Here is a 72,089-nt window from a genome sequence, read left to right on the forward strand (position 1 = left end):
GCATCCCAAATTTTAACTTGGGGTCTTGCATAGGATTTTTACTGAGAAAATACCCTGATAGAAATAAGTAGCTCAAAGACAACTCTTCACCTTCTGCTTCTCTATGAATACTGGAAGATCTCAATGCTGTTAAATTATTGTTTGCGCTAATTACAGCATCTTGTACAGAACATAAATGGACACGGCACCAGTGAAACATCATTTTTCCAAAGAATATCTGTCAAATATTTTTGTTGGACCTCTCTTGTCTGATGAAGTTGAAATGGTCTTGCATCTGTTAAGTGAGTCTGGTTTTTCCATCAGCTATGGACTAAAAATCAAATTATATATGTAAACCCTTCTCCATTTGCCAACTTAGTCTGGCAAAAAACATGTTGTCTTTCCTGTGCTGAAGTTTGCAGGCTGCGTGTAGCAGCTCCTCCTATTCTCTGCCTACTGTCTTTTCCAAGATTGTTGAATATTTAACATCACTCCCTGCTGAGTAGCTCCAGTGGCCACCTCTGTTATCCCAAACTGTGACCAAAAAACTTACCCCTTCTCCTTCTCAGTCTTATAAGGAACTAAAATGAGCAATTTGACCCTTTTATGACTCCAGGTGACAAAGTAGTTGCCTGCTGGAGTAGTCCTACAGTGACTTCTACAGGCTATTTGAGTTAGTGTTCAATAGGAGAGGAAGAAAAAAAAATAGATGGAAATTGCCATTTTTCTTTCCTCAAGCTTTTTTTTTCTGAATACTTTCATGTTTTATCTTTTCTACTGCTTTATCTTGATTAGTTTTTCTTTTCAATTATATTGGTATTTTAAAATTATACTGCAAGAAGTTTTTCATCCATCACTGTTCTTTCTCTGTTGCTTTTAGGTTTTTATCCTATTTGTGATAACTGGCTACTAGGGTGATTTTTTTTCTCTCCACTAAAAATCCAAAGCATGCTCCTTGAAACATTTTGATTTTCACTATGGATCTGAGACAATATACTAGAACTAAGATCAGTGAAGGAGGCAACAGAAGGTAGTTTGGAGACATAGACTATTGAAGTAGTAAGATTGTAATTAATATTGAAGAGGAAGGATTTTACTAATATTATAATCAATAAAAAGACAATTAAGAAAAGGCATATTAGTTGCCTGTTTTCCTGTTACAAAACAAGAAAGCAAAATATAATATACAAGATACATTTTAGCAGGATACCAAGAAAAAGCGTAACAAGTAACTAGAACTGGAATTTGAACACTTTACCTGTTCCATATAATAGTTGAGCATATTTTAAGGTCCCAAATTTCAGTAGGTCAGCAGGTATGTTTTGTTGACTTTATATTTTATTTTCTTTCTTAAAACTAATACACCACAGAAAAACTTGAATTTTATTTGCCAAGTGTATATGGATTTGGGGCTGCTTAATTTCTCCAGATTTTCAATGTGTTTTCATTCTGTGAAAATGTGAGTGTCAATGTACTTGTTTGCTTGCCAGCATCCTAGGATACAGTCTTGAGTGATAGCGAGCTACGTGTCTCCGTGCATATGTTTTCATTTCTTTCCCTTGTCTTGGCTAGGGGTGTGTCTTAATAGGACTTTACTACTGTCAATAATATTGCCAACAAGAACTGCTACGTTGAGTTTTTATTTCTATAATTCAGAAAGTAAGATTTCTTCTGTTCAGCCTTAGTCCACAGCTGCTTTTTTCACTGAGCTAGAGCTGCTGTGTCTCCTCGATTTAAATGCTCAGCATGACATGATATGAATTCCTACACAAAGCAACGCTGCTTTTCCCTGGAAAGATTCCTAAAGATGCAGTTCCCTGTGTCTTCCTCCGGAGGTCAAACAACATGAAAACATTAACATCTCAATGCTTTAAAAATGTATAAGCAGTGATACAGAATAATAGTGCTCTAGTAATTCCTGAGGTATCTGGTGCGATGTGTGGATGTTAAGTGATTAGGCTATTAGTACGTAGCAGCTAGGTCTGCACGTTCCCCTGAGACTTCCATGTCACTGCTGTCAGGCAACAATAAGACGATTATTTAGTTTTGATCACAGCAGGGCACTAAACAGGTGCCCTCTGCATTTTCATCGCTACTCGTTCTTTTGTCCTTTTCTCCTGGGAGTTTGGAGATGATGTCACTTTGCTGTCCACCGTGTCTGCCTGCCTGGGAGATGGTTTTGTGGAGCTGTGACTGTCATAGTGACAACCTTCACAAACCTTCTGGGTGTCCCAAGATCATCTCTGCACAATGTTGGATTTTATTTTTCTTTATGAAGTAACAGCAGCTCCCTGCATTTCGTGCCATTTCTTGTTTTACTGGGCGTGTTCTCTTTTCACCTGTGAGCCTTTGCTTGTTTCTCCAGTAGGTAGGACCTAGGTCTGGTTTACACAGATCGTGTGCTGTTTCTTGTGCTGACTTGGCTGAACTCAGGTCTTACCTTCCCTTGCTGTGTGTCTCTCTCATACTGTATGTAATTCTCAGTCATGTTTGAGTCTTAAAGTTTTTTTTCACCAACTTCATTTAGCATAGAGTTGCTTATGCTTCATGTCAAATTCTGGTGGGGTCTTTTAGTGGCTGGTCAAGGTATTCAAGTGCAAATTCTGTTCCAAAAAAAGTCATCTAGTGTTCTAAACTGTAACATTCATATGGTCACAAACTGTAGTTTCTTTATCTTCTTGTCTTTACCTTGTTTTTACAATGGAACCTGCACTTGAGATTATTCTTTTTAGATGGCTAAGTCTTCACCTTGCCTACTGTAGTTATTTTGTAACTGAAGTAATCAAAAATTAGTGAATATCTCATAAACACAAAAATCTATTTTCAAGGCAAAATCTGTACCTTTCTTATTAGCATCTGGTGTTCTATGGTGATTAAAAATTGCTTCTACACTGAAGGTGCTACAGAGTATAAATGAAATGGGGCAATGAGGCACAAGGAATAAAGTACTGTTGATTAGCAGAATGGGAAACCAGATGTGTATTCCACCTATCTTTTTGGGGGATTTGGTGGGCAGCATCACAACAAAAAAAAATTTGAGGAGTTGTTAAGAATTGATGTAGTCCTGGAGAAATTTAGCATAAGGTTTGATATTACAGTGCTTGCAATGCAGGGAATGGCACGAGCACAACAATGCCTATTTGGGAACCAGGACAGCTATTCCTGGGAGCTGTTGTTACTGTCGGTCTCCAAGGTGTGTCTTCTCCAGCTGCTGAAGTTCCTGAGCATAGAAAAGGGAGGATTTGATGGGTAGAAGATGCTGCAGCTGGAATTGCAGGTTTGAGATCCAGACATAACACCAAACATGTAGAGAAAAGATGGAGGTGCAGTATAAATCTGTTGTAAACTCCAACTAAGGCTTTCTAGTGTACTTCAGTAGGAGACCAGAGCTACTCTCTAAGGTTGGATTTGTGAATGGGAAGGCACAACCTAGACAGACTTATCCCATGCATTATCATGAGACCTAATGTTGTATATTATATGAATATATATATATAGACTATATCTCCCATGGATAAGGAACTACTACTACAATTCAGCTGTAGTGAGTGTTGTTTACAGAGCAAATACTTGAAAGGTTAGTTCAAGATATCTTACTGCCTTATGGTTCCTCTTTCTGATCTTTGATATCCCTTTCATTAAGAGCTTGTTAGCATTGATTCTTCATAGCTTTCTCTATTAGCTGATTCCTTTAGCTACTACTCCTTTTTTTTCTCTCTTTGTCTGAAATAGTTGTGGATGTGCCTCCAGCTTTCAGAGCACATACTTGAGGGCTTTAATTTCTGAGAGCTTTCAGAGAAGTATAGGTTACTTGAGCTGCAGGTTATACTCATAAAACTCTAGTATTTTCTGTAATATAAAAGCAAAATAACGTGTGCAAGTACACTACAGTGGAGGAGCAGTCTTTTCTTATTTTGACCCCACTTGAAGATTAAGGAAGTAATCACTAGTTCTGTGGAAACTATTACTTGGAGAAGTCTGTCAGAGAGGAGGACGATGGTCCTCTGAACAGAATCTTTAAATAAGACAAAATATGGGTTTCGTGTTTCAAAACAATATGTCATTAATGAAAACAGACAGAAAGAATAAAGATTACAGTTTAACAAGTGGGAAAATAATCCCCCATCTTTCACAACAGAAGGGTGAAAACAGTAGTAGAAAGTTGACGTAGAACATATCTGTATAATTTTGACCTTGGGAGTTTATACCCGAGGAAGAACTGTGTGTAACTGTATTACTCAATTCCCCTCTGGGATTGAAGCCAAAAGGACGTACAAATGACTTGCAGAAATTATCAGAAAATTGAAACTTCAGGAAATGGACACAATTATACGAAAGTCTTTTCAGAGTTTTACACTGAAAGAAATTAAAAAGAAGTAATATTGTTGAAAAACTTCATATTTATGTAGGGAGTGCTGGGCTACCACACCACAGCAGTGTGGAAGAACAGCATTTACATATGAAGTCATATTAAAGGGCATTAAAAAGTCTTACCAACCTTTCAGTCCACTGTATTGAACCAGTAGGAAAAAAGTTGCAAAAAACCTGAAATACAGGTTCTTCAAAGCAACTATGCACTACAGAGCTGGGAAACACTTTGTACATTCTGCTAAACTTCAAGTTTTCAACGTTACCCTATTCTACTTCAGATAGGAAACCAAAACCAAACCATATTAATCAAATAATCTTAAAAGTACTACAAACCTCAAAATCCAAAGGAGTAAATACAGTACAACTTTTATGATTTACAGTTGGAGTTGATGATATTAAAGGTTGTTTCCAACCTAAATTAATTTTGACTGCTGTTCAGGAAGGTCTCTTCTCCCTTCAACATTAGTGTTACTTTTAAATCGACAGTTGGATTTTATACTTAGAATCAATAATACAGCTCAAGGAAGTGAGTGACATAAGTGCTCATTGTATCAACAGATAAACTTCCTGCACAAAGAGGAATGTTATTAGAAATTAAAGCTTTGTGAAACAATGGTTTGAGGCTCTAAGAACTCATGATCTGGGACTGCTTTTCAGAGGCCACTGGAAAAGAAACTCAGTTGGGCATTGGGCATTGATGTCTTAGATATTCATGACCTTCATTCATATCTTCAGAACTTATAATTTTTTTATATTAAATTTGTAACATGCTTTGACAGTTTTAATTCCTAGCTTTGGGAGATAAAGATTGTAGCTTCCAGTAGAAAACCCCATTTCTGTTCTTATGGATATGTGTGAGAAGTTTCCCAATGTGTGCACCTCTTCCATTCAACAGATTTAAAACCAATCAAAACCCAGCCTCACAATAAAGATGGGAAGTGAATAAATGAATATTGTTATTTTAGAACTTTGTGATTTTTAAGGTTTTTGCAGTGGTTTTAAGTCCTTTTCTGTGTTATACCTGTGTTCAACTACTGTTGAATTAAGTTCCTCCTTCCTATTTACATGTTTATACAGTCAGAAAAGAGAGATCAGTGTCCCCAGAGCAACTGTTGATCCCATAAACCTCTATTCAGAAAAGCTGACCTGGATGTTAAGACTCCTCCAGTGGTAGCAATACATATGACTTCTGAGAAATGGTTTTAACTTTGACAGTGTACTTCAGATTTTATTTTGTCTTTCAGGCAAAATGTAAAGCATCCTTTTAAATATGGTAATTTACATAAGATGCTACCTTTCACTTTATCATTTGTATTCAGTATCTTTGAAGGGGGTAAGTGAGCCATTTAATTCCTGTTGTTGCTTTTTTAATGCTCCCAAACTTTGTTGAACTTAAATTTCGAAACACATGAGCTATTTCATATCAGTATAAGAACTTTGTCTTGTGTTTTCAGTGGCAATTGACTTCATTTTAAATGTGTGTATCTATTTCAGCATTTAGCTAGAGAAGGGCTGAAGGAGAGAATTGTCCCAGCCCATAGCTGTCCTGGAGTTTCTTGGGGAGACGCTTCACTCCAGCACACCAGGAACTCACTTCTACCTAACCTCTTCCCACTGAGCATTTTACCTTCTCATTTTGACAGACCTGAAGGCCTTACTTCTTTATCACAGTCAATATCAAATTGCTTCTGGTTCAATAGGGGTAGCATGAATGGAAAAGCAAACCGAAGCTCCCTTTCATACCGTGTCTGCAGGGAGCGAAGGGCGAACTGGAACTTCTCACAGAGGAGAAATACAAATGTATGTTTTCGTATTACAGATGGATGGTTTTGCCTGAGCACTGTTGTACTGGATGCAGAGAAGAACGGGGGCTGTAGGCAGAGAAAAAAAAAATTGCTTCAGCTTTGATTTAGAAAGATTTTACAGGAGATGTGTCTGGAGGCCATGGATAGGCAGAGGGGGACTAAAAAAGGAGGATAATCCTAGGTTTAGAGCGTGACTGCAGAAATTAAAGTAGGGCTTGGTAAGCCTTGGGAACTTACAGAAAAACATCTTATGCGCTCAAAAATTTCACAAAGTAGCTGGGGAGAGACTGGCTTTGAAGGTCTAATTTCTTAAAATGGTCACCTATTCTAAGTGAGAAGTGGCAGTATAATCGTTCTGCTTATACCTCTTTTCTCTCATTGTAATTCTGGAGAGTTCACTCTACTGACACAAAAGCATTAATGTTCTTTAAAACTGAATGTAGTGTTGCCAGTATCCATTCTCAGAACGTGCGAACCAGAAATGTAATAATTGAGCTCAGAAGGCCAAGCTTTTTCATCTGCTGCCTTTGTCTTCCTGTGTGAATATCTGCACTTCCCTTCCAATAACAGGCAACTTGTTTTCCAGTGTAAGAGAAGCACTTTTAAATGAGTTCTCGGATCATCCGTAAGTGATGTGTCTGCCTAAAGATTGGTAGGGAGTCCTAACAGAGCTTAGGGAGTCCAAATCTCGTAGAAGGAGTTGTAAATCTGGGCAAATATTTGTTTGTGAAAGAACTGTTAAAGGTTTACTTTGATTAATTTGGAATAAAGAAAGGGTAAGTGGAGAGAGAGATAAACAAATGCAGCAGCTGATAAAAATAAATGCAGCAACTAATCACAAGATTTTTTGAATTAAAGTTGCAATTTGTACCCTTTTTCTAGCTCGAGAGACTAGCACTATATTTTGGCACAAGTCACACTTATAATAAATAAGAAATATGTATTTGTACATTTATGTATACCAGAAAAGCAACAGTACCAGCCATTTGCATTTTCCTGGGTTCAATGCATGCTTGTATTAGAAATGTATAGAAGTATACATTTCTACTTGAAAGAGTGTTGCCAGCTTGCTCTGTTTTGACACTTTTTGTTAACTATTCTTGGTCTGAGAAACGGAATCTTTAGGTTATGAAATAAAAGCATAATTTTTATGTTCTTCACAGTTGTGTTTCTGGATCTATTTACTCCTTACTGTGCTAAAAGTTATTTATTTGCACTGCCTATAATTGAACTAGTTAGCTAAATCTCTTGGTTTAATATAACAAATGAGCTTGAGCCTTTTAGAGTGGTGAAACGGGAATGCTCTGCAGACAGGAATTCCTTGAGAGCTGTGGATAACAGAAATACAGATTCCTCAACTCAGAGTAGGAAAGGGAGTAATCTGAAGGAGCTCCTTTAATAATGTATACCTCAAGTACGCATTGCATTATATATCTGGAAAAAGTTTATGGTTGAAGAGTCTTTAGGAATCGCTCTGGGACCAGGTATTGAGAGATCTGCTTCATTCAATGTTTGTTCTAGCTGTCTCTGAATTGTGTGATGGTAGTCTCAAATGTACTGTTTTCCAGTCAAATTTTGCCATAATAACAGTGAATAAATGACACTTTATAATGCAGTTTATGAAATTTATAACCAGTACCTGAGCTTGCTGACAGCGCTCAATCCCTGAAACACCTCGGACTCCCTCATGCTATCAGTAGTTGCTTGGAGGTATTCCATCTCTCTCTGTTGTGAAAGACATATGCTCTGGGACTCATCTGTTTTATTCAGCTGTGACTGTACAGCACTTGACTGCAGGCCCTCCTTAGCAAGCCTTTGAGCCTCCCACCTGGAAACAGGAGGAGTTGTTTTCTGCTTCTCCATATGCTTATACCTCACTCAAGCGTGAACGGTCCCGTCTGGGTACCGCAGATATTTGAAATAAGTAACTCGCATTAGATATCCACAACACCATCACTCTGAGGAATGGACAATATCTTAAAACACATGGTATTTGCCTTCACTGTTTTTTGTCTTTAACAAATTTCATGCCCTCACTGCAATTTTAAACTATTGTGGGTGCGTTTGCTCCAATTTTACTGTTAAATGCTGGATCAGCAGTTTCAGAAAGCTGTCCTTCACTTGTACTACTCATTGATTTCAATGCTAAACACAACTAATATTTTTTCCATTGTTTGTTCAGTATTTAGAGGGCTCACCACCAACCATTTAGACTGTTAAATGTAGCTAAGGCCATCGTATCTTGATTCATTAAAAAAAAAAAACAATCCAACTCCTAGCCCTACCATACTCTGTGAGGTTTTTTTTGTTACTCGTGGATCTTTTCTTGACAACCTTTTTTCCAGCAATCAGTAGAAAATATCTATTATCCTTCTTGATGATGTAGCCCTAAATCATATTTAGTTATGTTTCTGTGATGCATCTAGTATCCTGATGCAGTCTGTGTCTGAGATCCATCCTTCTACATTTTTCTAACAGACAAGCGTAGTTCAGAGTCTTTTTGTCTCTGGCTGTATTACACGTTACTTTGATCATGACTCAGTTTGAGCTGAAGTACTTTTTATTTCTGTCCACAAATGTACATTGTGATGCCTGAAAACTGGCAAAACTGTGTAACCAATGGTGCTTTTCCCCTCTTTGTCCTTCTGCCACCCTTGCCTTGGCTTCTGCCAATTGTAAGGCTTCATCTAAAGATGAATTCTGTTCTTTAACGCATTGTTGGCTTTTTTAAAACCTCTGCTTTTTTTCAAGTCAGTGCCCGTCTGTTGTGAGTTCCCATCTGTGCCTGTTAAGTTTTGCCCTGGATTGAATGCATCCTGCTGCCTTCTTAGCAGCAACTTCAGATCTCCCTGTAATCATCATCTGTACCTTGTTCAAATTCAAATCCCAGATCTGATAGGGTTTCCATTCAAAGACTATACTACCCTCTTCTCATACTGTGTTCAGTGTATTTTGAAATATTAAGAAACAAATGGCTGCAACAAAGTGGTTTATAGCGACAAATAAAGGGTCCCATGGTTCAAGAAGAGAAGAACTCTGATGACTGGCAGCGTTGTAGTAGAGATGTCTTTCATGACAGTGAAGATTTAGTTGTGTAACATGCATTCTCATGATTTGATCTTGATGCTTCAGACTTGCTGGACAGACATCGAAAGCATTGCATGTGCACTTAGAAACTCAGCTGTGTGTCTTGTATTGCTGTTAGTTGCCGAGAAGTCAACTGGTGATGTGAAAAATGCCAGAAACTACTTGTGATCTGCTCTTTGAATTATATATCTTGAGCAGTAACGTGCATGTCTGTCAGCTTTTGGTTATGACACACGAGACCAAGCAGAGTCAGAACTCAGCAAGAGTCTTGTGTAATCCTGTTTTCAGTGAGCTGTTTTGGATGTCAGATGGCTTCTGGAGAATCGAAGGAATTTTAGATTTAATTATATCCTGTTGATCTCTTGTTATTAAGGACAAACTCTTACTGAGGCTAGCAGGACATTGGCTTAGATAAAAGCCCAACTTAATGGGCCAGATAAAAAAAAAGAACAGAAGAAATAAAAATATAATATAGCTGTCTCTTATGCCTCCGTAACCTTCTTTGACCAGCACTTAACTACATAAATTATACTGCCTGGGTGTATTGGGTAATGAACAGAAATATACAGAAGTAATATTGCTGTAACTTGAAAATTTGGATTTATCTCATTGCCCCAAAAAAGGTTCATTGAGTAGTCTTAATGCATTTCTGATGTCTTAGTCCTGTTTTGATTGCACAGCGGGGAGGTTTGTTTATTGTTGCTGGGTTTTTGGGTTTTTTTTTTCTTAGAACCACAAATATTACCAACAATACAATTTCTGACACTTGAATATAAGGTATATTTTTAAAAGGACAGTTTAGTGCCCTAGTATAAGTATGTAGTGTTGTTTCAGATCTGAAAGGGAAAAGTTAGAGACAATAAAAGTGCTTGTACTGCCACAAAATTTGTTCACCTCAATCTTCCTGAAAAACAAAAAATCTTTCATGAAATACCGAGAACGTCTCTGTGGATATGCTTCCCTTCTTGTTCTAAGAAGTTACTCCTTCCAGGTTTAGGGGAAGAGCTGAGAATTGTTTGGTGCTGCAAAATGATGTTATCTTCAATATGCACTACCATCCTAGTTTACAAAATGAAAATTATTTTTTCCATCACTGTGAGCTTGACTTGAATAAGAAAAACAATTACATGATCCAAATGAATATTTCTTTTTTTCCCCCTCACGGTTTGTTTGATTTTAGGTATGCAAACTCTGTTAGTGTGGTGTCTTCCGTGGTCTCTAAAGAGCCTCCCTGAGAACACAAGGCTCCAAATAGACATGTTTCTGCTGCTGAACTGATCATGGGATTCTCCTTCATGTAATGAGAATTGGAATATGTCCTAAGATAAATGGACCTTTTGCTTCCATGGAATTAAATCTGAGGAAGTTACTTAAAACTTTTTAAAAATGCAATAATGGGGAAATTATGCCTCAAAAAAAGCATTTTTTTTTCCTCGTTTATTATTTCTTGATTAAGAGAAGAAAGGCTGACCAATGAGTCTTTAATTAGACATTTATTATGCTCCAGGCAAGGAGGGATTCTAAGCAGAAGAAACTATTGATCCCATGCCTGGCTTTATAGCATATAAATACAGAGTGCAATCTGTTATAAAGTGAAAGGAAACCATTAGCCTCTTCAAGCATTCAATTAGACTATTACTTTATCTACCTTAATTGATGCTGCTAATACTATCATATTTAATTGTTTCATACAGGTGGAAAACATGCTTGTTAGTGAGTCCCAGCTAATTCACAGAAGGACATTTAAGCAATAGCAGAAGAGCTGTAGGCATGTTCCTGATCGATGTGTGTGACATCGCCTTAGTCCTTCACTGTGATGGTCTAAAATGATTTGTGTGTGTTTCAAATGAATTCAGTATATGGCAGCCTGCAGAGCAACAAAAGTTTACTTTCAAAGGGACAGTGCTTTATCAAGTGGTATCACTTCGATTTTAGTAATTGTTCATTAACTGGTTTCTAATGCTGTTTCTTAATGTCCCACAATCTTCTCAAACATTTTGGTGAATTATTTTAGCCATGGAACAAATGAGATCATCTTCTCAGAAGATATGTGTGTCTGTATGTATAATATATTAAAAATATATTTTGATGTGAATTTACAAATGCATGCTTTTAATGCATGTATACTTGTTTCTATACATTTTATCATGGAAAGGAGGTCTGTGACTCAGATCCAGAAATACTGAATTTGCAATAAACTATCTTTTTCACAACTCCAACTTGCCATATATATCTGCAAGGATGTATCTAAGAGAATTGAGTCAAAGCAGGGTAATAAAAGCTTCCTGAAATTTGATTGCTCTAAAAAAAAGTCAGTGAAGACACAAGACAAAAAAATCACGAGGCATGATAGTGATTGCACGTAAGAGACATGTGACAGTAATGGCAAACTTTTCTATGCATTCTGCATAAGCCTTTGATTTGTTTCTACTAGGAGCCTGTTCTTCATCTCCATAAATATTTGTAGATATTTTTTTTTTCCTGAATCCACATGTTCTGTGATTGTACTTAGGACCTTGCATTCTCCTTCCACCTGGTTGTTTCTGATCTCCCCTGGAGAAATGAAGTTGTACTATGACTTCAAGGTCGCTTAGAATGTGGTACAACAAGCATCATCTTTTAGTATTTAAAACCTGTACTTTCCTTTACCCGAATGCTCCTTTAAAAATTGGTAAAGACTTTCTCAACTTAAAAGATAAATACAGGTTCCAGTTCACCTTTCTTGAGTAACTATTTTGTGTAAGCCTCAAATCCCACCTCAGGTCTCGATTACTTAATATGCACTTACTGTTTCAGAAACTTCTAACTGATACTGGAAATAGGACTTTATTTTACTGACATGAAAGACTGACTGACTCTCTGGGCTTGCTTATCACCGTGCACTGGTGGTCATCACAGTCAGACCTGTCCTGCACTTTGATGGCAATTGTTTCATTGCAATAGTGAAAATCCCATCTGCAAGCTTCTTTCTGGAAGTTTTTCTTTCTGTGATCATTTCTGGATCACAGGTTTGTAAATAGGCAAAAAGGATGACATAAAAGCATATTGCCGATCAACTTAATATGCAAGGGTAAGTTTGAAATGGCTGATGAATTGATTAGGCAGGTAGTGAAAGGCCCAGAAGAGTCTAAACAGTATTTTTCTTGTGCCAGGGTGCTGTGCATCTTGTCAATTTGCATGTTCTAGCAACCTTTACTTTATTCTCTAGAAAGCTGATGTGGTTAGATTATGTTTTAAATAAGAATGGTTTGATCCTTGTATGAGAACAATGGCTGATTTTTTATTTTACTTACCTCTTTACGACTTCTTAATGAATTATCTGGATAGTTGATGAGAGATGATATTTCTTCTAGTTATATGACTGCCTCTACAATTTTTTATGACAGTCATTATTTAAAATGAAAATATAATCATATAAGATACCTTTACAGATTTTTAATTAAAAAGAAGTCAAAACGCAAACAACAACTAATGCCATCAAGTGTTCGATAGCTGTTTAGAAAGTTAAAAGCAAAGAATATGAAAAGGTCTTTGTTAAAATGATTCACTGCTGATGTTTAGAGAACACAAGCCATCTTTCATGTGCATTTTATGTCAGAATGAAATAAAAACATTTCTATATTTTTCTGAAATAGAATTGTTGAAATATCTTTTACTAGCCTGAAAGGTCGGGTTTTCAATTTAAGTCTCCCTAGTCAGGAGTAACCAAGAATGTTCACCTTAGACCTTAAACATCTTCACATTTGAAGTTTTGTCAAAACAGATGTATCTACAAAATGTTCTGCTTTTGAAACAAAACAATTCAACAAAGATGGATGTTGCACTGTTTGGAGCTATTGTTTGTCTATGTCAGTTTACCAAAATTGCGTGCAGAGGAAAAGTAAAAAGTAAGGCTATCTACAGTGTATTAATGGATTTACAATTTGATGCTAACTTCATACGAGTGATACATATTGCAAGTTTTATGATAATTTATAATTAATTAAAGAGAAACAATGTCATAAACTTCCTTTTTCTTTATAGATATAGTTATTCTAATATGTGGACTTCAGGTTTTTTTTGTCTGTGTGAATGTTATTTGTTTCTCCATTCAAACCAAAACCTTTTTTTCTAGTACTTAAACACCTGTAAATATATAACAATATGGTTGTGATATAAGGAACAGTGGTAGGAAAATATTGCAATAATATGTATGAAGTTACATAATTTACACTTAGAAAATTGTCAAACCAACTTTCTTTCAGAGATCTGCATATTTTTTCAAATATTACTGTTAATTTGTACTGCTGGAAACTTCTGAACAGTCAAATTCATTATACTGGCTCTAAGTTTTAAAGTAGTATTATATTACTCATCTGGAAAACAACTTAAGAACCGATTGGAAAAGTCTCTCTATTTTCTAGCTTAATAAGATCTTTAACTGTTACATATATTCTGAACTATACAGCATGTAATATTTGAAAAGCGCTTTTGACTTGAACACATAAGTGTTTTTGTTCTTATATTGCATCAGTTCTGAAAGTCTAAAGGACATTTCAAGTAATCAAATGGCAGCACTAAACCATGAGAATGTAATTATCTTTCTGCACCTATTCTTAGCTTCACTTTGAACAGTTTGATAATTGAATAAGTCTACCAATTTCAAGTCAGAGTCACAGTCTACATGACTGTGTAATGGTCTTTATAATTTCTCTCCGAGTTATTTTGTTTAGCATCTGGGTTTTTTTCCTTGCTTATATTCTTTCGTACTAATGTAAAATGCAAAGCAATTCTCTTGTGATTGATTTTATTCCACTGTATTGCTTATTTTCTTACATAGTTATGATTGCTAGGTGAACTAGCATCTCAACAGCAACTTCTAATGCTATAGCATTTGAATAATGGAGCAAAAATTTTATGATTGGATAACCGGCTTCTATTGCACCGTTATAAAGTCTCTGCAGATGGAAAGTGCTGTGATCAAATGTCACAATAATGATACAGTCTGGTTTAGATCTGAATAATTGCATATTACTTTTTTTCAGTACCATATACACTTCAAATTTACCAAGTTTTTTATTTTAATAGAATCTGTGTTAGCGGGTTGTTGTTGTCACTTCCATTATGACAGTAAGTAAGGTAATTAACAATTTCTGTAGCCTTGTCTAGCAATGGTGTGAAAGTACACATCCTCAACCAGTGGGTGTATTTTCTAGATAGATTAATGGGCTGCCATCTGTGAATTATTGACGGATTTTTACTAAAATACTCTTTAGCAGCACAGTGGTAAAGACAGGTATAGGAGATGGAAGAGCAAATGCAAATAGTCTGCCATTTCAATTTGTACAAAAGTTAAATTGTCTAGGCTTATTTTCATTTTCTGGTGTTGTTGACCCCAAACAGTCAGAGGTGATTATGTGTTATAAATAGTGTGGTTTATAACATATGAGGTTGGCACATGAACAAACATTTTATGTTGTAAGCTTACCTGAAGGGCATCATTTATTGTTTCAGATGTCTAGGTGAAGCACTTGTTTCCTGCAATGGAAGATTTGCTTTTAAGTGTGCCGTTTTTAACAGGTTAATATTTTATTTGAGATGTCTTGTAAGGTAGGAATATTGCTTGTATTTATTTTACACACCTGTTAAATTCCTATTGGGATATTGGGCTTCTTGGACAGCATAGTATAAAGGATATAGCTGTGAATGACTTGACCTATCATGCTAGTAAATCATTTAACACTTGACAAGTGCCAGTCATAGCACTAACAGAGTTACACCGTTTGTGTGGCTTTTGCCTAATTTAGATGTACTGAAACATTGTTTTGGTTTTAATTCTTAATTGCGTTCATACCTTAAGAATCCTCCACCAAAGTCAGAAGTAGCCTTGCCAATGGCCTTGCCAGCTCCTGAGCCCAAATTGCGTTCAGCAATGCTTTTACACCTTTGGTCATGTTCTTTTTGACAGGGCAATGTGTTCAACATCTGGGTCACTTCTGATGTATATTTTCGAATTAGTCACTTTGAGCTCTTAGCTTTCAATTATTGCTGCTTATTTAGAGTGAATGTGTTTATGCCAGTTAGTGCTAGCTGAGTACTCCCAAATATTTCTTGGTGTCTTCCTGTCATTTTCTTTTTTTTGTGTATCTCTACCTAGCAACCCCTACTTGCATAAAATGCTTCAGCTGTGTCGAAGTAATTGATCTTGTGACCTTACAAATAGCCATTGTAGATAAAATAGCAAAAGCAAGTGTTGCAGAACTCTAATCCCCATTCTCTTTTCTGAAGATGCAGTATTCATCTCCTTCTTTAAAGTGGTTACCATATGTATACTGAAGGAGAAACTTTTTATTACCAGAAAAATATATTCAATCTGCTTGCTACCTTATGTTTTTTTATTTAAGTAGAGATTGTCTTTTGAGCTTTCAGTCGTGGCTTGAGCATTTTCTGATGCTTTCGTCACTGTTTTGCAACTCTTGCTCTTGTTTTCAAAGTGATGGTAAGCTTTATTAGAACACTTTTCATATCACGCTTGTCTCTGAAGATGTGGATGTAATATTGTGAGTAGTACTTTCCACACAGTACATTCTAACCAAAACTAGTGCTTATGGTAACTATATGCTATCTAGTTTATACCAATATGAAGGGCATAATATCACCTCACAAATGGAAAAACAATTGTAGTTGTGTATGAGTAGTCTAATTTTTGTTAGTGATGCCATTTTAAACATGCTCCATCTTGCATATTCTGTGGAGGTAGTTATTTTGTACGTGCAGTTACAGATATCTCATTTAAAAAAATACCTGCTACTTTTATCATCTTAATTTATTGACAATATTTTTGGTCATCTAAAACATTATCATAAACTAAGTCATGGCTGATGTTGTAAAGGTCAAGTTCATTGGGAATCTTTCAGCTGTATGAATCAGACTTTGTTTTCTAAGCTAATATTTGAATTAAAGTTTCTACATAATAATATTTGGAGAGAGTTTTTCAGCATCCAAGATGAGATTCATATATAGTGACTATTCCTTTTTACTTAAAATGCTTTTTCTATTCATCTTGCCTCCTTGCCCTATACATACCTTTCCATTATTTTTCAGTCATGTTGCTCCTGTCTGAAAGACTTGTGTAGATAAACTGTTACCAAAACACAGTTTTTCTAATAATCCTTTCCAAAAACACCTTTTCTTGACTCTCTTGAAAAAATAAGCCATGACAACGGTCACCTAAGCAGGTCCTGTATGTACCTTGTGAAATCATGTTAAAGGTAGCATTTGGATGAAAGTGTTTTACCATCCTCTACTTTCTCTCCCTTTCCCTGCCACCATTCTTAGCTGTTTCTATTAACTACACCAGCAATTCTTATTTCTGTTAGGAGCAAGCGTTCTACCTGTACGCATTAGGCAAAATAAAGTACAAGCAAATTTCACATGAAGTGGTAGTGTAAAATAGATATAATGAAAATTATGATTAAAAAGATATCTCTCATCCCTTCCTTGGATTATTTCTGGCAGATTACAGAAAGTGAGAACTTGAAAGCAACAAATAAAATGCTACTTTTTACTTCATTGGTTCAACTGCACTCTATTTAACTGCTACATGTGGAATGATTTACACCAGAATTTAATGAACATCTTGCCATTATAAATATTTTAAAAATTCATCCTCTATGTATCCAACTTGTAATATGGTAATCACTTTTGTATAACAACATTAAAACGTCTGAGAGCTTCATAAATAAAAATCTCAGATATTTTATTACCTAGGGGGAAATTGAGTGGTATTCTTTCAATTTATAGTTTTAGTTTAATCCAAAAGTTGTTCCAATACTGTGGTATTGGGACCTGTTATAAAGGGTTTAATAGATGGTAAAATAGTTCATGTAGAATTAAATTGAAGGTTTTTTTGACACATGTTCTTAATAGAAATATACTATCCTGAAGCTTTTTCTACATCTGCAAACTGGGCAAATAATTGCTGAGTAGTGTAAGACAGTGAGAGACATTTAATTCAAGAAAGGGACCAAGTAGTTCACTCCTTTATCCCGGCTGTAGAAAGGCATTTCTCATCTTTTTTCTGTCTTGCAAGTATTTGAAACAGCATATGTAACCTATTCAAGAGACTGTGGCCTAGGAGGTGACAGCAGATTGTAGCAACATTCCTATTAGTTCCTCTTGTTGTTTTTTCAGAATTATGCAAAATAAGCACTCTTCGGGGGACCAGGTGCTTCCAAAGTTTGACCATGATTGCTGTTGTTGTGCTGCTCTTTCTCCCTCGTACTCAGTTAGAACTTGTCTGCTTTGCTCCACTTCCCATAAATGAAGACTCAACAGAGAAAATTCTATCAACATATTCAGTTATGTTCCTCAAACTTTTTTGTATTTAAAGATTACACAATTTTTTTTTTATCTGTTGGCTTCAGTTGTAACTCAGCAAAATTTAGGCTAAACTGTTCTTATTAGCCCTATTACATTTTGTTTTGTCAACATATGTGGGAATGTGTCTATTGAAAAATACATTTTGTTGTTGTTTGACAGTTTTCCCTGTTCTACTGACAACGCATGGCCATGGAATACAGGCTCAGAAACAGTACTTGAACCTGAAACCCTAGTACCCAAAACATTCTGTAAAAGATTTTCTAGCGATGTGTTCTGGTGAAATATACGTTTAGCAGTAGGGAAGAAATCTTAACTACCGTCTTTCCTTGATACAGTGTAAGATTGCTTTTAGTCATCTTTTCTAAAAGCACTGATTTCGTCTGTCTTGTTTAACGTAGAAAGTCTGATAAAAGCTTGTCTTGAAGTAACATACAAGTATGACTGCTCTTATCATTGACTGCATGCCACATAGTCCAGTCCTCCTTTGAAATGAAGAATTATTCTTTTATATCAGCATCATAATAAAGTGTGAAGTCCTCAAGGACAGATTGAAGTCAGATACTTGATTGGTTTAATCCAGAATGTGCCTGATGGCCCTGTTCCTAAAAGAGGAAAAAAACCAGCTTCAGTCTTCTACATATGTGTGGAAGAATTTGGCATCTGGGCATTTGTTAATTATTGCAGATCTCTAAATAGCTGTTGGTGAGCGGTCTGTATATAGGTACTAAATAAAATAATAGATCACCAGCCTTGTTTGTTCCATTTTCACATCTAAGAAAAGCAAAGAGTAATTCTTCAATGTTCATGTTGAATATATCATTATGCATTAATGAAAGGTAATGGAATGTGATCAGGGCTGGTGGGAGGGCTGGAGGACCAAATGGTGAGTGGGACTGCCTTCTTGTCTTCCATAGAAGAACAGGTGTTGCTTGGAGTGATGTTGCTTGTGATTCATTTTTAATGACGGTGACAGTGCTAACTGGAGAAAGGCAAGAAAGGGTGTCAAAGTAAAAAAAGGGAAGAAAGAGCATGGCTGTAAACCTCTTCCCAGTTTGTTGTAAGGAAAGATTTGAATCTGCTATACCTGTCAGGAAAGTCATAAAAAAAAGATAGACCATCTTATTATAGATTATATAGCTCTCTGAGCTTTTATGATTTCACTGACAGCCAAACACCAAATGAAGATTTTTTTTTTTTTTTTTTTTCCCCCTTCTCCTCTCTTCCAGTGTACATGAGCTGGTTTCTAATCTACTACTCTCTTTCCACCTTATGCTTTTATCTCTCCATACTTGTTAGCTGTCCCCCACAGCACTCTTCCTATTCCACTTCTGCTTCCATGCAAATGAGTCGCCAACATATTCAACTGAATATTCTAATAATATATACTATGCCTTCTATTTTTTTTTATTAAAAAAACAGTTGTCTTGAAGTAGATCTATGTAAGTTGTTTTAGGCCATACTGTATCTAGTTGTATAGTAGCATTTCTACTTATTGCTGCACACTCAACCCATCATTGCAATATTTGTCTGATTTTGTTTCAATATATTGTTATGCGACTGGACCAGTAAATAGGAATGTGTGACATACCTGCAGTCAATCACTGGGGTTCACGCTTATGTTAAAAAGAGAGTTTCAGCAAAGTTTCCCGTTTTCTCCATGTCTGCAGTTATAAATCCCATACTTGGGAACTTCTATATCTGATTTATACGTGTTGGTACACGTATCTTTTCACTAGTTCTTCAGTGCAAGTTTCTGGTATGAATTAGTCCAGCTTTTAAAAACATTTTGTTAATTAGGTATAGAATTTATAAAGACATACCTAGGGGAAAGAATTACCAGAGTCCATCTGAAACCTTAATTACTTACATAGGCATGCAGTAGCAATGCTAAAGAGGACTCATTTAGGAGACTATCTTGAAATTTTGTTTTCACTTTTTTCCCTCACTGTGTCATTATCTTAGGCTTGGAAAATAATTTTTGTCTCTTTTGGGTTAGGTATAGGGGGACAAAAAATGCAAAAATTCTTTGGAACATCAATTACTTTTTCTAAATAAGAAGTCATTAAAAGTTGCTCTAATAAGACCTGGAGTTCTACAGCTGATCAAACTCCTCAGCAAAAGCAGTAATAAACTCATGTGCGAGTTTGCTCAAGTTTTTAAAGTAGAAATTAAATCAGTATGTTTGCTTAATACGAGTGCAAGTTTTCTTACAGTGATTCAATGGTTCTGGTTTTGTCTCAGATTAGAAACTAAGGATGCATCAAGTGACTTAGTGATTTTTTTCAACATGAAGCTTGGTGTAAATAAATCTTTGGCTTGTTTCATTTCTAGCATTGAATAAAGTTTTTCTATTTGTCAAGTCATGGTATGTCATAATCAAAATCTTCAAAACAATCTGGCAGAAAAAAAATGGTGTGAGGAGGCTAATTCATTCACTGGAAAGACAGATAAAATGCTAGCAAGAAACAAAGCTTCATAAAAAAAAATCTTTTCTTTTAAACTCTTGTGCATAAAAGTATAGAATTGCTTTGTGAATTCTAGATTTATACTCCTTTGAAAGGTCTCTTCTTAAAATGGATTCCAGCTCTTCTTAAGATAAGCGTTGCTTTATCCAGGAGGGAAAAAATTATTCAAAATGCTCTATACTAACTTAGTGGTTTCCATAGACGCAACTGGTAAAACTCTTACTGCTGTTGCGACCAGAAGTAGACTTATCCTTCCTTTCAGAAAGCTGCATCCTACATCTCATAGTGGTTTTGCCCTGAAATGACTTGCAGTGCTGTACCTATCTGCCTTCTGGCACTGATCAGGCTTGTCATCCAAAACCCAGTCTAACCTTAGGTCGGGCTTGTACGTTCGTGCCCAGTATCCTGGCAGATAAACATAAATCACTTTTTTTTTTTTGCTGCTAATGGTCATGGTGACTCATCTATTTATTCTTGTAATAGTTGAATTATTTTGTAATAAGCTTGACAAGGTCACCTTGTTGGGGGGAGAAGGAAATATGTGGCACTGCTGGTACTTTTGCATCCTGTTGCCTTTCTGTTCCAGATCCCCCATCTTTAATTAGCGATTTCCACATGCTAGAATGCCAACTAGATCTTGTGGAATGCTCATTTTCACACAGTTGAATGCTGTTCCCTTCTTTCCGCATAGATCTTGTTGGTGAATAGTGGTAAATCACTTAATCCAAGACAAAGTACCAGTTTTTCTACCAGTTCTCTGCTAGGAAACCAAACCTCAGTCTCTGAGATGTTATTGAGGAGGCTGCCAGGAGCATGGTATTGCATGCTAATTTTTCCCCTGTTCTTGTCATACACTATCTGTGCTTTGCCCTCTTACAACTGTGCTGATTGCCCCATAGAATAAGTGGCAACAGAGGATCCTCAGCTGTGCTGGGGTGTTGGCCACTGGCCACTTAGAGACATATGTCCTGGAACAGAGACAGCAATTGCCAGTAATTGCACCCCTTGACATCTGTACCACTGATTGTGAAACACAATAAAAAAAATAAAAAGAGCTTGAGAACAGCCACTTGAAATTCAGAGCCAGCTGTTGTGCTCTGCTGCTGACCCTTCCTGAGAGTCTTCTGCTGAAATGGACATGAATGGTTTTTTTAAAATTTTGATTGCAGATAGGAGTTTTCAAGTTGGGTAAATTGGAGATAATTATCTTAAAAAATAAAGAGACACTAAATAGTCGAACATTAGAAAGTGTGGTTCCGATGGCTGTGCCTGGAACTCTAGGACTTTTCTTTAGGTGATGTATTGCATTGGCTCTTGTGCCCTGTTCAGAGGATGCGTGCCCCAGCCAGTGTACAGGATCTATTGTCATACAGGAGCAAGGTCCACAGGTAGCCTCAAATCTACTATCCTTCTTTGGTTTCCTTCCATTCTTAATTATAAAATATGATTTCAAATTTTTTTTCTTTATTTAGCTGTAACATTGCTTTGTATAATAGATCTGGTTTTAAAAAAACAAAACAAAAAACCAAAAACACCCTGAGAAAACTCCATTGCAGTTAATCTTCTTTTATAAGAGAAATTTAGAAACTGTCTTCAGGCTGTGATCATCCATTTAATGACTTGGATATGCCACATTTTCCACCAAGGATGATGTTGCTATTAATCTAGTAAAAAAAAATCAGCTCTGGAGAGGTGCAATATGATAGAAGGAAGCAAACATAAAAATCTCCCAGTCATGACATATGGTAGTGTCTTTTGACTATAAAATTTTCTTAGCAGTATCATAAAGGAGTTCTCTGCTGGCAACATGTCTTATGATAGATTTATTTCTTCAAGATAATTTCTGAATATAAGCAAATATCATGGGTAATGTTCAGGGTTACCTGTAAGTGGTTTAATACAACTAAATTTGAAATGTACCATAAATATGAGGGTATTGGAAGCTGGTGCTTGTGTGCCTTTAGTCACCTAAAGCGAAATTCTTCCAACTTAATCACCTGGAGCTGGAGAGTTAATGCTTTTTTTAAAAAAAAAGTACATCAATGCTTTTCTGAGATGGGGACTAAGCACGGGAAACATTTCTGCGTTTGATAAAATGGGATAATTACATGTAATAAACATCAAGACCTTGGAAGGCTTTAAATAATAATAAAAAGGAAAAGCTGTAGTATATAAACACAGCATATTGAGAAATAGCATTGAAATTTTTTTCATGCTGCTCTGTGAGGTATCCAGATACAGGTGTTTCAGGAACACAAAGGAATATTATAGTTTGATTTATGTCAACAGATAGCATTATTTTTATGGACATTTTAATACCAATCTCTTACAAAACTGTACATTGAAAGTTTTTTCATTAGCATTGGTGTCTTACAGAATGTGATTTTGTTTCCTGTTTTCTTCCATTTCCACTTCAACTCTTTTCTCTCTTAATATATCAGCAGCAGTTGGGCTGCTGAGGTCACAGTTCATTTTATAAATCCTAGCTTTTTTCTCTCTATCAGCTCAACCTAGAGAATGAATCTGTGACAGGTTCACCAGCTGGTAGAGGTGATAAAATATCAGGTTACAATTCAATAAATAATGTTAAAATATATTTATATATATCATTTTCTGACAGATAAATTATACCCGTTTGAAGTAGCGGTCTGCCAGCTTTCCGAGGTGGAAAAAGTTGATGTGTCTACTCTTAAGCCTCTGTTTCAATGGCAGTTGTCACAATTTAAAATAAATGCAGCTTGTTGTGTTATGAGGTGAGAAAATAAGGTATCTTGTAATGTGTGGGCTAGAAAATACCTCCAGGTTTGGCTCCTAAGCAGGCAGTGTTCTCACACCTACATTGTCAAAAGCGTGCCCTGGCATGGCACTTTCCAGAGTATTCCCCCACTGCCTTTTTTTAAAGCTAGGAGTGTACTTTAGATTTCAGATATCCCCAGCTGCAGCTTTGAATTATGATGCCAGGTCACCTCTTTTCACTTTCTCTTTTCTAGCATTGCTGTAATGCAGCCTTCCTTGGAAAGCAGATTTTTATATGTTGTTTGGAAACCAAGGTTTGACTGTTAGGAATCTGTGCCTGAATGACGACGTGCTTTTAGGACCTACAAGGATAGTTTAGGAAGGACACCAACCTCTGCTGCCCTGTTAAATCTGTCTGAGCTCCATATCAGCACCTTCCACTCTGATCCTTCTATCTTCACCTCTCTCGCTTTGTGCAGTCATGTACCTCTTCTTTTGTTGAGATTGTGGCTGTTGATCAGTTTGCAAGTTACGGATTCAGCTGTAAAGGAACTACATTGTAAATTATAAAAGTTAGTTTTGGAAAGGATGGTTCAGATTTAAAACCAGTGGCAAAGAAATTTAAGGGAAGAATTTTTTTTTTATTGAACTGTTCAAATAGTCTACTGACTACTCTTTCAATGTGCGACAGAGCGATCAAAATGAAACAAATTTTTATTTCTCTTCTTTCCTTCTTTTTCCTTTTTTTTTTACTTGGAGCCATGTTTAAAAACCTATGCCATAGAAGTTTAATTGGGTTTTTTGCATTTCAAGAGGCCTGTTTGTCAAGCCTCCATTAAAAGTATGATTTCACTTGGTCATCACGCCTTGTATCACTCATCATATTCTTCTTTCTTCTCACAAAATTGTAGTTCTTTTCTTTTTCTCTTCAGTTTTTTTTTGAGATTTAAATTTACAAAACCCAAAACTTATCAGCCACAGTCTGCTCCAATTCAGCAATGGGATTTTTCTGCTGTTCTTGGTGTTATTTCACAGCTCTATTCAAATCAAGAAATATATTGAATTGCATCCTTTAAGAGATAGCAATAATGCACGTCTGCTTTAATGTATTAAATGAGCTTTGAATGTATGTTTATAGTGAAAGATGTCTATACTTTACTCTAATTCCCAGACGTGTTTTCAGGTCATTTTATTACTTTTTTCTTTAAAGTAATTAGGTAATTTAATTCCTACCTCTGTAAAAATCACACATTGAGATTGATAGGTAATCCATATAGATGACGGAGTATTCAGTGATACTAGAAACTACAATCCAGCTGCTCTGCCACACATAATAATCGGCCTGATATGGGAATATATTGAGGTTTTTTTCACTTTGTTGTGATGCTATGGATACCCTCTCATTAGACAGGAAGAAAATTCTTTCCAGCACCACAGCAGGATTGTTGAGAACCAGCCTGGCATAGTGTATTTATTGACAAACTAAAGTATTAGTGGCATCTTATCCTCAGTCCACCTCTGTCTAGGATTAAATGCTGTTTATGAGTTCTGTGTACAAATTAGAATTATTTGTTCACTTTACTGATGAAATACTAATTAAAATCCCAAAAACTTATTACCACTAGCAAACAGTCCTTGGGACCAAACTGTCTTTTGGTCATGGAAGTGACCAGGGCTATTAAGAGTAAAATAATTTTTTAAAAACTAAAATATATATATTAAACATAAAAATAAATGTCTCAACTGTCAAGTAATTGTGATAGGTAGCTGCAATACTCTCTCTGCACCTATAATTGTTAGAACTAGTACTTGTTCTGTATCACGCTGCAAACCTTTTGTGCTTTACTTATCGAAGTATCTCTCTTCTATATTTCTTAAGTTCCTTCCACAATAGCTACAGCAGCTACAGGTGCATAAGGTCATTTCATGCATAGTGGTCAGTCATTTTGTTTGCCTTTTTCTGCCTTTGTTTATCATCCCATTTGTGGTGGAATCATCCTCTTGCTCCTGGAATGGGGGGTTGTAGTGATTTCTTAATATTGTGTATTAGGCCATTGCAGCCCTGATTCTGAACTCGGGGTTAGATCCTCTCTCTTATCATCACTTCCTTCTCTTATGAGTTCACTATCTTTTTAACACTGAGCTCTTCGGGAGATTTCATAGTCTGTTCATGCTAGCCTCACATGTTTTAGAAGTACCACAATACGCAATGCTGAAAATGGAAGTGCAAATGAAGTTTGGCGTCAAGGAAATAAAAGTTCATGGTTTTATTTAAATAATTAAAACTTGGATTCAGCAGTAATGAGCACGCTGTCTCGATTCTGCTGTGCAGCAAGCACATATCTGCTATAGCCTGAAGGGACTTCTGTCTCCTTAGCCTTTTGCCTCTTGCTGAGAATGGTACTCAGTGCCTGTTGTGATCATCGCCTTTTACAGCTTGGACTATTGCCAGCTGGGAATTTCCTGAGACCACAAATCCATTTCATTTAAGCCAGTGTGCATCCATCAAATGCTAACAATATACATTATATGCTCTCATTTGTTTCAGTTGCCATTGGTAGAGACATTTGAATGGAGAAGGCGTGTGCCTGAATAGACTCTACCATTCTCTAGAAAATAAACTACGTATATCTATATATATTTTGTAGCTATGAACCTATCCCTCAGGCAAAATGGTTGTCAGACAGGAGAGTTGAATTGTCAGAAATATTTATGCATATCACAAGTCTTCAGCAAATGCCTAGTGTGTTTTTTCACTGAAAGTGCTGTTAACTTAAGGAGAAGGCTCCATTTCTTATTTTTCAGGAGCTGTGAATTTCTGCTAGTGTGAAAGTAATAATTGATATCCTCATCTCCCTCTGTTTATCTGGTGTATTTATCTATGACTGGAGTGTCTTGTGGACGTAAAAGGAAAAATACGTATTTCCCATTTAGGGGAAAAAAAAGAAAGAAAGAGTAAGGAGATGAAGCCAACATAAAGGGAGACAGATCATAATTTTAAATGTACTTTAAGAGGCAAATGAATGTCAGGTAGTGTCTCCCAAAATCCCTGTATGAAGCAGTACCTGATTAGCAATAAATTTGAGATTGTCATGAAGTTGATCTACAGATTCCATATCTGCTAGGAGCCTTCATTGCCTGCATTTTTGCTTTCAGACCATAAAATGCGTCCAAGAGAACATATTCACAAATGCTCTGGTGCAAGATTTCTGTCAAAATTATTTCTGTTTAAGAAGCAAAACTACTTTGTCTTTATATACTGGATGTGAAAACTTTGACTAAGTGTTGTGGTAGTGAATTTGCCTTTTTAACATACTCTGCTGATTATTGGAGACAGGTTCACAGCAATTCAGGAATGTATCTGCTCTTTAAAGATTAACCTCTGAATGCTTCTTCTTACTGATGGTGTGAATACACAGGTTTTGTTGCTGTGGGGCTTGTTTTTTGTTTGCTTTTTTTAATGGTCCATTTTCTGGACATTATTGTGCAGATTTATTGCTCCTAACCAGCATTCAGCAAAAGAGCAAAGCAGCGTGCAATGCAGGATCTCTCTTATTGTACTTGATTGTGAACTCAAGCCCTTGTGCTTGGAGTGCTACAGCCTCCTTCTATCGCTAATTAAATGGTCTAAATCTCCACAAAGTAACAGTCTTTGACGTACTGATTTTTGAGTCAGCAGGGAGTTGCTTATGGAGTTTTCCCCTTCCACTTAAAAAAGGGGGGCTCGGAGGCTAAATGTTGGTCCCTTAGTCATAGAATCATAGAACAGTTTGGCTTGGAAGGGACCTTAAAGATCATCTAGTTCCAACCCCCCTGCCATGGGCAGTCATACCTAACTAGCCATTGGCTTCCACTGAAGAGGTTCCCACTGGTTTCCACCACAGGTTTCCACTGAATCAGGGTTTTAAACAGAAGTCTTTAGGGCAACTGATAGATTTCTATACGAACTGAAACGCAGCCAAGTAATTTCTGGTGACTGGGAATGCACAGCATCCTTTGCTTAGCAGTGACCTTTGAAAACTTAGCTCTGCAACTCAGTTGGAAATCTTTACTGGGAAAGCTTAGAAGGAGGAAAGGTGAAAACCAACTCTCAGTGTTGGTTACGTTTGGATTTAATTCGAAGTCTTCTCCGTAACCAGGGAAGGTTACACTTATAGGTCTTTAGCAAGGTGAATCCATGGGGGCTTCTCGGAATTCCATCAGTTGCACACTTCAGCTGTGGTGCATTTGAAGTAAGTTCTACTGGAATATAGCACTGCAGATCTTGCCTGGGGATATTAATATTTTTGTAAAGGACATAGCAATGACTTAATTTAAAATTTCATCACCACAGAAAATTTTGCTAATTACTATTACAATTGATAGGAATGGTTGGACTCGATGATTCGGTGGGTCTCTTCCAACCTGGTTATTCTATGATTCTATGAAAATCTTTAGTTATAAACTCCACAAGAGAGAGAAAGGAGGTAAGGAGGTAAAAAAAGAAAAAAGGCAGGTTGCTTTATAGGCTTGTATTATAACAGCCTTGGCTTGGCCCAAGTGTACAGAATTGTTGGCTATATCCATGGTAGATGCTTTACACGTTAATATCTTTGTTTCATTCTTCTGAGTTACATATATTAAGTAAATTCCGTATTGTTTTGTACAAGAATAGTCCCTCGACATAAATTGTAGAATTCTTTACAGGATTACACTGAATTATAAATAAATCGTAGGGCAAATCTAGAGTAGAAAAATAATACTAATCAAGCTTACAAATGGATGAAATTCCTCGACTTTGGATTCTTAACTCTAGTCACTTCATTTAATATTTGTAAATAATGCAAGAGGATAGAGCATTTTCTGCAGGGGAAACTGAATTTTTTAAAGACCTTTCAATGTTACATTTCTGACAAGGTGCTAATGCAAATTTTCAGGAAGACGGTAGGACTTGTAAATATGGCTGACAAGTATTTTTTGCAGTTTGTTCCCACCTTTGTCACTTCCTCTGTTACATAGTTCTGTGTATTTCTGCAAGTTCTTACAAATGTGAAGTTGCAGAAAATTCTGGCCAACCAGGTGATATCCATCTCTCTTGGATTTGAAACAATTTTAAACCCAAACAAGCCCTCATTTTTATACTAATTCTTAAAAATGAGAAAAGATAAATTGTTCCTATTGGGGAAAAATTGCTTAAATTATTTGAAAATATTTAACTTAAATGATAGCAATGAGGAAAAAAAATGGTTGGAGTGAAAGATTGAGAAGGTTTTAATCAACCAAATAAGGAGCTGATAATGACAGTTAATCCCAAGAAATCCTGTCACTGTGACTCACTTATAACAACTTGCCATATAGAAAGCTGCTAATACCTCTCTAGTTTAATAATATTCACCTTCCAAAGAAGCAATGTTTATACTGTGTATGTTAATATAGAGTAGGTGAATGGTTTTGTGACTGCTATGTGTAAAGCAGTGTATTTTGTTAATACCTTGAATTTCTCTTGAGGTCAGCATACTTGCCTATCTCTGGCATATTTTCATCACTTAAGAGGGGGATGTTAATATTAGAATTTAATTGGTATTGAAGTAATTTAAGTTAATGATTTTATTGGTATTATCTATTTGTACAAAGCTAGAATCTCAGGTACCAGCATGCTAAGCATTATTTTGGTAAAAAAAATTATTGTCATATAGCTATTTTTTATTAAATTATTTCTCAATATAAATTGCTTTTAAACTAAATCAATTTTTTTTAAGTTCTTTATTTTATGTCTGGACCAAATATATCCAAAAGGAAACATGATCAGTATCATTCCAAAAGGAAACGTGATCAGTATCCTTCAGTCCAAAGAGAACTGGTTTATCCAGTAAACTTTGAGTGATATCTCTGTATTTTGACTTCTTACAGGGTACATATATCATGTAATAAAAATAAATTATAGGTATACAAATCTCAGTTACGATTTTCCATTTTCCTTGTTAATGTAATAGTATTCTTTTATTTGGGGCTCAAGTCATGTACTTTGAGCGCTCATAATTACTGTGGTTAACAAATTCTATTTAGATAATTTCCTCCTCTTCCTTCAGAAGGTTTTTCTGCTGTTGCAAAATAAGGAAAAGCAAATATATTTCCTACAATCCTTTTGGTAATCTTCTGCCATAGGGACAATTTATCATGTTAAGTGGTGAATGAAACACTTAAGGCTTTGTCAGAGTTGAAATTGTACCCAGTGTACCAAAAATATCGTTAGGGCTGTATTATTGAGTTGATAGTTTGAAATTAAATTGAATATTGTGTTTACTTTTCTGAGTGTTAATGTTGCCTACTTTTATTACCCTTAGTAGTAATAACCATGTTGATTCCAAGATCTTGTGGAAATTTTGCTCTCTTAAACTTTTTATTTTGTTTATTTATAATTTTCTAGTAGCTTTCTAGTAGCATAAACTCAGCAAGTTTGCAGAGGGAAGGCAGCAAGTTGGTTCATCTCTTCAGGGGAGTGCTTGGTTTCACAAATTGAATTGTCACTGTATTTTTCTTTTCTCTCAGTTCCAGTGAAGGTTTGCTCAATCAAGACTGTTCTGTGATTCAGTGGCTGTAAGCTAGGTCATTTGGAAATGTAATTTATTTCCTCTGGATTCTGAGAGCAGGCTCAAGGTGGTGATGCTTAGGTGTTTTAAACATGATGCTCTGAAGTGAGAGCACAGTTACACAGCAGAGATAATCCTACTGAAACATACATAGACCCCTGCACAAAAACAATGATACGGAGTGATTTGTGACTTAAAAGAAATCCACAGTGTTCACTGCAATTTTGATTTTGAAGAATATTTCCTACGTTGCGTAAGGGAAATCTAATCTACTAACAGGGTAATTAATATTCCAACTTTTGCTAAATATTGGCCTTGTCTTGGAGTAATTGCTGGAATATTTCTAGAAAATAATTTTAATTTACCAAGTAACGTTAAAGAAATTTTAGGTAGAAGTGGCTAGGCTTTAATTCTCAGGCTCAGTTGACATTGCCCAGAAGGTTCTATTTGTGAAAAAAGGAAAGTATTAATTAAACTGTACACCCCCTGATATGACTTGAATGGAAGGGCCTTAAGGTGTCTCTGTAATTAGTCTTTATTGAGATTTTGGATAAAGCTAAAGGAATTTCTACCACTTTATCATTACTAATATAAGCCATGGTCTTGTGTCATGCCATTGACAAATGGCTTTGTTTCGACACTGGTATTGATATTTTGGCAAGTTTTCACATATCCTTAAGTACAGACTTAATTAGTTTAATGCAGAATAGATTTACAGTTTTGCCTGAAAAAGAAGAGCAGCTATGTTTGTTAGGTTGTTCAAGCATTTAAAAAATTTGACCGGATGTAACAAAGCATTTGGTCAAGCTGAAAATGCTGTGTTGTTTGGTGTGGGTTCTAATGAATTTCAGATGTTGTAGCTAAATGTGCTTTTTGTACTAATAATTTGAAAATGTGCACTTGCTGTATTACTGCAGAAACATTTTCAATGTTACTTTTCAGGTAAAATGACTCTTTGGTCTTGTTATTGAAAGTAAATACTGAGACTATTCTCAAGCACCTTAAAGAGCAACAAATGAAGAAGGTACACTTCAGGCAAGCAACTTTTATTTTAAAGAACTGGGACTAGCTGTGCTTGCTGCACATAGAAAGTGGATAGAGCTTTTTAATAAGTTTAATAAAATGTTGCAACTGAAGTAATGGCTTTTGAAAACTGGGGAACAAATTCAGCGCTTGTTGTAGTTAAGCAAGTCTTCCATTGACATCAGTGGTGGTTACGAAAGACTGATGTTTATAAATCTGACTGATAAATGGGAATAATTAATAAACAAAAGGTACAAGGTCTAAGCCTTTCATTACTTTATGTATCTGAAGTGCAATGAGCTTAGTGGGTGTTAAAAATTAATATAACATCCTTTTAAACCTAATCTTTATATTTCTTTTAGAAGGTGTAGACAAACATTGTAAGTTTAGGAATAAAGATTTATCTTTATTCCAGAATTGAGACAGTAATTTCAGAAACCTAAGCAGTGCAGTACTAAGAAAAAGAGAAAATCTTGCAAGTAACTTAACAGATATATCATATTTCAGAAACAATGTGCAGTGAATCACAAAGTATTGCCAAGCAGCGATTCAAATTGATAAAGCAGAACAAAGAGCTTTTTGGTGGGAGTGAATCTAGCAGCCTGAAGTGTAAGCAGTGAAATTATACAACAAGTTGGTGTGTTAGACTGTAATATAAGTTGGGCAATAAGAGAAACACACCACGTGAAGCACAAAAACGTTATGCTCTTACATTTATTTTTCATATTTTTAGCTCATTACATTTTTCAAAGTTATTAATTTTCACTAGGAACTGCATGACTCTGTTCTTTTACTTAATTTGTATGTTCAGGTATTTAACAATGCAGTGTTGAAAAGCTTTAAGTTCTATTAAAATCAGTGAAACAAGTGGAATTTTTGTAAATTAAACACAACTTTCGTGCCTGCCTGTAGCCTGTCTGTTTTTAATGCCTGTAGCATTACTGAAAAGATAAAATCTGTTGTTCTTCAAGGGTCTGTAAATCTTAGGTAGTTCTCAGGCTTGAAATGATAAATGACACGGGGAAACTAATATCTTGGAAACCAGAACAAAATTAGGCAAGAAGTATCTTCTTAACCAATGAAGTAAGGTTGAGAATGGGGAGGGAGTCCTCGTCCTTGTCAGCACAAACAGTCTCAGCTTTACAAGTGAAGAAATGTGCATAGAACTGCTGAATCTTCAAGTGATTTGGGGAATTGGTAGAGTGACGTAGTGTCACTTCTGACCAAACGCTTTCCATTTAAGAAAATATGAATAGAGCTTATTACAGCACAAATTTTGCTGTAAGGTGGACAAACTAATCTGAGAACTGTTAACAAAACATAAAGGTCAAAGTAATTTCTGTGGAAAACTGTATCAGCATTTCTGTGTGTGCAGTAGTTTATATTGCAACCTCAAGAGGCTGCTACATATTCGGACAAAATCAGTTTCAAAGCAGGGAGATGAGATGGCTGTTTAGATACAGATTCCCAAGTGGGATTCATGAGAACATGATGTGAGAGAATTGGCATGGTTCAGCTCAGAGAAGAGAAGGTTCTATGAAGACCTTATAGCATCCTTCCTGTTCAAGGTCAGGTTGGATGGGGCTTGGAGCAACCTGGTCCAGTGGGAGGTGTCCCTGTCCATAACAGGGGGGCTAGAACTTGGATGATCCTTTCCAACCCAACCCAGCCTATGATTCTATGACCTGCTCCCCTTCCCTGAGACTTTCCTTAACTCTGCTACACTGCTTCTCAGCTCTGAGGACCTGTTCCCTAATTCTCCTCTAAGCATTTTGTAAACTTGAGCCATTAGGTTTGGAAAAGACATCTAAGATCATGAAGTCCAGCCATCAAACGGAGAGCTTTCTTTTGCTGCATCTTCACACTTCTCTTGCCCTTTGTCTCACGGCCATATATACATATATATATATATCTATCTATATCTATATACACCCCATCCTGGGCATGTGTCAGACTGCCAGAGGCTCCTAATAGCTGCCTTGCTCAAAGAGATTTAAAGAAGTTAGCTTGTGCTCTGCCAGCATTCCATGCCCTGCTAAGCATGACCCACAGAAATGTAGGCATGATGGCTTTGACTGAAAAAATAATTGTCATTTAAGGCTTTGACGTGATAGAGGCTTTAACTCTAAAATTACAATTCTCTGAATTTATTGTGAAGTTTTACACATTCAAATGCCCTCTCCTAGCTAGACAATTAAATAAAAGAAATGGAACTATTATTATAGTTCTGTACAGAAGTGCTAATAGTATCAAATATATAATTCTTAGGGGAAAAATTCAAATACAGGAGGTAATTAGGATGGCATTACTGGCTGGCACATGAAAAATTATTGTAAGCTGAACAGCATGATGTAAGGATATTGCGGCGTATTATAAAAACATTTGGCACATCGCTAGGGTTTCTCTCTGTGGTACTGTTATCTCATTTCAAATATTGTAATTAAAATTGGGCAAACTTTGAATTAATGTAGCTGAGAATTATCTTCCCAAATGCACTCTAAAATTTTCCTCTCTCTTTATTTTGCACAAGAGAGATGGAGAATAGAGAATTGTCATAAGGTCCTGGGATTTCATTCTTAGCTTACGACGCTGCAAGCTGAGTTCAAAATCAATGTTATTGCTTGGGACTTTCAGAAACACGATGTTTATCAAATGTTTATCAAACATAATGACGTTGAGAAAAAGATTTGGTTCAGCAGTTTTGACTATTTCAAAATAGATACGAAGCACATATTGTGAAAGCCTAGGGGAAGAACTGTAAAGGAATTGTATGTATACTTTCAGTAAAGGAGTCAAACTCAAGCTTTTAATACGGTTTGCTCAGTAACAGCAGCACATTTTAAATCTTGGAAGAGGTGATGGCAATGGGTGTAAAGGAGGAAAAATCAAATTTGTGTTTTACCAGTTACTTCTGAAACATGAAAAATTTACAAGACATTTTTAGATCATTTAGGAAATCGAAAAAGGACCATAGGTAGTATTGAAAGGGATGAGGAAGGTCAACTTCGCTGTGATTATGTGCAGTTTTTTCCCAGCTTTTTTCGTGATGGTGAGAGTCAGCCTAGTTCCCCTTCCTACCACGCTCACACCCACTGTGCAGGAACAACTGCTGTGAGGCTGAGGTTGACAAGAAGTTGATCCAGGAGGAATCCTGGCAGAAATGGGCTGGAAAGAGTATAGGTGTTTTGGGAAGCTTCTGTTTTATAAAAGGAGAAACTACAATAAGAAATAAAGGATTTTTAAGAGGAAAACTACTTGCTAAAACTGCTTTTAAGACCTGTATGGAGTTAAGGTGCCATTCAATGGTTATGTTTTGGTCAATGGTGATACTTAAAATACACATTGATTCAAAATTTAGGTAATACAGTATAACACAAACATAATTCCCTAAAGGTCTCTAACACTATTTCTATCTTCTCACAATGTTAAAATCTGGTTCCTGGACATCCAAGTACTGGCTTGTTGTATGTTTTTATACCAGACTGAAATGGAAAATAAAAATACTTGCAGTCTATTTGAAATGTGTGGAATATGACTGTTTTTGAAATTACTACCAAGTCTTTTCCATTTTTGTGTATTCACCACCCCGAATAGCTGCTCTATTATCCTAATGATATAAATAGGATCTGTAAAGTAGTGTCATCTATACATAATAACTTTTTCTGCCTGTCTTTCACATTTATCTAAGAGAATCCTTGCAAAGGTGTTCACTGTTCTTTTGTTATAGAAAACGTATGGCCATCAATAAGATGAGCATCTTATTTTTTTGCCAGTTCCTCAGTTTCTTTATTCATTGTACTTATTCCATACAAAACATATCCATCTAACTTACCCATTTTTAAGTCCTAAGTGGGCAACTGCATCTGTCAAAGAGTAAGGGAAAGAAAAAAGACTTCCTGGGAACGGACTTACTCAACATATTATTGCTATGGAAGCGTTATATGAGAGAACTCAATTTCTCATTTTCTGAAGGTGATAAAGAAATGCTATTCATATAATGGGTCTCCAAAGCAAGGATCTGAAAATCAAAACCAGCATGCCATTTCTTCAAAAGCTTCTCCTCCTTTTTTATTAGTTTTTTTCACTCTGTGCAAGATCTGCCAAGTCAGTCATGAAGCTTTTTTTTTTTCATGCAGTGCCTTCCATAGTGCTAACCTTGTATTTTTTTTTAAATGCATTGCTTGAGTATCTGCTAGTGAAGGCATGGACCCTTGATAGCAGTAAGCAGATGATTAACTCTGCCATCGCTGACAGTATAAAGGGTAGATGATTATTTTAGCTCCTCTAACTGTACAGTGATCAAATGGAGTTCCCAAACAGTCCAGTATTGACTGACAAAAAGTTGATTTCCCCAAGGCTGCTTTGACTAAATTTATAGCATACCTCTGACAGAGAAGACTTTATATTTAGATTTAATTTATGTCTGTGTTAGTTTCCCTTCTTCTGTTGCCTTGGGGCTGACCAAAACGGCCAGTTTTATTCACTGGGTCAGTGGAGATTTTTCCCATCTCCTGGGGTCTTTTTTGTGTCTATTGACCCTCCTGAGAAAACTAAGGAGGGAAGTTATACTACTTAGCACGTAATTTTGCTGATACTTTCTTAATACTGGATGTTAGTTTCAATAGTTAGGTTATTCAGTTCTATTCTTAAGAATGTGATTTTTGTCTGGAAAAATGAGTATCCTTTGAATCAGCTGAAGATTATTACAGAAACTCTACAAATTCATTAATGCATGTGAATAGACTACTATTAATGTATTGGTATTTGATTTTTTTTTTAACATGTAGAAGTGCACCAATACACTAGACAGCAAGAAAAGGAGAACAGAAGGACATCTTGTTCAGTTGCGCCTCGATGGATTTTGTATCAAAGCTTCATACTTAGTCCCCGTTGCATCTTTATAGACTATGATCCAGTTTTCCCACAGAACATTGGTTTCTTTACTCCTGTTGAATAATTCTGGCTAGCAAAAGTTCTTCATGTATTTCCTAGTATTCATTTCAATTTTTAGCAAGGAATTAGTGTTCTTTTACTCTGAAATTCAAACAGTGAAGCACCTGATATTTTTCTTCAGGATGTATTTTCAGAAGACTTTGCACTTGAGGGCTGAGTGAATTATATATGAGCATTTTATTGTTATCTGTTTCTCACAGTTTCTCCTGTGCTATTTTCACTTTTATTTTTGGTGAAATATTGTTGTCCTGGGTAACTTAATCTATAGTCAATAGCAGTATAGTGGAAGTCCATACATTCTTTAAGGAATGTGTTTCTTTGGTTATAAATTACCATTATATATTTAAGACGTTTTCCTGTTAAACAGGAGGATTACTTGAAATGTTGTGCTATGACGTTATCATAACTGATAATTTCTTTTGAAGCCACTTATATTAATTGCAATGGATAACTACTGGCAACCAGTATGTTTCTTTTTAATTTGTATTATAAATTCATGGGTTTGCATCATTTTGTAATCATCTATCTGGTTCTAAATGAGACTGGTTTTCTCTGTAGTGATGGAAGGTCAGTGGATTTATACACAGTGTTTGAAACAGAAGTAGTTAAGTTCAACTTTTGCAATGTTAATTGGGAAGCTGCTCCAAAGATCTTTCGCTTCTACCCTAACAATCACTTGTTTTCACTCTCACATTCCCCAGTGCTATCATTTTCAATTTTCTCCCTCTAAAGAATCCTGAGTGTCTCCTCCCTTGATTTGTGAATACATATCTCAAATTCATGCTCAAAACACATGCAGATAAATCATGAGTAATGTAACATCTATCAGCGTAGCACTATTCATTATGTTCTTACAGACACCTGCCTTTCTTGCTTATTCAGGCTGCAAGCTGTTTGAGGAAGGAAATGATACGTATGTGGCTTTATCATATCAAACAAAGAAGGCTTAGTCTTTAGCTTTGTCTCTAATACTTCCAACACTAGTCTAGCCTTAAACTGGGCTAGAATTGATATTACCCACAGTCCTGTGCTATGAGGTCGGACATAAAATAAATGAGGCTAACCTTACAGCTGAGGAACCAAGAGTGGGAGAGGAGGGGCAAAGAGATGGTTATAGAACATGTTCAAAACTGTCACAGTGAGACAAAGTTTAATTTTATCTCTTCACTCAGTGAAAGTGGAGGTGTCTTCAGCCATAGGTGTTTTCCTACCCTCTGTTGGAAAATGTCAGTGGGCAAGGGTGAATAGTGAGTTAATGTCAAGTTTCTTGTGAAACTAAAGAAATCCACAATGAAAGCTTTTCAATTATTGACTGAGGTGATTTCTATCTCTTCCCAGAGATCAAATCTAGTGCTTGAAGGAACCTATTGTTCTGTCGGTAGAAGGTATGACAACAAAACCTAGCCTTTCAGAAAATCATCTGGGGCATTGCTTTGAATGTTGGCAGCATCATGTATGTCAGCTCAGAAGCAAACTATTTTGAAGATGATCATAGTTGGTTTTCTTAATTTGTTAAATAAAAAGAGTTACAGGCACAGTCTTGGTTTTCCATGTGTCAGACATCGTAGAGCTGTTAGGTTACTGTGTCACAGAGGAAGTTAGAAACTTGGGTTTTATTCTCAAATAATTAGAAAGAGTGTGTTCAGAGTCATAAGAAAGCACTATAGTTTTGGGTTTAAGGCGTGAATGAATACAATAAACTATCAGGGAGTCCTCAATGACTATTCTGTTAAATGTCACAGCATCTTTCTGATTGCTACTGCTTGTTCCTTTCCATCCTGAACTCTCAGATATCAACTTTCTACCTAATTATGAAGGCTTGAAGGGACCACATGCTGTAACTATTGATCTTACTGGAGACCTGGGCAATTGCTATGGTATTGAGTGTCCCGATTTATAGATTCAGCGTACGGTTCAGTGTGATAAATTCTGCTGTCAATATACATTATAACTTTTTCGAACTCAAGCTATATTGTAATGCAAATGAAGATGTTTGTTTAATGCTTCCAAAACAGTCAACACTTTTACAGATTTTTCTAGAAGATATACAAAGAGATTTAAGAACAACCTAATTCAATCAGCTTACTCAAAGATTAGACTGCAGAGGTTGTGCTGTCACTTCTAACTTGCTGACATGTGTCTTCCGAGACGCTGTATCTTTTTGCATGCTGTACGACAGAGACAATCCCTTTTCCTAGCTAATCTCCTTTAGAAGCCCTCCTGTAGGTGGAAGCAGACTTAATGCTTTTCTTCCAAACTTGTTTTTCTTATTGAGGAGACTGTCTTCTCTGTTGTCAAGAGCTGGTTCTTTAACTGCCTTTCCTCTTGCCTGGAGATGCAGATGTCTCTTGATTAGATCAGATGCCATCTCCTGTCATTGAAAAAACAATTACTTCCCTGTAGTTGACTCAGCACGAATCTGAATCTTTCAGTAGTGGGATTTCCTCTGCTTACCTTCATAGTGCTTCAGCTTGTATGTTTGTAAACACGTCTGATATGTACAGCTAAGTGGGGTAATTACCTGCAGTTTATTAAAGATCAAATACAGCAATAATATAAAAGCCTGTGGGTGGAAAGCATGTCAGAGATGATTTGTTCCCATCTTTGTCCTAAAGATACTGGCAATAGGTATAGTGAGGGAATTCGAACCTTTATCCTAGATGTTTCCAATGAAATAATTATTTAGCCTTTTCATGGTTACTCTCGGTTAAGCATTGTTAACACAGGAGGACTCCTGTGTTAAAACAGATATGCTGAGTGTTGTATACTCTTGGTTTTTTGAATTGGGATTAAGCTTTTCTATTCAAAAATGCAAACAATGCAGAATGATGAGTATTTGGAAAAAAGAGCACGAAGGTTCTAACTGCAGCATTCAGAATAAAGTTGCAACTGTTTCACAGTGTATGATCTCACATGAAGTCTTTTGTCTAGAGAAGATCGTTACTGATGTGTGGAATCGATTCCACCTTCAGCAGTTCAGTTGTGGGCGGAGTGCCCAGACTAAATGAGCTTTTAAAGCTCTGCACTTCGAGTGATGCATTTTGTCCATTTTTTTTAACGCTTGATTGATTTGATTATATGTATCAAATTAACAAAAATTGATTAGCAGTCCTCCATTTCTGAGAACTGCCAGAAAATAGCTATGGTGGTGGGAGGGAAAAATTTATGGTTTTCTGTCAGACAGATATAAATGATTTAAATTGCAGAGAGAGAAGTGAGGGTGGGGCAAGTCTGGTATTGTTTGCATGTTCAGATTGATTTAAATACATGTAAATAATAAACTTGCTGAACTACTTTATTAACCACATTTATTTAAGCACAAATTGGTCCAGGCACAGCATGTGCTTGCAAGTATTTAATACCTCTCATTTTACAATTTACAATACAGGTATAGGCAGAAGGTGGAAGGTTTAATTCGACACACTCCTGGGAAGGTATCTAAGCTCATCCTTCTGCACTTGGATAACAGTCCTTTCCTACTTACATGGTGTGAATAAAAGCAAGGATAAAAAAGCAACTTTGTATACAGGCTATTAGAGTGTTTTGTGGGCCACAGTCTCTAAACTAAGCTGTACAAATAGAAAGAAAGGGGATAAAACACTGTTTGACCCTTCATGCTTTTCAACAAGGATATGCTTGAGTTTAATGATATTATTCCTTTGTCTTTTGTCAGTTTGATCATTAATGAAGAGCTTTCTCTGCTTGGTCATCGCTGTTCTAATACAACTCATTTGGAATGATCTGTATTTGACAAATATTAATCTCATTGCGTACTTATACTATGATACCTATTGCTCATAATTTCTCTTTGAAGAGTATAAGTGAAAGAGACAGCGATCCCTTGGAAAGTAGTAATAAACCTGGTAGTTTAGGCCACATGTTCAGGCTAAAACCAGTTGATTTCACATTACTGGTAGCATTCATTTATGGCGATTAAGTGGCCACATGTCATGTTATTGATACAATGACATGAACATAGTGAGGGTACCCAAATCATGTGTTTGCAGAAGGAAAACAATTACTGTAACAGCCGTTAGGGAGCAATTAATTTCATGCATAAATTACTAAGCTTTAAAAATTAAACATCCAATAAAATAAGATAGGAACTATTTAAAAATATTTGCCGTGCCATTTTCATGAAACAAAAGAAAACACTGAAGGTTAATTGGAAATAATATAGCTGACCGTTTTATAATTCTATTGAATTGTCTGGATTAAGTATATTCTAGATATACCCTGACAGCTCTGAAGTGTAAGAAGTTTAATTCAGTCTTGTCTCATGTCCCACTAGAATTATGAAGGACAACATATTTATTTCCTGTGACTGAAAACCATCCATATCCACATATACAATTTAATGAGATACTCCAGAATTTCAGAATGAAAAATGCTCATGACATCTAGAGTATTTGTTTATGATATCTTTTGAGGACATGATTCTAAACTTTATACTAGTGACTTATAAAATATTGCTCCCAGTGTCAGGGTGTTTTGTTTCCCTTGCTGTTCATCAGGCTTTAGCATTTGAAGAGTTGGTGATAAGAAGCAATGGTATGACTTCTAATATTCCGATATGAGTGGTGGGAAGTACTGGGTTATTTTTATCTAAGTGAAAGAAATAGAAATGTGATCAATGTCGCAAGAAACTTTGCCTTATACTTGTCTTCCAATGAATTGGGCATTAGGGCGGCTTAGAAAGAGACAGGAGTCACCCAAAACAGGCTTCTTTCTTCAGGTAACGATCCTTATTTTTTTAGATAAGATTTCTAGGAGGAAATACAGACCAAGAGAAACAGGGCTATCTAAAGGCAAAAGCCAGTCTGCAGCTTGCCTGGAGCACCTTTCCGTTTCTGCTGAGCTGGCTGGGTTTGAGGAGCTTGGTGCACTGATCATAGTCATAGGATTAGCGAATAATGAGGGCACGAAAAACAGCAAGGTAGGTAAAATTTTGTGTATAGAATGTAATGGAAATGGGTATCCATTTTCAGATACCCTCCAGAGTGTACTGCAGCAGAAAAATCTGGAGGATGTAATTTTCCTGTCCTTGCTGGAAAAGGACATGGTCATAGTAAGAAGAAAATTGTCGTCTGCAGGAAAAGCTAGAAGTTTTCACTATAGAAACAAACTTTTTTCCTCATATTTATTAAATAGATCTTCAGTGTCAAAATTCAGAGAAAACCCATTGAGTGATTAGTTTCAATAAGTGTCTGGTTCCCTATAGGGCATTCAGTGGCCCTCCAATACTGTGAGTTTGGGTTTAGATGTTAATTGAGTTTTGAATATCAAGTCGTATAGTAACAATCTAGTCATGCTGTTATTTAGGAACTCTTTCTGAACTGAATTACATGGGCAACAGTTTGACTTAGATAATTGTAACTGTCTTCCATCTTTATCTCCTAAATAAATTCTTGAATTTGTTAGGGGACGCACAGGTCAGGTGCTTTGCTGCTGGACTTCAAAACACAGACAACATTCCCTTCATGCTCATTTTCATAAGTCTGAACTGTTAGGTGTCTGTGACGTGTTAGCATTAGAGTCATCTCCATTGAGTTAAAATACTAGATTGCAGCCAACCTACTGAAATTGTTAAGGGGTGGAACAGCAATCTTAATTTGTTTGATTTTTATCTGGCTACCTGTCTTATAGAGCATATATAAACTGCTGGATTTAGCAAGATATAAGAAAATATGTCTTAAATAATCCAGGAATATAGCCCTAGCAATGCAACCACCCACAGTGTCATTTACAAGTTGTTGTAATCCTGTCTCACAAGCTAAGAGAATAGTAGCACTTTTTATAAGTGGTTTTTGGTTTTAGTTTGGTTTCTGTTTTTTTTCTTTTTTTTAAGGTAGTCATCATAGTAAACTACCAATTAATCCCCTTATTTTATATCTAATCTTCTTTTATTAGTTTGATTTCCATTTATAGAGGACAAGGCAAAAAGATTGATTGGAAAGTTTCATAAGGCCTATAAACCATCTGTTAGAATATTTAGAACCCTTTCACATAGCTGCTTTTTTTTTAACCTTACTTTCTTTGCTACTAAAAGAAATCATGCCTTAAACTCATGATAAACCTATAAATAGATCATTTTTTTCCATTTTTCTGTAAAAATAGCTGACTATTCAGATAAACAGTAATGAAGGAGAATCACATTAGCACTGATTAAATATAGTGATGCACTAAGTTTCTTGCGTTTCATTATTTTTCTTGTCTTTCTTGGTCAATAATCTGGTTATTGAGCATTATTGTCAAAATGAAAATTTTACCCTAATTTTTATTGGTCTGTCTTTTTTTAAATAGCGAAAGCTGGTAGGTTAAAAAAAAAAAAGTAGCAGGAGGATTTTGACTCGATCTAGGTTGGGGAATTATGAAGTTCTTGTTTTATACTTAACTCATCCCACTGAATTACATTTTGCCCTTTTGTACTTATAAGTGGCTGTTTAATGACAGAAATGGATGTCTCTGTGGATGTTTCTGAAAGCAGGATTTAGCGTTTTGAATGCAAAGATTATGTACCATTAAGGAATAAAAGCAGGGTTTCTTTTCTCTCTCTTATAGTGCACAAAAGGCTGCTTCCTTCATCACGTGGCTGGGATACAAGAAGAGTGAGCAGAAGATTACAAGGCAAGGTACGTTCCCTGTACATCTATTAACTAGTCAAGTCAACACGGGACACTACTACATGCAGACTGTGTGCAGATCCTTTGAGAGGGGCGTGCGAGAATCTCTCAAGCATGAAACATTTCTATTCCATTTATTTTTTTCTGAGGATTTTGCCTGCTTTGTGGTTCAGGTCAGAAGAACCAAACGGGTCCCCTAATCTTCAGAAGTTTTCTGGGCTAGTTTATTTAAAGTTTATTTAAAACGTTTTGAAAAGCAGAGGAACATTCAGGTGTATCACCTAGTATAAAGGCAGGAATTTGATGAAAATATTTCTTCTATGTAGCTGAATCCTAAATTCCCATTTCTGACAGAATCTTTTACAAAATTTAGAGAAGTCTGGAAAATATATTTTTTTTTTTTACCTTTTTTTGAGGAAATGTGCTGTAACTGAAGATGTGGAACTTGATGTCCTCTCCCTACCCCATTACAATGGTCTTGTAAATCAAATACTAAATTGTATTTAGAGTGGAATTACTGCCAATATATTTTTTTCCCATACAACTAACATGATTTGGAATTAATTTTTATGTAAATAGGTCTAAGTCTGAGTTCTTGCCAATAAACTGCAGCTATGTATCCCTAGAATGGTTACTGTGTCAGCTGAAATGTCTGAGTGCAGTTAACATCAGAAGAGGGGCTGTGTGGAGCAACAAAAATTAGCATAAAAAATTGAAATGTATGAGACTGCAATTACCGTAACATCATAACATGGAGACATTGCAATTGATATTGTAATGGCTTAGATGTCAATAGAATAAGTCAGCGCAACAACTTCAAATAAATGAATAAAGAAGTTTAATGGTATCATATTGGTTGGCTTAAGACATAATATTTTAGGGGTACTGAATCCACAGTTAGCTATTAAAAATGCTATAAAGTATGGCTGTTGTGCAGAGCTGCTCTTTCTCAGTGTTTAGTCATTTGGATGTCATCAACTGCTTTTTTTTTTAGATTGTTAACAAAGGAAAATTATTTTAAGGATAAGCATATAAGTTTTCTTTTTGTTTTATTAATGTCCTTTAATCTGAAATGTTTTGAGCCACTGAAACTAAAACAGTAAATAAAGATAGTATTAAAATAATCTCATCCACTCACTTAGATCTCTCCAAAATTAACCAAGTTCAAGAAAGTGAAACATGTCCAGAAGAATAACCCAGCACTACCACCATCCCACTGACCTCTCTGTTTCACAATGAGGATGTCAGGAAGATGATTTTAGGAGACAGGCAGAAAATTCTTATGCCCAACCAGTGTATACGTTATTTTTCAATGGCTGCTAGCACAGTGGTTTCAGGAAGGGTTGTTTTTTTTTTTTCTAACTTGCTCAGGCTTACTATTGGGAATGAAACAATGTTAATAAGAAAAGAAGGATAGAGATACAATGAGTACACAAATTTATTCAAAAAGGAGGAGTACCTGGTTGCATTTTTTTCAAGGTGCTGCTATACTGTCTACCTCAAAGGAGTTATGTTTCACATTCTTAAGTTAATAGAGTTCATCCCAGATTTATAAAAAAGCAAGCTGAGGGAAATCTCCCATCCACCAATATTTATTTTTAATGTGATTTGTAATGAAGGAAAAGCTTAGAAACACCAGAAATAAGTATCCTACAATAAGTAGGATAAAAGCCATTCCTTATACATTGATTGTGTTACATCTGTCCTAAACAGAAGAGTTAAACAAACCTCATTAGGAATTCAGTTGTGAAAGACCTTAGACTAGCAGTGTAATTTATTTCAAAGATTTCCTGTTATTATTTTATATTTGTTTAATAATGTTACCTGCATGAAATAATAAGATTAGATATAATAGAGGTATCAGCAGTGTCACATGACATGTTTCTAATAAAATTGTATGAAACTATGATTACAGCTTATGTTAAAAGAATTATCTGCTCGACAGGCTTCATAAAGTCTGTGTCAATGGCAAAATATCCCTGAGTTCCAAAGGGAGAAATACGCCTGGTGCTGCTCAACGTTTCCTTCATTCATCTCAAAGTACACCGTGTAATCTCTGATAACTTAAAAGGGTTGAAGGCTCTACCTGCAGAGTGAAAGATAGTGTCTTGAAAAGCAAATTATTATAGCTCTGGAAGAGATCTGAAACACCAGCTCGGAATGAGCACTACAAGGTCAAATCTAGGGAGCAGCTGGAGAAAGGTGATCATGTTATTGCTCCTCTGTACGCAGCATTGCTGATATTAGTGCAGCAGTGCTGTATTCCTCTGTTTTAGGGGACTACTTTAAATGGTTTTTGAAAAACTGGAGGCAATGCAGACAGGAGCCATAATGGTGGAAAAAGACCTCAGACTAGGCAGCTTAACTTAGTCTTTTTGAGAGGAAATGGCCTCAAGTTACACTAAGGGAGATTCAGATTTGATATCAGGAAAAATGTCTTTCCTTGAAAGGGTTCTCAAGCACTGGAACAGGCTGCCTAGGGAGGTGGCTTAGTCCACATTCCTGGAGGCATTTCAAAGACAGGCAGATGAGGTGCTCAGGGATGCGGTTTACTAGTAGACAGATAACGATTGGACTTGATGATCTTGAAAGTCTTTTCTGACCAAATGATTCTATGATTCTTTAATGGTAAAATTAGTAAACGAGTGTTGGCTTCCTTGGAGTGTAAAAGAGAAATAATAGCAGGCAGTAAAGAGCTCTCTAATTATAACTGAAGAATCAATACTTAGAAGTCAGTATACCTGTTTAAGCTGGAGAAACACAACTTCTTAAGATGATGCAACTTAAAATAGCTGATGGTTAACATCTGACATTGCAGAGGAGGAAACACTAGCTGATAAAGCAGAATAATTCTGCCTTTGCTGTCTAGACAAGGCTTGAATTCCTTTTTGAAGCATTAATTCCATTTAAAGAGAAGTTATTAGATTTAACTAATTTACTTGTGATATTTAAGATAATGTGATATATAGAAGAGCAGACTACAAAAAATCCTAAGGTGCTATCACCTCTGAAAGTGTCAAACTGTGAAAGTATTGGTGGTTATTGCATTCTCTCAATCACCTGCTGATTAATTTCACGTGTATGTATGGACACTGATCTATCTGAATAAGTGAAAGAGAATATCAGCAGTACCTTCACTAGGTGCAAATCCCATCTTCCCCTGTTGTGACACTTGCCTTTTTTTTTTTTTTCTTTAAAACCATGCTAAGGAATGTGCTGATTCTTTATTTTGCTCAGTTCCCTTTGTGAATCTCTGCACAAGAATGGGTAAGCGTTCCATTTGGAGGAAATACTCTTCTTTTATGAAGCTGACCACAGCCTCTACTGCTTGCTTGGATCAAGTCATGAGTTTCCTCCAAAAGAAAATAATTTGTGTTTATTTCTTAGTCATTGTATCCCAGATTCTTATGCATTGGCACTTATGTAGCTGCCAGAGAAACAAACACCAGTTGAGTGCTGAAGTGATTCTAGCAAATGTGCTTGTGAGGATGTTCTCTAAGACATATTAAAAGAAAGCAGAGCCTTTCCATTGATTTTGGCAGAAATTGAATTGGAGGTGAACAGTGAATGACTCCCTTAAACTTAAGAAGGAAACAGAATTTTAACGCTTAATATTTATATATAATTTTTTTCTGTACTTGTGATTACCTGAAGCTGCCTTGCAGCGGATAGATAAAGAGTGAAGTTTTGATAACATGGACAATGTTTGTTGCAAATTCTTCCTTGCTACATCCTTTAAGCTCCAATAGAAGTGATGGAATGCTGCAAAGGGTGAAATATTGCCCAGAATTTAATACATTCCTGTCTCTGCTTGTGAATTGGAAAGGGCAAATGTCCCTAGTGCCATATCACAGAAGGAGACAGCAGGCAGCTCTGTGAAAATCAGGAGCGCAGGAAACATTCAGCCGTGCCGCTGTGTAACTATTTACTCTTCCTGGAAATCAGTTTGATTCGGACATTTCTGATAGCCGTCCTTTTCCTTATCTGCCTCGGACCCTACCTAAATCAGAGAAAAACAAGCTGAATAGCCTGATAGCTGTGTAATTATGTTTGTGCTGTTGCACTTCGATGCAATTCAGCACAGCATAGTGCTGGGTCTTGTACAGCTAGACAGCTGTCCTGTCTTTCCAGAAGAGGCATCAATAGAACAGAATGAGGGGCCTTAAATTTCTTTTAACTCCTGGCTTCTGTATGAATCTCAAGCTAACATTTCTGTTGTAATACAGATAGCATAAATGGAAAATGAGCGTTTATTTGAATGACAATATGAGTCGATCAACATTGTTACAATTTCAGCCATTATATTTTATAACTCCTCATTCATCTGCAATTCTGTGCTTGTTTAGTGATTATAATATTTTGCAAGTCTGAGCTTTTAGTAGCAAGCCTGAAACTGTGCATCTAACTTAACCATAAAATTATTACCCAGAGATGGTTTGGTACTCTAATGTCAACTGTATGGATTTTTAAAAACTTCTTTGCTAACTGATTATTCAGAGCAGATTATGATAAATTGTGTGAAGATGAAAGTTACTGCAATGAGAACAGAGCTTTCAGTTCAGTAATGAAGGAATACACAAAAAGCATTGGCTTAAGATATTAATGAAATCTGCAGCCAAGGAATTGCCTGTAAATAATTAAACCACTTGAACTACTGCATGTGCAGTTTATGATCCTGCACCTACTGATTCTGGTTCTGAGTTTAATAATGTGGGAATGTGCTTGGAGTATCTACATCTTATCTAGTAATTTACTATTAACCTTTTCCACTTTGATGACATGGTAGAGGGATCAAAACCAAACAGTTAATGCTGAGTTAAGCCATATCCATCTTCTATTTTTCTCAGTACTGCTAAACTGGTTTTCGCATGGAGCCGCTTAAATTGGTTTTTTCTTATGCATGAAACAAATATTGAGACAGACTGTAGGAAGTCGCCTCTGCCTTACCAGGTCCTGTTTTCCTTTAGGAGGCAAAGAAGAGAATCAAATAGAAGGAAAATGCTAAATGAGTGTTAGTTCAACCAATATACTGAGTAGGAAGTTGTGACTTCAGAGGATAACTATAAAACCCACTACTATGAGCGCTGCAGAAGCTCTGAAATCCTTGCTCCATTCCCCGTGTCTGCTGTAGCTCATTGATTAGCAAATGGGGCAGAAGAATCTTTTAATTAATCTTTTAATTAAACTCATATGTTGATGCCTCTGCTTTAAATTAGTGCCAAATGGATGGGCTTGATGAAGGTGTGGTGTAAATTTTTTAGGTGCATCTAAACTGTCTTCCTCAAGCTAAACTAAGGGCAGAGCAACATTAATCTCAATAAAGATTGTATGCACCTTTTCACAAATGACAACTGATAATGAAGCTGGAATTCTCAACAAAGGCTTTTCTTTATTGTCTGACAAAGTGAGAATTTCTAATATGCTGGATGTCAGTGTGCACCAGTGATACTTCTATTTAGAAAGCTACTAAGTATATGAATATATTTTACTCTTTCCTTCCCCTTTATGACAATGATCAAACAGCAATTTCAGCTCTACAAGTTTGTATTAAATTGGATGTGAACCTAAGCTTAAATTCTAAACCCACTGCTACAAATTTATCTGCCAACCTTTCAAAGTAAGTTCTGTTTGATTTGACCTTTTTTTTTCCCCTATCTAATTTGTTTCACTCTGGAAAAAAAATGTAGTTTTCATTTTCTGCAAATTGCAAGTGGAGTCAAGTGCAAGAGCGCAAAAAATCGTCCCACGTTGAATCCATAACTCTTAAATTCAATACCTAGAATAGTTTATAGTCTCTAATCCTGTATACTCGTCAAAAACAAACACCCTTATGGAGCTTTGACTAGAGAAGTTTTCCAAGGTTCAGGGGGAAAAAAAACTTCGAGTTGTTGAGCACCATGTATCTAAGTGTTTAATGTTTTTAAAAGAAGCAAAATTTGAAATTGGAAAACAGGATTTCTGCAGTTAAAGAAAACCTCTGCTGTTATCATTTGAATATAGAAATTTAAATTGTGTTCTAAAAATAACTAGCAGAAAGGAAGGGAGTTCGAACCCCTAAGCTGTTGCTTGAGTGACAAATATCCAAAACCCAAAGCTAAAGGAACTACTACAATATCTACGGAAACAAGGATTTTTACCTTCTAACTGGGTCTTCAGGCAAATAGTTTTCAAAGCACTACCTGTGTAACACAAATCAAAGCTTTACATGAGAAGAGTGCTAAACAAGTAACGTGATTTTCGGTTAAGTCAAAGGAATAAGACTGTGTTGAGGGAAGAGTCTAAATGTAAATGCTTTTATGCAAAAGGGGTAGAACAAAAAAAATTAAGAGTCAATAAATGTTACTTAGGCTAAATCACTTCATAGCATTCAGAACTGGGCTTTGAATTTTTAGCCTATTTTAAAGTAAATTCCTTTAAGAGTTAAGACAATTTTCAAGGACAAACTCTTGGTTTTAATATTAAACTTTTTAAATGCAGCATTTTGTCACTTCTAAATGAAGCATTTCCCTTAGAAAAAGATCTAAATAAATCACTTTTGACATTTCTAAAATATTCTCCTCCCTACCTTTTCTCTAATGGCCTTAACAAAGCATATACTTAAACCGTGCCCTTCTCCTCAGAAGGGCAGTAACAACAGCTTCAGAAGTCAAACCAGCATTATAGACAGAGAAAAAAGAATTTGAAAATTAGTCATAATGCCAAAGAGTTTTATGCTCTTATTTCCTCCTTTTAGGCTTATTCATTGCTCAGTATGGTCTAGCACAGGTGTGCAACTCTGTTAGGGGAAAGCTGGACAAGTTGCAGTTGTCTTGAGGTCTCTCTGGCTATAGGTTTCAATGGTTGTGGGTAATTAATTCTACTATTCACTCACTGATTTTAAAGGTATAGTAAACGATTCTTTTTCAACCTGAATTTCCTACTACATGAATGTATCATTCAACAATAGCCGAGGTTGAGGAAAAAGGGAAATTCCCCATGTCATAAACCATTACCAAAATGCCTTTTTTATGATCTTAATTGTTTTGTTTTCATTGTTTGCCCCTTTGCATACCACTTTAGGTTTTAACATTCATGAAGATCAGCACTAATAAGTCTCATTTGATATATTTAAAATAAGAACCCATTTTTTGCAGAATGTTCTTATATATTGGCTGAGGGGTGACCTCATTGCTCTCTACAACTACCTGAAAGGAGGTTGTAGAGAGGAGGGTGCTGGCCTCTTCTCCCAAGTGACAGGGGACAGGACAAGAGGGAATGGCCTCAAGCTCCGCCAGGGGAGGTTTAGGCTAGACACTAGGAAAAAATTTTTCACAGAAAGGGTCATTGGGCACTGGAACAGGCTGCCCAGGGAGGGGGTTGAGTCACCTTCCCTGGAGGGGTTTAAGGCACGGGTGGACGAGGTGCTAAGGGGCATGGGTTAGTGTTTGATAGGAATGGTTGGACTCGATGATCCGGTGGGTCTCTTCCAACCTGGTTATTCTGTGATTCTGTGTGATAATAGACTGTATCCTTTCTGCACAGGTATCTCATTACAAAATATATATGTTATGGTTTAAGCTAAAAACATACTGCTGCTTGTTCATTCTTGCCAGTAGGATTGAGGTAAGAGAACTGGAAGGATAGAAGTGAGAAAACTCATGGGTTAAGAACAGTTCCCCTCCCAACCCCTTGTGTGACACCAGCCTACTCACTGGTGGGGTGAGGTGAGGAGCAGAAAAGGCTATGTAAACACAGATAAGCAGTAACTAAACCATCCCTGTAATATAAACACTGTTTTCCTCACAAATCTGAAACGCAGCCCCACACCACGTACTGTGAAGAAAATTAACCCTATCCCACTCAAACCCAGCACAGCACGCTGTGGAGATTGCAGATAAGAGTATAGATGAGGTTGATTTCAGCCGATTGCATTACACTAATTTCTAATGACATTGTTGTACTTTGAATTCTGCCTAGCTAATCAGGGGAGGAGTTTTTTCAGTGAAGCTAGCTGCTAAGACTCAGGTCTATAGATAGAATTTACATAAACTTATGAAAAAGAGGCGATTGAAAGATTTTGACAGACGTTTTCTTTTGGGGAATGCAAATGTTAAAACTGGAACACTTCATGAAAATATTTTCTCTTGAAAATATCCACATCAAAATGATTTTTTTTTTTCAAGAGGCAAATTAATCCTATTCAGCTGTTTTATTTCAGCAGTTCAGAGGACTGATGGATTTATTTTTTGCTTAGGAATAGCTTAAGAGTTAACATTTTTCAACATCTCTTCAAATGAGACTACAATTTGCTAGGGTTTGAATGAACCATTTCTACTTGTGAATACCATTTACTAGAGTGTTGGTTTACAGTAAATTTTGACCTTATTCTAGAATGAGTGACAGTTGCTATGATATAATTATCTCAGTTGATTTAAGTGTTAATATATTGAAAGAAACTGATCTTAATTATGAGCTCCACTGTTAAAACTAAGGCTGCAGATTGATTTAAAGAGCCTGTTCTTTAAGAGAAGAGAAAGCTCTGAGGAGACCTTATAGTAGCCTTCCAGTACTTGAAGGGGGCCTATAAGAAAGCTGTGGAGGAGGAGCTTTTTATCAGGAAGTATCATGGCAGGGTGAAGGGGAACAATTTTAATCTGAATGAGATAAGGGAGATTTAGATGAGGTATTAGGAAAAAGTGTTTTTCTGAGGGTGGTGAGGCCCTGGCCCATGTTGCCCAGAGAAGTCCTGGGAGCCCCATCCCTGCAGGTGTTCAAAACTAGTTTGAATGGGGCTTTGAGTAACCTGATCCAGAGGAAGAAGTCTTTGCCTGTAGCAGGGGTGTTGGAACTTGATGATCTTTAAGGTCCCTTCCAACCCAAACCTGTCTATGTGATCTTGCAAATGTCCCAGGTCAAAAATAACATGATTTAGATTTTGGTCATTAGACACAGCGTGCCATGATTTCTGCCATGTAGGTCCCTGATATCCTCTGCAAGGAAAAAGTCCCTTTGCTGAAATTGTGAATGTGCACTTCTGCATCCCGAGAAACAGTTTTGGCCACGGTGCTTTCATTAACTCTGCACTTAAAAAGCTGCTGAAGCTGGCAAAACCTTGACAGATGTTTCACTGATGCATTCACCAAACTTTACTGACAGCTTGAGCATTTTTACTTTTTTTTTCCAGACTATTTATAAGATGTTTCTTCTTAAATATAGTAATAGTTTATTTTTACTACAGTAGCCGTATTTCATGCTAGCCCCAGGTGGTGTAGGGATTTTTTTGTGCCAAGCATTGTATCAACACCAGTATGAAAAATCTGACTCTAGTGAAGCCTATGTAAGATATTTTCCATGTAATCCAACAGAGGTAAGACTGTATCAATACTAAGAGACAGTGATGCAAAGCGCTTTCAATCTAAATAGACAGGTGTTGGAGAAGAAAAGGATTAAGTGATTTGCCCAGAACTGCATTGCAATGCTAGTGACAGAGATGGGTTTTGTGACCTAGTTCTTTCAGTTTTCAAGCCGGAGCCCTTCATTACTAGACCATAATGCCTTCCACGATGAGTAAAAAGGTCAGGAGTGAAGAAACAGTGAATTTTTAGGACAGCTGCGTTCTGTTTGATGTCGCGGTTCTGCTCTATCAAGCTTCACAATCATCTCTAGCAACAAGTAACCGTAACCCTGCAGAACTCACAACTCCATCAAAGGATGCAGAAAATGTTGTTGTTGAAAGTGACAGCAGGTTGCAACAGTGTAGGAGAGATTTTTTTTCTGATGAGAATATGCAAGGGCCAATGTCAGTTGAAGCATAGAGAAAATGCAAAAGAAATAATAATGGATAATGCACAATGAGTCCATTTATTTTATGCAAGGGCATATTGCATAATATATCAACATGAAAAAAAAACCAGCTTTAGTAATAACTTTTATGCTACTTTTCAGTTCCATTTTGTGCCTTGTTAATTACAATAAGTCAAAATAGACAAGTGACTCTTTCACAGAGTCATAATTCTATCATTATTCCTATTATACCAGTACTGATAAAATCTGTTACTGTATTCTGAATGTGATTCTCTTGTAGCTGCTGGAGTTTTTGATGCGTGTGTGTGAATTTAGAGAGTATGTTGTTGCAACATCCCTAGCTGAACAGCTCCAGCTGTCAGCAGGCGTTCATTAAAGCATGATTCTCATCCAAATTTCAGGTATGGCCTCTTTGTAGTTACTAGTTCATCATTAGAATACAATCTTTATATATAACTCGAAAAGACTGAAAGTCTGTTTTCACTTGTGCTCTATCTCCAATTTTATATAAGATTTCACATTGTGTTATAAGGAATCTTATCATTAGGGTATCTGAATACCCATGTGAATGTAGTTTTTGTTATTTATTCCTCAGCCTGAGAGTTACTTAAATTACAGTGATAGAAGAGAAAACTTGATTCCCTGACAGGAGAGGACATTTTGACTGATGGATTTTGCAGCATAAGTCAATCAGTCAATTCATTATTTTATTTTTCATTCTTGCAAAAGAAATAAATTCCTTACAAAGAAAGGCACCATATGAAAAAGTGATATGAAATACAAAGTAAAAGTTGAGTTAATTTATAACTGATTCAAAATATGTGAATTCTAGCAAAGCAGAAATTTTTTTTGCAGATGCGTTTGGGGATTTTTTGGTCTGAATGCTTTTGAGAAGAAATGAAATGCTAGAAGAAATTATAAGAGGGTGTTATGATTATCTGGGAAACCAGAATCATCTTTGAATTAAGCTTTGTATTTTCTTCTTGGTTTTAATGTGGTTTTAGGCATTTTCTGAACAAGCTTTTGATGGTAGAATCCTTTCTTCTACTACTGTAACTAAGATGTCATTTACTGAAATTTTTGAGTGACTACCAAAAACTTTCTTTTTAATTATAGAAAGAAAGGAAGGAAGAGTATCCACAATATTTTTTTTGTGAGAAAGTCAACATCAAGCTTTAATATAGATGATGGCTTGAAACAGAATTATTAGCAAGATGGATGAATGTCAAATTTGCTAAATCTGGTATTAAGAAACACTGAAAACAACAAACTCCGTTTACCCAAGACCTATTATGACACACACAGAGAAATAAACTTGAGGGAAAATCAAAGTGAAATTGATTTAAATAAAAGATGTGGATAAAAAATACTGATAAACATTAGTCTTTAAGAGGCAAGTTACATGGACAGGAAGCCTCATAGCTGTGAAAAGTAGAAAAAGTTGAAAGGAAAATAGTGTATTGCTTGAGAAAAACAATTAAAATGGGGAAAATAAATATCAATAAGTATGAATTGGATATATTGGTACTCAGAAAGCTGGTTAATTTAAAAAAAATCAGGGGAAACTAAAGGAGTGTGTCATCTTTAACATTATTCTGTTGCAGATTATAACCAATAGCAGCATATTTATGCATTACTTTTTGTAATAATAGTAGTAGAAGATAACATAGGAATTCTTGATTGCTGTTGGAATTGGAATTAGTGGTTGTACAATACCAAAGAATGTCATCTGTTTTTTCTGTAATAATCTGTTTACTTTTTTCATTCAAAAGATTTTTTTAAATTGAATTAATTTCTTGGAGCCTTTAATAGAGCTCTTGTATTTTAGGTTAGTAATCTAAGTAATAACATTCAGTAGTATTATTTAAAAAATCATGTGGACTACACCTTATTTTCACCAGTTTTTAGGGGAAAAAGTTGGAGAGATGTCTTTTATTTGCTGCCTTCTCCCTGTTAAACCTCTGCTTAATCTTCAAATTACTAAGTGGCATTTGCTTACACTGAACTAGGTAATATGAATAGTAAATGATCAGCCTGTTCCATGACTGAGCTCTCATTCCTTAACAACTTATAATGTCTTACTATTTTTTCTCTAAATACTTCAAAACATTTGCTCAGAAATCTACTGTATAAAACATTCCCGAGAGTCTTATGTGCTAATTGAGCAAAAGCTCCTAATTTCCAGTCATTGTAATTTATTACAAATTTTCCTTGAACATTTTAGGTTTCATTTACTTTCTTTGTCTTACTTAAACTATTATTTGTAAAACACTATAGGATAATCATAAATATAATTTTAGAAGAATAGATGGTGGTTGCTGGGCTCATATAGAGAGCTTTCCATAGTCAGATCCAGACAGCCTTTTAGGTATTATCTCATTTTCAGATACCATCTCTTCTTAGAAGAAGTCATTTGATGTTGTTGGGGATCTGGGCTCCTTTCAGCAGTGAAAAGATTGTATGTCTCCATGTAGAGTATAAAAAAGGTGAACTGGGGTCAAGATATAAGGAAAAGGATGCTAACTTACTCATTTTATATACCTTGTATGAAATTAAAAAAAAATTGCTGATGATAGTTTTGTGTGTCTCAAATGACAATTTCTTGATATTTAGGTACCGTATGTCACACAGTTGTCTTATTTCTGTTCAAGTTTCTCTGTTCTGAACAATCTCTTGGTAAATCTCCAAGTCTTTTGCTTTTATAAAAAAGTGGGGGTCACACTGTTTTTATTTACTAAAATAGAAGGGGTAGGGGGAAAGGTAGGTTATGAGTTGTAATAAGTTCTTGGGGTGCACTGAATCTTGTTAGAGGAAGAAATTAAATCCAGGCCTTCTGGGAGGACTGTTAATATCAGATCCTACGCCTAGAAGAGTAGTGACTGGGCTATCTCTACCTTCCCAGGATCTGCTGGGACGCTTGCGTTGAACCAGTGGTCAAGACGCTTGTAGAACTTCAATGTTAAAAACAGCTACCAAAATATTTTAGAATCCTAAACATCAGATGAATTTTACTGGGGTGTATCTTAAGATATGAGTTCTAGATATCATTGAATTAAAAAGATATATTTTATTATTTTATCATTATGTGAACAAGTACCGTTCCCACAAGGATTTCTTCAGCAGGTCAGGATTTGTAACGTTAACTGGTTTTAGCTGTATGATCTCTGTTGAAGTACATTCTGGTCTGTGCGAGATGATGCTCCTCCCTTACTGTTGAGCTCGAAAAGATTGCTAAACATGCTAATCTCCAGCATCAAAATGCGGATTTGAAGTCGAGTCTCTTGCTGCCACCTGCTGGTATCAGTTCTCTTATAGGTACATGCTGTAGTAAAGCTTTCTACTAAGGGATGTGTCTTCAAAATGTCATGTTTCCTGCAGCAACATAGGTCGGAGTTAAAGAGTGAATAAGCTGCAAAATCATAGTAAACGATTGCTAAAATTCAAGTGTTACTCTGACAAGCTATCTTACCTCATGGAGATGAAAGAGCAGCTGAAGCCTCATAGTGAGCTACAGCCAGAACCAAAGGGAAATGTAACGCAATTACGCAAGTTATTATTATTGACTGGGATTTTCCAATGCCATTATAGATCACTTGCATGTTTTGCCTGTAAGCTTGGTTCGTGAGCATCATTACAACAATCTTGCCCTGTGCTTCAACCCATTTAAATATTCTTCAGTGGGTTCGGTGGGTATATTTTGTCCCACTGAAGTTATTGCTAAGTTGCCATTGACTTGAGTGGGGTGATGGTTGTTGCTTTGCCTGCATCTTTTGCATAGGCAGAAATTATCTTCTAATTGATATCCGATTTTCACTAAAGTACCTAGGTGCCACCTGTTTTTATTCTTATTTTTTGAAGAAACAACAAAATGGAAAGTTTATAGGCAACAGATATCCTATGATGTAATGCATGCCCTTGTTATCAAGCGGTGAATGAATTGGCTTGCCCAGGTGAGGCTGCAGGAGCTCCAAACTCTCTGCTGAGAAAAAGCAGACATGGCAGCGAGCATCATATCCAGTTCCTTCCCAAAGAACAGATGGTGTATCAACTTGCCTTGTTTACCCTCTCCATCATTTTCTGCATCAGCATGTCACAGTTTCTGCGTCTACTTAAGTTGTACAGAGAGTCTCTTATGCCCTCCAAAAGGTACAACACATTTTGAGGTAAGGAAAGCAGGAGTATGGATCAGCAGTTAATGTAACTGGAGAAACTGTCACTGAAGCCTGCATTAACTTATACTGGCAGAAAATAGAGCCTAGCATTAGGACAGACTTAAAATTGGGCTTTGATTTTTCTGCTGGTATCAGGGCGAACTTTTTCAGAGGCAAGAAACGGGATATAAGTTTTCATTATTCTCACTAGTGTAGACTTGGGGATCAGGGTGGAGGGATCTTTGTAGGCATCATTTCTTATCAGTAGGGCTATAAATATGAATTTGAAGTAACATCTACGCAGCATTTTTTTGGGGGGGAAAAATCTAGTATGAATTTGAAGTGTAAACCTATCATCCTACCATAAATTTTACAGTTGTCTTATTTATCCGTGGCTGGCTTCAAGCTTAGAAACATGACTGCGTTTTTTGTGGTCATGTAGTATACTAACTCATTCTGAATTTTCATTACAAATTACTAACATGAAGGACAAATCCAATGCTGGATTAGAGATTTTTTTTTTTGAGTTTTTGGGTTTTTTTGGTTTTTTTGAATACTGATTATACAGTAAGTGTGTGCATTACTGCTTTCTAGTGCAACCTGACATTGACCAGGAGGCAGAGTAATTGTTTTTGGCTCAGCAGAGCACACGCTGCTGTGTTGTGGTTACTGATCTATGCTGAGTAGAAGCTGAACTATTGGCAGTGTATAACAAGTTTGTGCCTTCTCACAGAAGGCAGTGTAGAAAGTCCTACAGGGTATATAAAATGAGTAAGTTAGCATCCTTTTCCTTATATCTTGACCCCATAGATAGGGAAAGGCAGGATTGTGAAGAGATAAAGACTCTGTACTTGGAGTTTGGCAAGCTCTGTGAGAAGGGTGGGAAAAAGGAAAAAAAGGAAATCATCTGCCTGTATGCTAGCTTACACATTCAGCTTTCTTCAGGGGTTGGAGCAGTCGTGATTTTTCTGATCTGAAAAAAAACCCAACCATCTGTTTAAAACAGACATTGTCACACACAACTGCCCAACACAATCAAGCAGCATCTGTGAATTGTTCTGCAGCAAATCGTTATCATTAAAGAAGTTTCTTAATTCTTCCAAGTAAGGGCCATGCCAAAGTATTTGTAAATTAAGTTTGTGTAATTGTAAGTTTGAATACAATAGGGAAAACCTTTGCATTTCAGATGGGCATCTGGTTTAATTCAGGGCTAACACCTGCTGGTCTACTACTGATGTGATTAAATAAAGTAGTTTACAAAATAGCTTAAAGCTGTCTAATTAAGCCACTTCAAAGTTCAGAGTAAAGTGGATTCTTTTCTATGACTGTGCCTCCCTTTAATGTTAACTTCTGGGTTGTCCCATGATGAGAGTCTGCAGAAAGAGTTGTAGCTATGATGGGTAAATGTGAGCCTTCCCCAGGCTCTGCAGGGGGCTGCATGGTTGAATATTGTAATTTCTAACAAAGAGGAGGCATGCCAAAAGCACATTTTTCTTGGCATTCCAAGATGTTCAATAATGAAACATCTAATTTCACAAAATGAGTTTCTGGCAAGGAAGCAAATAGTTTCCATTTTCTTTCTGAGTATCTTGCAACAACGGGAAGGACAGTGGGTGATAACCCCGAATTTATTTAGATCTTTCTTCCCAAAGTTAAGCTTCTGATGCTTTGAGGATGAGCACGGGTAGTAAGAAGGGCTCTCTCTATATTTTTAAACTGTAGAGTGTTTTCCATTTCATGGCAGCATGGTTTGGATTTCTGTGGAATGACCATGTCTGACTGAAGTAGTAAATGTTCTGACATCATGTCTCATTTTTTTCTTTTTCACCGTGCTTTGTCACCCATTGTGTGACAGATATGGAAAATAAGATTTATCTCATTTCTGCATCATGTTTCCAGAAATAATTTTAAATTTCAACTGTGTTTATATGACTCTAAGGAAATAGGATCTTTTCTTTCATTATCTTGATGATTAATGCTTATTATTGAAAAAACAGATGTAATTTATTGTTAAAAGTGCAAATAGTTTCCAGATTGCAATTACAATGAGCAGGTTGACCATTAATATCTTTCAAATTGAATTATGCTGTATATGAGGTCACTCGTAGTTGCTGCAGCTAATATCTACCAATACGTCTGTCTGTTATCGTGACATACTCATTGTGTCAAAAGACATTGGCGTCACAAATCCATGCTGATTGTGCTTTAGTAACTCCTATTAATTACTGGAGACGTTATTTGCTATATAACAACATCCAGCTGTCTATACTGAAAACTGGAACTGGTTATAAAAGAAATGATCAGGGAGAAAGCAATAGTACTCCTTGCTTTTCTTCTGTTGTGCAATTATTAAAAGTATACCTTATTACTACTTTTTTCAAGTACTGTATAGATGTTGGAGAGCAGCTTTGTCAGCTCTGTGGATTTGAACCACGCTTGACTGTTAATGATCTGCTTAAGTGTCTTGCCAATGGACTTAAACTGACAGCAGTAGATGCTCTTGGCTGGAGCTATGATTAATAGCACTGGGAATGCAGCACTGAAACTCATTGCAGTGGCTTTCTTCTGTCCTGCTTCGTGGACACTTGTGTATTCCATCACTGAGTGTGCAGCTCTTCAGGAAATAACCTCAAACCAAGCAGTTCAGACACTTTTTTTTTTTTTTTTTAGTTCCCTTTATGATAATGACTATTGCAGCTTCTTTTTTATTTTTGGTCATTCCTTTGAATACATCCTAATATGCAATGCAAGCAAACACAAACAAAAACACAGCTGAGAAGTAAATTCCTTTAATTCACTCAATTTCTATTATTGCTGTTAATTATGAAAAACTTCAGGCAGGAAATCCCATCTAGATTAACTTCATGGCATATTACAGCCAGGTAGGCATATTCTATTGAAAATATTCTGCTCGCTAAATTCAATTTGTTCATTTAAAGATTTATGTAGTTTTTACAGTTGGGAGCGTTTATACTTTGAAATTTAAACAATTTTGGAATGATGGCAGTAATGGCATTAGCTTAAAAAATTCCTGGTTTGTAGAAGAGGTTGTGGTATGTTTAGAAAGTAAAGAATCCAACTTAAATCTCTCCTTGGAAACTACAGTAGTAGCAAATTAAACCTTTGTAGATTTGAATATTTTTTTATTTATTTGATGAATATATTCTTGCAAACAGGGTTGAGTTGTAGAGCTGGACATCCCACAGGAATAATTCATGAATTTTTGTCTCTGCCCTTTTTTTTGGTCCTCCTTTAAGAAGAGAAGCAATGATTAGTCTTACTTCTCATAGAATTAGTTTTGTGGTTTTAAATAGAAACAATAACAATTTTTTGAAAATAAATACCTGCTTTATGTGGAACAGTTCCAAGTTCTGTAAAATGTACGAGGGGTTGTGAATGAATGCAAACAGAAGCCTTATTGTGGTGATGCATTCGTGTGTCTGGAGGAAGAAAACAGCTAGAAATTTGTTTAAATACTTCAGTAAGTGTGTTCAGAAAGGTGATATTTACACTAGAAAATCCTTTTTTCCAAAATGAACCCTGTTAGTTTAATAAATCTGTTTTGGGTGAATAAGACTTTTCTGATCAGCTCTTGAAGGGAACTTTCACCAATGAACAGTAGGGGGAAAAAAAAGAAAGAAATATAGTCCAGTTTAAATGAACTGAATATTTTAGAGGCATTCTCTTTCTAATTTCCATTGTGTATCTTTTCTTCTTCAGCCTGTTCCTTTGAAAGACAAGGGCTCATGACTTTTAACTTTCCTAAAATATCTCAGGGTAGCAAATCAGTATAAAATATATCGTCCTTCATATGTGTGCACTCAATCTCTAAGACCATTTTAGTACAGTTGCTAAAGGAGTAATAAATTGTTTATTTATCTGACACTAATTAGCACTGCTTACAGAACCCTGTGAATAGCAGCCTGTTGAAGTGGAATGGTTTATTTACAGATAATGTGATGTGTTTTTGTTAGCATGTTTCCAAATGTTGTTTGTCTGTCACAGCATTCAACTGAAATATCAATGAAATCATGTGACAGATTTTTTGTGTTGTCTGGAAGGCAGTTGTTGAAGATCTATGTTTTTCTTCGAACTATGTAAAACTGACCTTTGAACTGCAGATTAATAGACTGCATATTTAATGAATAATCAAGAGGAATTATTATTTCATGCATAATATCCACTTAGAGTTCAATTTTTTTTTTGAAAAGCAATATATATCAGAAGAAAACAATTCCTTACTGTTACTGTCTCAAAAACATGCAGCTAGCTTTCAGAGAATGAAGTTACTTAGCACAGCTGAGTTAGTCACAAAACTGACTGTATTTTAGCTCAAACCATAACAGTTATTTGCTATGCTGAGATATTGCTCACTCAGCTTTAAAAAAAAAAAAAATCACCCAGAAGTAGGCATAAGTAGAAACTTGCATCTAGTTCTCTAGTTTTTAATTTAGGATTCCTAAAGTGTAATTTTTGGCCTCCAAACCTTGTATACAGACTTCAAAGGGATTTTTTTTAGCTGTCAGCGTTCTGTAAGAAGATAAAGGAATTTCAAATGAATAGCGGGCAGCCCATAGGCTGACATCCTACACTACAGTTGGTCCTCTATGAACAAAAGTCAGAGAAGCCTCCTTTCCTACCTGAACTATAATTGATAAAAACGAAGACAGTAGGGTAAAAATATCCCTATTGTAGGTCTAAGAAATGTGTGAAGACAGAATTGTGGATAACGCAATTCATCAACTTTGCTATAGTTTTAGGAATAAAACTTAACCTATGGCAGCCCAGTCAGGTGAGGTCCTTGACTGCTGTTTGCATAACATCCAGGAAGCTGTATTTGGAGTCACATTAATATTTATAAGGTCTCAATGGCAAGGAAGGGATTAACATGAACCCAGACAACAATTAAGGAACAACTGGAAAGGAGTATGCCTAGATTAGAGCAAGAAAGAGCAGGTAGACTTGAGGGAGTAAAGGACTGCCCAGGTGATGATGATGATAAAGAATATCCAAGGTCTGGTGGGAATTAGAGTATCAATTAGTTGGCAAGACCTGTGAATTTCAGCAGCCCGTAACTTTGATGAGTGGATGTACTTTTAAGAAATGATGAGAGCCTGACTAGGTGGATTATTCTTCAAACAGTTGAGCTATTCATGGTTAGGTAAACAGAGCTGAGGCTGGCTGGGAAAGCAAAATATGATTCTAATAAAGCTTACACTACAAAGGGAGTCAGGGGATCAATTTCTGCCTCAGTTGTATGTCTCTCAACCCTAGGTAAATCACTTAATGCAATTTCTGATGTACTGATCTAACCATGAAACAGATGTTTTACTTCTTCACTTCACAGAATGCTATAAAGATGGAAACATCTGATAGGTTAAATATGGTACAGTGACAAGGGCTACGTAAATTCTGGAGATAAAGATGCGTAGGGTGGGACTATGGCTTTGCTGAATCCAAAATATTAGAACCTGAGAAGTTGTAACAGCAGTTTCCCTTGATGGTCCTGAACTATGTCTATCTGTGGGCTATTTGAAGGGGAAATATTGGACGAATGAAAACTAGGAGATAAGCTATTTTATGTTCTAAAATACTGTTAGGCTTAAGGAGATATTCTGATTTCTCAAAATGAGGGCATGTGGTACTTGAATGCCCTGCACTGTCAATGCCTAAGGGATGAAGCTGTTCTAAGTTTTCTAAATAACTGTTTACGAAATAAGAGCCAGACCTGTTACCAGATCTGATAACAGAATGAAAAAAAGTCAACAACCCCGTGCTCCTGAAAGACATGTTCTCAGAGTACGTGATATATTTGCTATTGCAACACAACATATGGTTATACCTGGCACCATTTCCTCAAAGACAGCCCATATGCTTGCAGTCTGTAAGTTGTTTGCAAAAAGCTTTGCTGAGTCATTGCAAACATGTAATCAGATGGGAAAAAAAATAATAAGGAAGTGATCTGAGTTTATTATAGGTTAGTTTTTTATTTCTGTATACTGAAATTCATAAAATCAAAATGACATTTTTCTAACAGATGAGAAAGCAATCATTCTAAGTACCTGTATGTCACAGCCAGGCAAATCACAAAATTAGTTATCTGTCAAATACTGCTTCAGAAATTATGATGTTTGTCAGAAAAAGCATTAAGCAGACACAGACACTTTCACATGTTGAGAAGTATTTCTCAGACGTTAGTCACAGGTTTGTTTATTTGAATCTCCTGATGTCCTTCTGTACTCAGCACTGGTGAGGCTGCACCTCGAATCCTGCAGTCAGTTTTGGGACCCTCAGTACTAAGAAAGATATTGAGGTGCTGGAGCATGTCCAGAGAAGAGCAGTGAAGCCCAGTGAAAGGTCTGGAGCAAGGAGCAACTGAGGGAACTGGAATTATTTAGCCTGGAAAAGAGGAGACTGAGGAGAGGCTTCATTGCCCACTACAGCTCCCTGAAAGGAAGTTTTAGAGGAGTGGATGTTCTCTTCTCTGAAGTAAGAAGCTATAGGACAAGAGGAAATTACTTTAAGTTGCACCAGGGGAGGTTTAGACTGGATACTAGGAAAAAATTCTTTACTGAAGAAGTAAAGCATTGGAACAGACTGCCCAGGGAAGTAGTAGAGTTTTTATACCTAGAGGTTTTTAAAAAAATCTGTGTCAATGTGGAACTTTGTGATTTAGTAGGCACGGTAGCATTGGGCTGGTGGTTGGATCTGATTGTCTTAGAGGTCTTTTCCAACTTTAATGATTCCGTGATTCTAGGACATTTCTTGATATTTTCAGTTCCTTAGGAAGAGGGATATAGGATTTCTATTCCTATTTTAACAATCGCTGTTAGAATGTGATGATAGAAATTGAGACTTTCTCCCATAATATGGGACAAGTTGAAGGGAGGGAAACTGTTCTGCCTTCACTCTGGACAATAATAAAAACAGGTTAGAAATCTACTGGGCTTTTATAACCAGCACAAGTCCAGAGATAGGACCTGGGCACAAATGCTCTTTTTGTTTTCACAGTCACACCAAATTATTTTGATCTCTTGAGATTCTAGGGAAAGATTGCAAGGGAATGCTTTTAGAAACTGTCTTGGGGGAGGTGACAGTGAACAGACCTAATGCATTATCTGCAGACCATCAGAAGGTTTTTAGTGTATCATCGTGAACATGTCATGCACTAGGGTGATATGTGATCAGGATACCTAGGAAAAAAATTGTGTTGCGAACCAAATAAAACAGAGGAGTCAGGGTTTTTCTTTTACTTTCATGAGTTAAGTGATGCACAGACTTAACCCATGTTAACTTAGGGTATTTAAAATATTCCTTCAAGAGTGAACATATTGAAACCTAACAGTGTAAAGATTGTAACAAAATGTTAATGACAAAAAAATCATGAGCAGGCAAGGAAGAAGTATTTGAAGTTCTCAACAAGGGGGCAGGAATGTGCATTGCTGGTTAAGCATTAATTCTTCTCTGAAGCTTAGGAAACCTGGCATTTGATAGACTTTTTCATAACTTAAAGCATAGTCTGCAAGATCTCTGTTTTAAGCCAGGAGACAATAGCATTTCTGCTCACATGTTGGCTGCCCTTTTGGTTTGGAAGACTTCTGTTTAGAAATTGCATATTCTTCTGATTCAGGACTTACTTTAACAAGCAGCAGGGAAATAGGTTCTGGGATTCATGTGACCTGGGTGTGAGCAGGTCAACTGAAAAGAATTAAAACAGTGCATGATAAGATGAAAATATGTATTTTGGGATAAGGATGAAAGAAGAGAGACATGATCAGAAAAGGTTATAAAGCTTTTATCAGCCACGTCAGCTGAAATGAGAAAATAAAGATAGCTGGTGTTTCCTTTAATCCAAATTTTGTTGACACGTAAATAGGCTTGGCTAATTCTACGCAAGGCAGCACAAGCAGATGAGTTTAGTTTATCTTTCTGCATGCTTGAAATGTTATGGGAAAGCCCAGTATAAAAAACCATTGGACACACAAGACTCAGCTGATGGTATCAGTGGAAGACACATGTTCACAGCAGTTTTGGTACTGAGGTTTCTAAAGCTGACCTCTTAACACCCAGAGGTGGGGTGAAATGTGAAGGTGATCTACTCAGAACACCCCGGAGCATGTTCTGCTTCAGTCTGTGAATACTCATAAGCAGCAACTGCAACAGCACTTTGGCGTGTGACTAATTTAACTGAGCTACATGCATAATAATGTGCATCCATGTTCTTAAGTGCCTTAAAAACCCAGCAGCTCTCTCTGTTTCAGAGGAATTTTGCTTATTTGTGCTTATTTTCTCACCAGACCTTAGAATATATATAAAATAATTCTTTCATAGTCTTTTCTATCCTTTGTGACCTTTGGATCTTTGGACATTTGCATACTCGATTTCCTGTTTAATCAACCTGTCTTGCTTTCTCAAACCTTGCTTGTTCTTTAACAAAATGGTCTTTTTCTCACTTTCTGCTGCATCAAGAGCAGATTTTGCCGAGACACCCATACTGAGTGTAATAATTGTTATGTATATTCCAGTACGTTTTACATACAGAAAAACTCATGTTCTTTACCACAGAAGCATTATTTTTAGGGGTTTCTACCCATTATGTCTTGTAGTGGGATCTGACCATTTACCTGCTGGTATTGCATGTAGAAAGTGACTTCTCTCTGCTGACCAAAGATAGGACTGGAGAGAATGGCAGGAAGATGCACCAGGGTAGAGGTTTAGGCTGGATATTAGGAAAAGGTTCTCTGCTCAGAGGGTGACGGAGCACTGGAACAGCTCCCAGGGAAGTGGTCATGGTGCCAAGCCTGACAGTATTCAAGAAGCACTCGGTCAACGCTCTTAGGCACATGGGGTGAACATTGGGGCTGTCCTGTGCAGTGACAGGAGTTGAACTTGATCCTTGCAGGTCCTTTCCAGCTCAAGAGGTTCTATGATTCTGTAGGTGCAATAACTTTGCGGGAGATTCTGGCCCTGAAGTTTGGAGAAAGGAATAAACAGGTCCCAGGTAAGGATGTGTGAGTGCAAGTAAAGATACTTTCAGTTGAAAAAGCAAACTATATGTTTCAGAACAATTTAGTAGAAACGTGCAAATATGTTGGAAATGCAACTATGGAGAATATGGATATGTCTGAATAAAAATCTTCTCTTTTGAATAACTCCTTTATAAAAGACATTAAGTAGGCACAGCCATCCTGATTGTGTTCTTGCACTGAAGAAGTTCTACAGACCAAGGAAATCATGTATCTGCATGACATGATTAGAATTGTGTTCACAAAACATGACATCTGACCTTAGAAAAAAGAAAATCAATGCAGAACAAGTCCTGATTAGATTTTTTTTTTTTGCTAGCATTGCACTTTCTAAACTAAAATGGATGTGCAGGGTGGAACAGAGTGTGTAAACTACAGGCTTATAGTTTTGCTCTGAGAGGGTAAGCAAACAAAGAATTTGCAATTGGTTTTATCTTGCAAAGTCACATTTTTACTACATCTCATGTAAATAGGTTCTATTTATTTTGTTACTGCTTGGAAGACAGTTTTGGCAAGTTAAAGGTTTAGAAGTCCACATCTTTAGAAGTTCATGGACTCTGAAGTAAGTGTTTATTCCAAGGAAAAGCTGAGTTCACGCTCTCCTGTTTACATATATGGGTGTGCTGTCTTTTGGAAGAGGAATATTTACGAGTTGTTACTGACTGACATTTAGTTTTTGCTTGTTTTCCTGTCGAAAACAAAAAGTAAATTATTTATTTGCAGATTTTTTCCAGTTTGTTTTAAAAAACACTACTTGTTCCTAAAAAGATGGAAGTGATGTATGTATTAAAATTCAGACGTTCTCAGAAATTTTTCTTGCTTCACACTTGCTTAATAGGACCACTTTAATTTTAAGTAGGTTCTTCAGCTAATTTCTGCTAAGATCTTGTAGTAGACCGTGAATATTTTACCTGATCTGTGAACTCTTCCTGGGGCCCCATCCTTACTTTCACGCAAAGCACACAAGGTATGATTAGTGAACCAGTAGAGAGACTGTGAATAAAAGATGTTATAATTATAATGGCATTAATTGAAGAGCAAAGAAATGTTTAGCTAGCCATTGTCTACAACCAATATCATTTCCTATGTGATGATGTATAATTTCATGTTTAATAAATGTGCAACATTCCTGGATTCAAAGAATAGTTATAATTAGTATAGCAATTATAGCCTGGCATATTTAACTCTTGCGAACAGCTTTACATACCTATGCAGATGCATGAGAGTGGAAAACGTGGAAAAGTAAAATACAGGTATTTTGCGGAAGCAATGAAGTTTCACAAAATACTCCTTTCAGCTTTTCAGGATGCTAGTAGTGGATGATGTAACTTTACTTTTTCTTCTAGAAATGGGCAAGAAAATCTGTGAAACCACCCATTCCCTGACTGTAATTGATATTTTGTAGCCACGTACTGTAGAATAAGACTTATCGTTACAGAAGTACTAATCATTGTCAATCAGTAATACTAATCAGTAATGACTTTCCATAAATCTCACCAAGAGCAACCGTACTACTTAAGCTTGGAACCCGTTATAAAAAATTGCCTGGGCTATCTAATCTCTGTGCTAGACAGAGCTGAAAATGCTAGTCTAAATTAGTTTGTGATAGAAGCCGATATCTCCATTTTGACATGCCTGAGCTTGAAAAGATCTCCTTTAGCAGAAAATTGGGTAAAAGCTTAGTACGTCTTAATCCCAAATTTGAGATTTCATTTAAAAGTTTATAAGGACAATTTCTATATTTATATTTAATTTTACCTAAAGCTGCAGGAACTCTGTCACCAGGTGCTGAGCTTTACTCTTCTTCTCCCTGTTCTGCTAAGGAGCAACTCAGACTTGATGAAGGGACAGTCCATGCTGGGCACTTTCCATGTATGTACTGTGTTGGTTTTGTGACTGAGAGGAGTCTATCAAGTCATCTCTTGTGTATCAGTCCATGCCAATCTCATGCTTTCAGCGGTATATGATCATGTGCTTCCTCTACACAATTTCAGGCATTTATATAAAGTGTTTTCCTAACATAGAATCATAGAATCACTGGGTTGGAAAGGACCCACAAGATCATCGAGTCCAACCATTCCTAATGACTAAACCCTCAGCACCTTGTCCACCCGTCTCTTAAACACCTCCGGGGAAGGTGACTCAACCCCCTCCCTGGGCAGCCTCTGCCAGTGCCCAATGACCCTTTCCGTGAAAAATTTTTTCCTAATGTTCAGCCTAACCTCCCCTGGTGGAGCTTGAGGCCATTCCCTCTTGTCCTGTCCCCTGTCACTTGGGAGAAGAGGGCATGGTTTAGTCAATCACTAAAGAAGAGGGCAGCTCCCTCCTCTCTACAACCTCCTTTCAGGTAGTTGTAGAGAGCAATGAGGTCTCCCCTCAGCCTCCTCTTCTCCAGGCTAAACAACCCCAGCTCTCTCAGCCGCTCCTCATAAAGCCTGCTCTCCAGCCCCCTCACCAGCTTTGTTGCTCTTCTCTGGACTCGCTCCAGAGCCTCAACATCCTTCTTGTGGTGAGGGGCCCAGAACTGAACACAGGATTCGAGGAGCGGTCTCACCAGTGCTGAGTACAGAGGTCAATCAAATCAAATGTTTAAGCTTTAAAAATATATCTTTATTGTTTTTAAAATTTAGTTTTAACATTTTAAGATTTTATATTAGTTTTGGGGAGAGAGATCATGTAGAAACTATGTAATATTTTGAAGCCAGTTTACTGAAAGAACAATGTTATGGATGTTTGTCCGCCCACGAGTACATGGAGATTATTGAGGTTTGCACTAGAAAAATACGTTATCTCTGTCTTCTGGAACAGAATGGACATTAAAAAAAGAAAATATTAGAAATTATATTTGCTCACTAAGGGTTGCATTATTGCAAATTTTTAATTTTGTTTTTGAAATAGGAAGATGTTGAATAGTATGAAGATACTTCCAGTAACTGTATACTACCTGTCATTGGACTCAATGATCATGTGGGACTTTTCCAGCGTAGTGATTTTGTGATTAATTTGAAATGTCACCCAAACAAAGACTATTGAAATTATTGAAGTTAGTAAGTCTAACTTTTAAATAATAGATTGGAATTTGATAGCTGAATTACCCTATTTACAGAAAATAGGCAAGCTTACTTTAAAGAAAGAAAATGCATGATTTGTTAGGTGACATGTTTTCTCCAAGTATTCCTTACTCTAGAGAATCCTCATGCATCTGTCGCATTTCAGACCAAGAAAAGTGATCCTTTTATTTTCACCAGGCCCTCTTGGAGACAGTAAAAAATTGTCTCCCATGGTCCGGGACAATTGACTTTAGGTGGTTCTGTTTGAGCAGGAGGTTGGACAAGGTGATCTCCAGAAGTGCCTTCCAAACTCAGCCATTCTTTGATCTTTCTTGAGAACAATTTTACTTTCTATTTTTAACTAGATCATTAAGGAAAAGTTAGAAGCCACTTAGTTGTCCTCTAGTATAGGTATCTGAAAGAATTGTTCCGTAGGCTGTCATCCTGTATGTGCCTGGTCACTTATTGTCTTGTTGGCTTGTGATTCTAACGCTATTTCTTTGCCTTGAGGCCCACAGTCAGTAATTTGCATCACCACAGACCCTGATAAGAACAATGAAATCTGTGTAATAGCTAACTGCATTTCGGAGGTTTAGTTAAAATAAAACAGTTTTATACCAGATATGTATAAAAGTTGTTCCACCCAGAAAATTAAAATGCTAATATAGGAAATAAATAAACAAACTCATTTTTCCTTGCATGTGTCCCTTCTTACGTTTACCACCAAAATAATCTTCACTTTGTCACCTATATAATATGGCACATCTACTAATATTTGCTTTTTTCTAAATCAAGGCTATTTACCAGGCTTAAATGTCCAGTCATTTATTGTCTCAGAAAAATAGTGTTTCTTTATAAACTAAGGCAATGGACATTTTTCCTGGGCTGGCATTATGATAGCAAGATTGATCTGTGCCACCTCAAGAAAGAAACCTTAAACACAGGGAATTAATAATGGGTTTCAGGGCCCTGCTCTGTGAGCAGTGTTAAAATTCTAAATGAACAATTGCAGAAGGGATACCTCATCTATTGGATTAGTGCCTCAGGCTCGGGGTTGAGTTTTCAGAGCAATACAATCATGGGTTTTATGACCCTACACTTCATAGCAAGATTAGAAATAGACTATTTGTTACTGTCCAGAAATTGAGAAAGCTTGGCAAGATCAGTGTGCAGTTAACCTTACGTATTTAAGAACCCTACCTATGGAAAACATTGCATTTTTGACAGGAGAATATTGAAGATCTAAATTTGATTTATACCTAGTTTGTTTATTAAGAGGCTACAGTTATTGAGATAGTAGTATTATATTAACCTGGCTAGTGATACAGTAGCAGTGTTGCTGTTTAGCAAAACTGTAATAGGGGAAATCTGTCTACAGAGATGTAACCTTTTATTAGGTAAGCTGACAAAGCTAGAGACAAACTTGGGGGCTCAGGGTCTTCCATCCAGTTTAATGTGAAGCAGCTAAGCAATACAAACTAAAAATTAGTGGATTTTAAGATAATTATGATAAACAGACCACCTGAAAAAAACCCATTTCTGAACTCTGTGGATCTCAGTTAGAAAACAGCTATGAGTTCAGCAAAAGGGATATGGAGTATGAAGCAGTTATTTGAATAAATATGTAAGCACAGAGTTATCAAAGGCTAGCAATTGTGAAAACAGATTTTGTGTTTTGTTCAGGATAAGATGTGGAAATGGCTGATGTTTAACCATTATATAGCCTAACAATACCTTTTTAAGCTCTACAATATTTTCTTTTTATAGGTTTCTCTTTCCTGGCAGGTGAAAGGGAATTATCTAAATTTATTTCATTTATGTTTCCTACCAGCTTCCTTATTTGTCCTATGGACTTGCTTTTGAACTCTCCTAAATCGCTTAAACTCTGAAATCTTTTACTTCTGAAGAAATCTGTTTTGCTGTCTGTTTAGGGAAATGGTTTTAGCTGCTTTCTCCTCCCAACTCCTGACTTCAAATGCTATCTGCTCTTTTGCTTCCCGAGAGAAATGCCCAGCCTATCATTAGCATCAAAGAACTAATACCAAGAGTGTTAGAGCTAAAGCAGGAAAGTATAAAGCATCTTCCTTATATCAGAAGGAGATGCCTCCCACCCCCAAAAACAACAAAAAAAATACTGTATTTATATGAAATACGTGCATGATTAAGCAGGGTGGCCTCTTTGTATGTTCTGAAACTTTACTTGGTTAAGCTTAGACCCCTCTAATGCTCTGGTTTTCTTGAATCAGTATATGTTTGAAGCTTCAGCTGGGATTTCTAAGGCTGCTTATACTCCTGCACCCTCTTCAGGCAGTGTAAGGGAGAACTTAAGACAGGGAGAGGGTAACAGCATGTGCACACGTAGTGAGTTGTCTTGTTTTTGCAAACTCATAACAATTTCTTGAACACGAGTGAACAGAGGTTGGTGAAAACAATAGGCATAGGTTTTCCATCTTCTTGTGTCACATGGTTGCTGGTGCTCAATGGGAATTTTGTAATGCTGTTTGCAAGAAATATGTTCTTATCTTTTTCTGAGAAAACATGAGGGAGCAATCGTATCTGAAAAAAGTAAGGAGCTAGGGTTATGTAGAGATCGGTGTGCTATAAATTGAGGAATCCTCAAAACTGCAAATAATGTTATGACTAAGAAGTACAGGTTTAAACATGAAAGTAACCGGGTATTATGACAGTTGATACACCATAGTGCTCATAACAAACATTTTTTCTTCATAGTTTGAAATATTATTCCCATGGAAAAACAGAATATTCAGCTCAGTGGGAAATATGCCTTAATAAAATAAGAACATAAATGTGTCTTATTACACACTTTACCAGATACGTAATTTTCACTCTAATTCTAAAGCCAAGAGATTACTAGATAAAAGAGTTTAGTAAAGCATCTTGGCTACTATGCAAGTACACCAATGTAAAATATCAGAATTACTGTTTTTTCTTAATGGCTGGTACAAGTATTGAAGTGTTCAGACGTCATGTACCAGGGTTAAGCTAATGTACATTGACTTAGTGGTGTTCTTTTAAGGGTTCGTGCATAAATACTTGATTTTTACTTAAGCGTAAACATCCTTTAAAATAAGAAAAAAGAGTTGCAGTTGTGAAAGAGTTCATTAGCAAAGACAGCTCTAAATGGTCTGTTTATGCAATTGTTATTTATTATAAAAATTAAGGTCTTCAGAAAGATACTGCAACAGTGTTTTGGAAAAGTAGACAGAAGTTGTTGAGGTTAAACTATATACTTTAAGGTTCTATCAATGTTCTTTATAAAATAAGTGAAAGAATGTGAAGGGTAGCTGATGGTTAAGGCTCTTGCGGGGATGCCCTGTTTTGATTCGGGAGGAACAAGAAGCTGGAATACCTCTCCTGCATCTCTAGGGGTTACTTAAATCCTGAGACTGTCTGCTCTCTGATGCCATCTCTTGCTCTCATGCTGTCTTTTCTGCAGAAATGGCTCCCTGTATGTCAAAAAAGGTTTTCCTATTATATTTCAGATTGCAATGAGACTGGCATATTTTTGTTATTTTTGTGGAGGTGCTTTTTTTTTTTTTTCCAGTGAAGCAGGACTTGTTCATCAGTTGTTTAGTCCAGACAAATTTTGTGTGTTTTGTCAGATATTCTCCAAGTTTGAAGCTGTGCATTTTGCAATTTCCCTTCAGTTTTGAGTGTTCAGAGACCCAGAGAAGTTCAACAGGGGAGGTAATTTGATTACTGAACTTCTCAGCATTTGTGCATCAGTCAGTAGGGATTGCTCCCTTCCCGTCCCTCGGTGTTCATCAAATTTATAAGCTTCTCAGGCAGTTCTTTCTCCCAGGAACTAATGAAGGATGTGAGTAGTGCAAGAATTATTTGCCTTGTTGCTGCGTTTCCTTAGATCTTGATTTCTCTTTTGGAGACATCCTTAACAATGTCAAATAAGCAGAAGTAAGACACTGCTGATTGCCTATCATGTTTTAACCAGAAATAAGTTCCCTTTTTAAAACGTCAATTATTAATCCATTACATTTACTACACTTTAATATACTGAAAACTTATTAGTCCAACTAAAAAGATGGATTTTTCTGATAATAGAGACCAGTATCAGCCGCTATCGCATAA

The sequence above is a fragment of the Phaenicophaeus curvirostris genome, chromosome 4 (genome assembly GCF_032191515.1).
Source record: "Phaenicophaeus curvirostris isolate KB17595 chromosome 4, BPBGC_Pcur_1.0, whole genome shotgun sequence".
Lineage (NCBI taxonomy): Eukaryota > Metazoa > Chordata > Aves > Cuculiformes > Cuculidae > Phaenicophaeus > Phaenicophaeus curvirostris.